This window comes from Abrus precatorius, unplaced genomic scaffold (genome assembly GCF_003935025.1).
Source record: "Abrus precatorius isolate BTA unplaced genomic scaffold, Abrus_2018 Scaffold4, whole genome shotgun sequence".
Lineage (NCBI taxonomy): Eukaryota > Viridiplantae > Streptophyta > Magnoliopsida > Fabales > Fabaceae > Abrus > Abrus precatorius.
This window is the reverse complement of record NW_020874384.1, coordinates 7854978-7913822: the sequence shown is the minus strand read 5'-3', so window position 1 is coordinate 7913822 and position 58845 is coordinate 7854978. Positions and strand designations below refer to the sequence as shown.

Genomic DNA, 58845 nt, shown 5'->3' with positions numbered 1-58845 from the left:
ATAACAGTTAGCACATAACATTACACTGCTTTAATAAAACAATGCAGCATATCCAGCCCATTCTCGGTCCATTTAATGCAAATGCAGCGATTCATTTTTCATCTAGTTTCACAGCCTAAGTAATCCAGCGGAACTCTTCTGGTCTAGGAGCGACTCATCCCCGTATCTGGATCCAAACATAGCACAACTCAATGTCCTAGGCAACTCTAGGATAATAATGATAAATGTGATGTAGTACAGCTAAATTAGCATATTACAGCATAACAAATCTTTCATTTTAAGCTTCAGCAGTACAACAAAATCAGCAATTTCATCCAGCTTTAACAACTTAGCCATATATATTTTTTCACAGTAAAACTCAGCATTTCAATATACAGCACACAATAAAAACTAAGCAGCTCAAAATATTAATTAAATATTCTAACATATATTAACATTCTCAGCTCATTCATCACAACATTTCAGCACATAATCTTTTACTACAACATTCTAAACATTTATCATACAACAAGAAATATAATCATCCTATAATAACGAAATTTGCTTGACTATATAGGTTCTAGGTTCTAGCTCATTATTTAACCTATGCAGCTCACTATTCTTATTTAAAATGGAATCATTTATATAAACATCTCAGCGTCAACTAAACGAACTAGATCACCCGAAATAAGTTTCAATATCGTACTCCTAATGAGTCCCGCAGAGATAGATCAACCTTTTGAATTTGAAATACAACTTGAACGACTCAGATCTACTAAAAAAACCCAATTTAAGTCCCCTGAAAAAGAGAGAGAAGAAACAAGGTAAAAACTGAAAACTTAGCTTTGAGAACTCACCTAGATCTCAATGAGATAGAAAGTCTCGCTTTGTTCGGGAAGGAATTTGACTTCGAGAAAGTTTTCTCTCAGAGTAATAGGAGAAGAATATAGAGAAAGTGAGAAAGAGAAGCTATCTGGTGAGAAAATGAAATTTCTGGGCACTGAAGTCCCCTTAAATACCCCTCCAGAGCTAATTCTCGCTTGAGCGAGAAAACCAGACACTGGAACCTCTCAATTTTTTTATATTCTCGCTTGAGCGAGAAACACGTCACTTGAGCAAGATACATCTTGCCTGGGCGAGCAGCAATCTTGCTTGGGCGAGATTAGGTCCAGAAAGCTAACAAATTTTCCTGTGATTCCTCACTTGAGCGAGAACCTCTCACTTGAGTGAGGTCACCTCTCGCTTGAGCGAGATTTCTTCTCATCTAGGCAAGGTTACATCTGAGACAATCATATTTGCCCTCCCTTGAGCAAGACTAATCTCTCTTGAGCAAGATACCTTGCACCCAGACTCCAAAATTTCTCTCCCGAGTGGAATACTACCGATTCTTAACCATACTTTCTAAATTATCCAAACACTCAACATATTTAACAATCATTCTTCCATTCACACGGCACTTCACATATATTAACATCATCATACGACACAACAACTACTCTACTCCTTATCCAGTAATCACACAACCTTTATATTTCATATTCCAACATATAAACAATTCATATAGTTCAAGTCTACACGACTCTAATCAATAGGCATAATAATAATTACATATAATTATATCAATTTGACATTCTTGGTAAGACTTGGAGCTTCGAGTGATCGTACTTGAAGATCGGAAACTCATCTCACACTATAGTTTCCTATTTCTTTTTATTATGGCTTTGTTTATGTTTGTTTTAGTTCTTTCCTTTAACATAAGTAACTAAGTTCATAGCTAGGGCTATGAGAACTATTGTTCATAAATTTATGTGCTTTTGATGTTTGAATATAAATTTGATTCCATTTCGTAATTATATTTTATCTTATTGCGCTTCCTTCTTAATCCTAATTAACTATATTGTCAGGCGATTGTATCTTAGTTAGTTAATGGATCTATAGGATAAAACAAGACAAAGGATTAGGTATATCAAACCAATCTTTTTCTTCTAATTGTTATTAAATTAACTAATTCATAGGTGTTTTATGCTTTCTTAAATTGATGTTTTGCATGACCATTGGAGATGTTGATTTAGAGAAAAAAATATTAATATTGCATGAATATTGGGTATTAATAATATTTGTATGAATGATTGGTAATCACAAGAAAATTAAATTTAGAATTAAATAGAAAAATAACATAAAAGATTAAATGAGAAAACACATACACCTTAGGTTTCTCTCTTATAAGTTCAACTAAGACGTGTGTTGTGTTATTTACTTCTATTCAAAATTAATTTTATAATTAAATTCTGATTTTTACTTAATTTCATATCTTCTAGGCTCAAATAATTGAATTAAGAAATTCTTAGTGATTGGAAATCAATCCTTGTAAGACGATATTTTGAGAACTTATTTTAGAACCCTTTATTACTTCTCGATAGGTACACTTACCCTCCGAACAGAGAGCTATTTAAGGAGACACACACTTGTAGAGGAGACAAACTGTGAGTTCTTAAGCCACATATGTAAGTCATTCTTATTGACATTATATGTTATTAATAATTTATTAAATAGTTCTCTATACTAATATATAATTATCTAAATTTAACTGTAGAATGACTATGTTCAAAGGCTTGAGAAAACATCTTCTCAAGATCCAGAATTAGTTGATGAGGATGCTATATAGTCACAGACAATGAGTGACCTTTATAAAGGTCCTATTTATGGCATAGGGGTCGCTTTGTAGACTCTATGTCCCCTGCATTTGTCACTGGAGATACTCCTTATCTTGCACCGAGGAAGTTAGCACTCAGGTTCATGTCCTCAATGAAGAACTCTAGAAGCAGAATAAAGAGATGTAGAAGAAATTGACGAAGAAAATGAAGAAGGAGGTGACATCGAGGATGCAAAGGGAGATGTAGCAACAGATGCAGCAACAGTATATGTAGATGCAGCAGATACATGCGTACTTTGAGCTCATGAGAATAAGCAGCTCTACAACTCTTCCAACAACTCCATCACCACTAATTTTCAGCTACATGCATCATTCCTCTTTCGACTCCTCGTCTACTGATGGCGATGCTCCTTTGGATGATAATCATACCGATTATTTGTGATAAACATTTGTATTTTATTTTTAACATTATTTATTTATATGTTTATATCTTTGTTTGTAATGATATTTTAATTTTATAATTTTTAAATAATCTCTGAATTTCTAGATATAATTTTGTAGTTTTCATTATATTTATAAATTATGATAATTAGGAACAACGAGAAATATTTACTTATATAAACAAAAAGTAACAAAAACTATAAAATATATCCTAGATGGATTACATATAGATTTTTCTGTTTGTATGTTAGAGACGAATATTTTCGTTTGTAAGCTACAAATGGTCTGTAACTTATAGACAGATTCATCTATAATTATTTATCAATGAGGATATTACAAACAATTTGTTTCTGTCTGTAAATTCATCTATAATTCTAAAATTCATCTGTAATAATGTAAAAATATGTTTATAAATTCGTTCATATATACATGTTTTGTAACAAATATAGTCATACAAGTGTCTAATTATAATAAATATACAATTTTAATAAACAACACTAGATTCATATTTACAAAAATTTTATGTAACTAACTAATTCTATAATACAAAATATTATTACAATTAAAAATTTATACCAAATTGTACTTTAATTTCAACATTTCACAATATTTAAGTTACCAAGCATTATAAAACTTGTTTTTACAAATAATTATTATTACATGACAAGGTTAGTCTTTGTAAATTCTAAATATAATAATTAAATTTTATTATCTTTGTATATTAATTTAATATGAAACTTTTATAAAAATTCCTTATTATAAAAAAATATGATTATATAGTTTCTTAAGCTACTAATAATATAACTTTTCTATTAAAATAAAATGAACTTAAAATTATTATATATTTAATTCTATATTTGATACTCATTATATAAATTATACTTATTATAACAATTTTGTTTACTAAAAAACAATATAAGTGTTTATTTATCATTATTACCTAAACTAAGATTAAAAAACTTATTTTTTACAAAACAATTTTGTTACAGGTCAATTTAAATTCCTTTTATATAACTATATTAATTTTATATCAAACTTTGATAAACAATATTTTTTTAGCAACTAGTAATACTAAAATTATCATCTAAATTTTAATGATATTACTATTAAATTTAAAGTTCAAAATTTTATTGATTCAATTATTTTTAATTTTAATTATATCAACAATTAACTCAATTCATTGTTTGTAATTTTATTTAATTTTTATAAAATCTTAATTATAATAAAAAAATTTAAAATATAGTATTATTTCTAATCATATCAACTATCTTTAAATTTTATTTATGAATTTTCAAGATCTACTTATAAAATTTTGAAGTTATATCTAACAAAATGGGACAATATTATATTAAAATAATAATAAAGAATATACCATTATTTATACAAAGGCAATATTAGCGTTGATGTAACACTTTAAATTTAATTTTAAATAAATAATATTTTCGTAATTTCAGAATAATAAAGGTTTTATTAAACATTTTGAAATGGAGAAAGGATTACAAGTTTATATCAAATAACTGCTATAGGACTATTTTAAATACAATAATTTCAAATTAGCATTCTAAGCCCTATAATAGTTCCGTGCAACCCTTCACTGAGTTCGATGCTAATCGTCTTGATTACCTGAAAAATAAATGTAAGGGTGAGTATTCTACACTACCAAATATACAAACAAGCATAGAGTCTCACTTGTACTTAATTTACATTATTTCTAATACACTTCACACAATATAATCACAGACAGCATTACCACTCAATTCATTTCTAATTCAACTCTAATGCACTCACGGCACCAAACAATTTACACACACGTAAGTATCAAACAATAATCTCATGCATTCATTGCACGCTAGCCACGCTCACTGTGGCACTGTGATCACAAATTTTTACTATGGATGGTCGCCGGTTACTCCCGCCTCACGGATACCACAAGGACAGTCACGGGTCGCTCAGTAAAGATAGTGGTCAGAGGTCTAGTTAGGAAGAGAATGTGTGACTCGTGGTGCACCTGCTTTCACAGTCGGTATAACCATCACTCCCTCTTCCCCAAGATATTTTTACCGTTTTCATCTTTCACACTCCTAGTGTATCACTGAACCATTCACAGCATGTTATACAGGCGTTAATCACACCTCATTCACACACATTGCAATATTCATTCTCAGTATACGGCATAAAGCCCACAATCATGCATAATACACGGCACTCATTCGTTCTATAGTACACGGCACAAAGTCTATATTCATTCATATTACACGACCCTTGGCCCACACTTGTTCACAATTATTCATTCAAATATACGACACAAGTGCTCATACCCATTCACACTACTCGGTATATACATGCCCTCATTTTATTACACGACACTTAGTATATAATCCACATTATTCAATCATCAATCAATGATACAATCACATACATTTCAATCAAGGGTATATTAACCCAGTCACAACCAACTCACATTACATTCAAACACACAATAATTTCTATCAACACGCTCATTCTTGCTCTCAATCTCAATCACATTACAAAAGCATAGCAATTAAACCAAATTTCACACAAATGAGATAGGGTAGAGTCCCCCCTTACCTTGGATTGAAGACCCACACTCCATGAGAATCTAAGGAAACTGAGAAACAGAGAAAAGGGATGAAAAAAAAAACCTTAACCATTAAAACTTACCTCCAAGCATTCCTAACACGAATCCAACCTTCAATCAAGCTCCCAAACGGCTTTGGAGGTAATTTAATCGGTGGGATAGGGTTTTGGGTCGAGAGAATCGAAGAAATTTCGAAAGGAATGTGAGAAATAACCTTTCTCGAACCCTTACCCCCTCTAAACCCTCTCTGGTCGTGATATTCTCACTACAGTAAGGTCCTCCCTTGCTACAGCGAAAAACTCAAACAAAACTGCATTCTGATTTCTCCAGAATCTCGCTATAGTTAGACTCTCTCGCTACAGCAAGATTGCACCTAGAAATGCAACCCAAACTGTGGCTTTGTCGCTACAGAGAGAGACCTCTCGCTACAGCGACAAGATGACAGTTTCACACTTTCCTCTCAGGGCCCTCTCGCTACAGCAGGAGCACCCTGCACCAGGCACTCAGCCTATTTTCCAAATCCAGCCACATACACACGTACACATATATCTATATCTATATCTATATTCATACATATCATCGTTCAATCAGTCACCACGCATTCAAGTGCAAATTTCAATATTCATTCACATTTACACACACATATATATAATCAATATTACAAAATTCAGAGCGTTACACATGATATTTAAAAAAAATCAAAAATTAATTTTTAATTTAACCTATTTTAAGAAATAATTTTAAAAATATTATTTAAATAATAAAAGTTACTAAAAAGGCTATTATCTTCTTTTTTTCGAAAAAGTGGCCCAAGTTTATACATGGCATGCGGAAAGGGTGACCACGAGGGCTATTAACGAATTTTGCTTGGGTCCCAAGTCAGGAACGCACCTTCGAGAATCTTTCAAAGCGAACATAGGCTCTGGAACCTTCTGGACCTTTTTCTAGCACCTTCTAGCTCCTCCCAACCATTGCCCTCAAATAACGCCCTCTGTCTCCTTCTCTTCCCCAACAAGTCCACGTCGAAGCTACCTTCAATTTGCGTCTATCTCTTCGCTCCAATTCCAATGGCGTCCTCTCTCACTGTGAAGCGTTTCCTTTCCTCTTCCCTCCTCTCTAGATCTCTCCTTCGCTCCACTGCTTCTGCATCCCGCTCCTTCAACACCAACGCCATGCGCCAGTACAATGAACATGCCGATGACCGCAGCGTCGACGTTGACCGTCGCTCTGATAACTCTTTCCCTCGCACTGCACGCCGTGAGGATATCATCTCAGGTAGTTGTTATCGCTCTCTGTCACCTCGTGACAATCCAATCTCTTCATTTTTCTATTGATTAGCTAAACCTTGTTACTAAATTTCTGTTTTGTTCAAATTCGCTGTAGATGTGTTCGATCCGTTCTTTCCAACTCGGAGTCTGAGTCAGGTTCTGAACGTGATGGATCAGTTAATGGATAATCCGTTCCTCTCTGCATCGCGCGGGATCGGAGCTGGAGTTGGAGCTCGTCGTGGATGGGATGCGAGAGAGACAGAAGATGGTCTGCTTCTACGCGTGGACATGCCTGGGCTCGGCAAGGAAGATGTGAAGATATCTGTGGAGCAGAACACACTCACCATCAAAGGTGAAGGTACCAAAGAAGGTGATGAAGAGGAAGGCGCTCGTCGCTACTCTAGCAGAATTGACTTGCCGGAGAAGCTTTACAAGATTGACCAAATCAAAGCTGAGATGAAGAACGGTGTGCTCAAAGTCGTTGTGCCGAAAATGAAGGAGGAGGAGAGAAACGATGTGATCAGTATCAAGGTTGATTAGAATGTGGCTCTTTGGTTAATCTGCATAAAACTCTTTGTACTGTTTCTTTTTCTGAGGTAATGGATCAAGGTACTGGATAAGAGAGCTTAAGGTTTAGTGTTGAAACTTCAGGTTTTCTATGTTTAGTTTTGAAACCTCTACGTTTCTTTGTAATAAATCAATGTAGAGTTATGAATTAACTTGTTGCTTGGAATTCTGCAATCGGAGTCTGAATTTTCCTGTTCATTTAGAATGCTTGAGTACCTAATCGAATATCCAACTAGTCGTTAGTTTTGGGGGAGAATTTTCCTTGTTATTTTAGAAAATTTACACAACTGATTATTTTCTTTATGAAGCATTCAGAGGACAGAATGGTTTTGGACTTTTGGATCCCCTCTGAAGTTCAATAAATGTGCTAGGATAATACAAACAGCTGCTCAATTTGACACTTAACAAGCCACCGATAAGGTGCGAAAGATATATTTGGTTCTATTACCTCGTGGGGAAAAACTAGTGAGGAGGAAAAGAGAGACGGTTTATGCTAATTTAACTTGACCGTTTCCTATTAATCGCTTACTTGACTATTTTAAAAATGGATGGACTCTGCTACGTGCACGTCTGAGGGTCTTTTTTTCTTTGGGGTCGGGTGCATGTCTAACATTATACTAGTCCCCGTGTCATATAATGAGCTTCGACGAAGAGGAACTGTTTGGAGCTGTGAAGGGTGGAAAAACTGATAAAATGGTTAAAAGTGTCTACCAGTTACTATTAGTAGTTTAAATCTATTATTTTAATAAATTTATGATTTGCGTATAAATTTTTGCTGCCTTACTTTCATTTTTCGAAAAATCTTTAGTGGGTTAGCTACCGACACTCGAGTGAATAGAGCCGCACAAAGCCCCTTTTTTATGGCCCAGGCCTGTCTATGCTACTTGTGCCACCCATATATATTGTCCATACCAATCTATCTATACATTACAAAATATTGACCCAATAAAAAAAATTACATTACAAAATAATTATTTATCATAATATTTTTTTTTCTTATTGAGTGTTTAAATTTGTTTACTAACACATTTAGCAGCTTCAAAGTATTATTGAAGAACAAGTTAATTAATTCTTCCATCGTGAATAGATGGCGATTATATTAACATATTTTATAGTTATTATTTTAAATTATTTATTATGTTATTAGTTTTAAACAAATTTATTCAGGAGACTTAAGTTTTAAATTTATGTTTGATCGTATGAATATTTATTATGACATAAATTTTATTTAATAACATGAGTTGATGTGTAAAATGAGTAATTAATTTGGTTTAGTTTCATGACATTTAGTCATTCATGAAACGTATGTGTTAAAGCTTTTGATATTAAATATTCATTTGTATTTGAGAATAATGTTGAGTGAAAATCTTATTTTGAGAGGTGAATTTTGTAGTTGCTAGTGAAAGTACCAATCTTAGGTGAATCTATAATTAGATTCCAAAAAGTAAACTTAGTTAGAAAGTTATCAATAATATACGTGATCCCTATAAAATATTATAAAATTGTCATTTATAATATTTTAATAAAGTGTCATTTCAGTTTTATTTATGTATTTTTGTAAATGCTAAATTATGGATTTAAGAAATAATTACTTTGTTGCTAAGTTTCTTAACTTTTAAATTATTGAAAATTGTATTAGGTATTATGTTGGAACATGGTCCTGTACCGTGATTACAATTTATTTGTATCTAAATTGTTTTTCATTTTTTATTTATTATAGTTATTATGTCAGTTATTGAGTTCATGTGACTTTTTTTTTAATTTATTATTTTTATATCATCTTATAATAGAGTAGTAAGTTATTGATGACTTCAGCTCATCTCAATAAAGTTTCAATTTGTAAGTTTTTGTTATTATGATCATTTTTTTGTTAATTTTTAATTTTTTTTTGCAATTGTTAGAGAATTATTATTTTTGTTATATAATAGATGTTTTAGTATTTTTATATAACGAGAGTTGAATCTTATTAGTCGTTGAATTATATATTAATTTTGATAAATTGTTATACTTTTGAAAGGTTGAAGTTATAAACAAAACGTAGTTAAAATTTTTGTAAAATTGTCACTGTTTATTTGAAAAAAATATTATTTTAATGTTGTTTTTAAATAAGCTTGCTAGATTAGGTGATATTTTTTTGTAACTTAGGTTGTATATGGATAATAAATTAAACTTTGGGTCATAACAGAACATTGAAAGAAAAACACTAAATAAAATCTTATTATCAAGTTATTTACTTGACATTGTATAAAATTGTATTTATACTTTTTATTTATTCAGAATGATCAAATTGTATATTGTTTAATTTGTACTTTTCTAGTCATTTTAGATTTTATCTTATTTAAATTGCTTATTTTCATCATTTATTTTGATTTATCATTCATGTGATTGAAAAGGTGATCTATTAATCTAATTTTAAAGATGTTTTATTTTCTTATATCTATGCCTTTATTGCAAAGTTCGTATAAAGGACTTAAAAATGCTTAGTCTTTGGGCTTTTAAGAAAGTAATTTTGTAGCTAGATTTACTTATAGTGATTAAGAATTTGACAAATTATTATTATAGAGGCAACCTTTTAATTAAGAGCATTAAAGGCCTTTTCGAGCGAAATTAGAAAGTAGATATGTATATATAAAATAAAAAAAAATGGGTAGATTGTTTAGCCCAATTTAATTTGAAGCTATCTTCTAAATTATTAAAATATAAAATTTCCCCTAGATGTGTATGTGAGGCTATAATTAGTTATGTTAAAGAGGTCCTACTCCCAAGTTATAGTTTTGTAATTCCGTTTCTTGGACTTGGGCTTAGGCCAGAGATGAACAATAGAAGCTAATAACTTTGAGAATGTGTTTGCATAAAATATTTCAAAATTTCCATCATTTATTTATTTAGATAGTAAAAAAAGTAGTTTTAAAATGCTATAGAATTTGAAGTAAAATTTGTTATGTTAAATAGAAAAATTTTAAATGAAAAATTCAAAATAAAAATTTAAAATCTCTTTATTATATTTAATCTTTTATATTTATCATTCATAACTTCTCTCGTACTATCACTGTAAACATTTCTTATTTTTATTTTCATATTTTTAAAAAAATTTCATTCAAATATAATATAAAAAATATATTTTAAATAACTAACTAATACTAATTTACAAATAAATAATGCGATAGAGACTTGTTTTTTTTATATATTTTTATTTTGTCTCGTATGTTTAACCAAAAACGTCATTCAAGATCACCAATTAATAAATTATTAATAATACGTGTGATCCAGGAAGGTGCCATTTGTACGAAGTGTCCAAGGATGTTTTGTTTTTTCTTATTTTATTTTTCCCCGATATTCACAATTTACACGAAAACACCATTAAAACAAATTACTTAGCTACATAATTGGCGGAAACAAAACGAAGCTAAAAACAAAGAGCGTGACACGTGGATCCAATGCAGTGTCCACCCTCCACTAATTTTGCCACGTCATATGGAAGGCTCCACGCAGGACATGTGGGACCCCATTTTTCATGAGGCGGATATCCGCTTCACGTTAGGAATAATGCCAATCGGATATTCGAATATGCTCTTTTTTTCTCTTTCATTATTTGAAGTTGAATTGGGCGGCTACGTGATGACGATTTTGCCCCTGATATTTAGGTACATTTACATTGCAATGTCCTGTTGAATTTTTATCGCTTTGACAAATATGTCCTTCGCGCATTGGACCCATGGTGGGTGGGAAACTTTACCTCTTTTTATTTTTAATTTTTTTTCGTCCTTTTCTATGAATCAGGCAACTTGCAAGTCAAAATGGGTTTCTCCTCTTTTTCTTTAATTTCTTTTTTTTTTCAATTAAATTTTCGTACCCTCTAGTACCGTGTTGACAATTTATTGATTTTTTATTTATCAAATTCACTTTTTTCTTGTATATTTAAAAATATTAATTTGAGCTCTATAATTTGCTGTCATTCTTATTTCTTATATAAATGCATAGTACATAGATGGTTATAGGAAAATTTCATATAATAAAATATTATTCTTAATATACTAAGAAAAATCTAGTAGCAGCGTTTTAAAAAAACTTTTATTGTATTTTTGAATATAAGAAATGTTATGTGTTATTACTCGTTGACGATTGTTATGACCAATTGACATAGTGTTCATTAATGTTAATGTATCAAACAATCTAACAAATCATTAAAGGAAATTTCAAGTTTTGTTTGTTTGTTTGGTTTTTAAGAGGGGATTTGAAAACTCAAGTACAATAAAAAATGATTTTTAATAATATTATAGAAAAGGCTTTTGATAAAATTATTTGGTTTTTAACAAATTAAAATCTATTGAGTTTGAGTCATTGTTAAGTTAACTGCAGTCGTTATTAACTAATTATTGAGTATTTATTCAACAAATACTGAAGCTAAACACACGAGTCAGAATCATTATTAACTAATTCTTGAATGAGATGAATTGCTTAGATAAGGCTTTGAAGACTGAAGTTGTATATTTTTTAAAAATTGATAAAAAAATTATTGAAATAAAATAATTTAATCAAGACATTTGATTATCATTAATATAATATAAAGTTTAAATCGAAACAATATTGAAAGATATTTTCATAACTATTCACTACTATTAAAAAATTTATTAATTTTAAAAATAATTAAAATGCAACTTATATCTATCTGAGGAGGGAAGTCTATTTAAAATAAAAGAAAATAAGGGTAAATGAAGCATCTTTTAAGAAAAAGAAAAGTGCACAGTCATGCATAATAAATTATTAAAAATAAAATATTAAATTTTGAAATATCTTATTATAAGCAATTCAAAACGGATAATTTTATTTATAAAAAAAATCCATTAATATCTTGTGACATGATTTGTATTTCAATTATTAATTCATCACCATTCAGATCTTGGTATTTTTATTATTTTCGTTACATTCTATATTATTTTCTATCACAGCGTGATAGGAAAGAGGACATTTTGGTCAATTTTGGGGAACCGATGGCATTGTGGTAATTAAAGGAAGCGTGTAATTTGGGGGCAAACCGTGTCAATTAAGGAGCAAAAGGGACATTTCACGCGTAATAAAAAACGCATTAACGTCAAGCATAAGTAATCACACGTTCCCCCTCTGCGTCTGAAAAGCGCTTCCTTCGTTAAGCAACTGTCACCTTGCGGAAGCACAGATACGCAAGCTCTTTCTTCAACGCTGCTCAACCACTTCAGACACGAGTTTGCAACAAAACAAGCTCAGCATAAGGTATGATTTCCCCTTTCTTTTCTTCTTCTTTTATTTGTGAAGCCGAATTTGCTTCATTGGACTTTCAAGTTTATGTTGTCTGTATGTTGGATCCTTAATTTTTCCGAACAACGTTTGATTTTGTTTTTCGTGTGTTTTGGTGTTGGGAAATTCGTTGCTTCTGCCTGGGACTAACCGTTGAGGGGGTAATTGGGTCAATGGGCGTGTTGCTTGTGAACTTTTTGTTTCGTTTGCTAGCTTAATTTTTTATGAAGGAAATCTATGGTGCTGATTCGCTTTTGATTTTGTAGGTTGTTTCATACAGCACCGCCACTGTTCTAAATTGATGTCCTTTTTTAGTGGGATTTTTCTAAATAAATAATTCTCGAGTCAAATGGAACTCTAATTTTCTGACCTTACGTCTTGCTTTTGGTTTATTTAATAAACACGCTGGATTTGACGATTATGCTTTGTGTTTAGAAATTGTTTTTGAGATCCTGGGTGATTGAACACTTTCTATTCTGCATATATTAGAAAGGGATTTTTGTATGAATTATAGTATGTTGTTTAGTTAAAGATGAATTTAATGCTTGATATCAACATCTAGGACCTGGAATGACTATTAATTACTATTTCATGGTGCAATTGGATTGTGATGAATCAACTGAATCTAATGTTTCTTGCATATTTATTCATCTTTTCATTTTTTGCAGTTGTGTTCATACATGGGTTCACCAGAATTGTTGGCAGAGAAAAGTTCCAGCAAGCTTATTGGGATTCGGATCCTACAGTATTTAGAAGGAAGCCCCGTCTCCTTCAAAACCCACCAAGCCATCGTTTTGATTGTGACATTTTTTGCTTATGCTAGTTATCATGCCACACGAAAAACCACAAGTATTGTGAAGAGTGTGCTTGATCCACAATCACCAGACATAGGCCTGAGCTTTCCATTGAGGCTAACCAATTTCAATGAGTCAACTGGATCAAAGAGACCTTCTTCAAAACTTGGAGATGGTTGGGCTCCATTTAATGGATCAGATGGGACATCCCTTCTTGGTGAATTAGACGTTGCTTTTCTTTCAGTCTATGCTTTTGGTATGTACTTTTCTGGACATTTTGGTGATCGGTGCAATTTGAGGATTTTTCTGACAGTGGGGATGCTAGGAACTGGATTGTTCACTTCACTCTTTGGTGTAGGGTACTGGGGAAACATCCACAACTTCTACTATTATTTAGTAGTTCAAATGATTGCTGGATTGTTTCAATCCACTGGATGGCCATCTGTAGTTGCTGTTGTGGGGAACTGGTTTGGGAAGAGCAAGAGAGGGTTGATCATGGGAATTTGGAATGCTCACACTTCTATTGGGAACATAGCAGGTTCTCTGATTGCTTCTGCTATGTTGGGCTATGGATGGGGTTGGTCGTTTGTGGTGCCAGGTCTAATGATTGCTTTCGTTGGTTTGGTGGTTTTCCTTATATTGCCGGTCTCCCCTGAGTCTGTTGGAGCTGATAGAGAGGAGGATGAATACAGTTGTCCAAAGAAAGGTGGAGAAGTTTCAGAGCCACTGTTAAGGCAAGAATCTCCAATTGAGGAGAAAGCAGTTGGGTTCATAGAGGCATGGAAAATTCCTGGGGTTGCTCCTTTTGCTCTTTGTCTGTTTTTCGCCAAATTGGTTGCATATACGTTTCTCTATTGGCTCCCTTTCTATGTTAGCCACACAGGTTCGTATACTTTTCTATCTACTTATGTTAAATGTATCTGTATTTTTAATCTGCGTGACCTTTACCTTTTACAATTGAAGCAAACAATCATACTCTTTTTATAAACTGACTCCATATTTCAAATATGTAGTGCGTTTTACCTTGTTAAAATATCTAATTTCTCATCGATGTTCATTTAATGCAGCAATTGATGGGAAATATATATCTAGTGAGACAGCAGGATCTCTATCCACTTTATTTGATTTTGGAGGGGTGCTGGGTGGAATTCTTGCTGGCCACATTTCTGATCACTTAAATGCTAGAGCCATAACAGCAGCAAGTTTCATGTACTGTGCGATCCCTGCTCTCTTCTTTTATCGAAGTTACGGGCACATTTCCTTGATTTTAAATGGGGCATTGATGTTCATCACTGGCATGTTCGTGAACGGTCCTTATGCTCTCATAACCACTGCAGTTTCGGCTGACCTGGGAACACATAAGTCATTGAAGGGTAATTCACGAGCCCTGGCAACCGTCACGGCAATCATTGATGGAACCGGTTCTATAGGGGCTGCAGTTGGGCCTTTATTGACAGGTTACATATCTGCGAAGAGCTGGAGTGCTGTTTTCACAATGTTGATGGCAGCAGCTTTAGTCGCAGGGTTGCTTTTGACCAGGCTTGTAGTGTCAGAGGTGGCCGCAAAGATTGAGGAGTCGAGGTCTAATAGAGCACAAGAATGTCAACTCGAAGTATAAGAATAGTTTAGGGGTCACAGCAGTATTGTGTTGCTGTATGTGTAGTCTAGGAGAGCCTGTGAAGTCTCTCATTCACGGCTTCAGGTCATGAAAAAAAGAGGAACATGCCCAACAGTGTTTAATTGTAGAGGACATCTTTAACCTCTTAACCTTCATCACAATATTGAAGGGCAGGTTCAGATGTTCTCTATTTGTACATTGTGTGATATACCCAATTACCCATTCTAGTATAGATTATCATCCTTAAACACCAGCTATTCAAGAACTGATTGTAGCTTTTGAATTTTGGAAATCAACCAGTTTGGAGGTCAAGCATGAAAGTTGTCTAGTGAGTTACAAATTGATTTTTGTCGCATTTTTCTTACTGGCTTAATGGGTTCACCACACTGCAAATACAAAACCCTCTCTTGTACTCCTATCTTTGAGTTTGAGGAGAGAATTACATGACATTTGTTTCTATATCAGAAACTGACCAATACTGTTAACCCATTAAGTACTTAGATATACATGTTTTTCCTATTGCCGAAATTTTGGCTTGGGATCTTATGTTGTTCAGTCATAAGTTGCAGTTGTATCGGGGCAATTAAGCAATGAACACAACCCAGAAATTTTCAGTGACGTGGCTTCAAAAGTTTGCATTACAATTCTATTATTTATTGAAGATTTCTTTCTCTCGGAGCTTGTTGCATGGAAATAATGGTTCAGGCACAAGGGTTGGAGAAGCAAAATTATCTTTTTCAGCATCTGTCTAGAAGCATTGTTTCTTAAACAGCTTGTAGTTTTCCCTTCTATCTACCCCTCAAGTAGCTAGTTGCATCCAAATAGTCTGGTGTGAAACAACTGTGCACTTGACTTTTGACCAAGTACGACATTTTTGTAGAAAGCTTTACTAAAAGCACAAATCTTGTAATAGCAAAGGGTACAATTGGTATGTCAAGTTGATAGGATTGTACTTGAGATTGTTTTGAAAATTTCCATGCTATAAATTCATAAATAAATTTTATGGTGAAAAAAAAAGGTGGTGTCATTTTATTTAAGCACTATTCATGTCTGCAATGTATCGTTGTTTTTAAGATGTGGGGACAAAGGAAAAATTGGTCCACAATTCAGTACACTTGGAAAACAAGCGTGAAAAAGGACAGGAACCTTGCTTTGCCCCCAAATTAGTGATGTCCTAAAGGGGTACACCAAGAGGGGTTTATCAAATGTTTGATGAATCATTTTTTCATCGCTGCAACTTTCTTTTGTTTGCTATATACAACTTTAATAAGGTATAGCATACGATGAGAATGTAATTTGTCTTCATCTATCTCGGGACAGAAGATTCTACCTCACCACTTGCTATTCAGATGGTCCCACACTCAAATCTAATCACCATTTTCCTTGATAATTCATTGCTGTGTTTGTTTGCTTGTTCTTTTCAATATTCCTTATTTACCTAACAGCTCAATCTAGGATCAAGTTAGAGTCTCTTGAAAATCATGACCCTTTAAATTGTTAAATCAAGTTTTTGACGTACTCTTTTTATGTTAGTTGTTATAAAGTAGTTTCATCATACTTCTGTCACACCACTAATATACTCTAAGAATAAAATGTACTTGATTATATTCAGATAGTGTTCTGTTGTGGACTAAAAAGTTTAGTAAACATGGTTAAACTGCGATATACTATAACTAAATTAAACATTATTCCTTACATTGCACGTTATAAAAACTTAATTAATAGTAAATTTTCGTTAAAATTTATAATTTTAAATAAAAACTAAATATGTTTAATTTTTTACCATGTGTAATGTTGTACAAATTCTAAAAAAATAAACCAGTATTTATTGTTGGGAGCTTAGTATGTAATTAACTTTTACTATGTCTTTCATTTTAGTGCAAAAAACAGAAAAATTCTGAAAAAAATTCAATGCATTAGTGACACCCCAAAAATTAATTTTATTTATACTTGTTGTGAAAATTATTGAAGAAAGGATGAAGAAGAATAGCAAATGAGGATGAGGGTGAGAGAGACAGTTGTGGATGATGTTATCCATGGAAAAGTTGCTTTTGAACTTGGAAGGCATAAATAATCCGAACGAAAGTGGTGTGTCTTCCACATTGATTGAAAAACTCATGGCTACCAATAATGCAAGGAAGGAATTGATGGTAGTGACAACAATGTTTCGTGACTCCGATATCAAACATTTAATAGACGAAGTGATCATTCTTATTCACAGTCATAGGGAAATCTTCATTATTGTATTGTCATTTGAGTATTTTATCAATTAGTAGTTTCAATTACTTATTTTACAGCTGAATAGTGGGGTGACTCAGAGTCACTAAATTGATGTCTGTGACTCAAAATAACATTTATTAATTTGTCCCAACAATTTCAACCGTGAATTAGATACGTATCAATTTGTTATTCGTTGAATGAGTCAAATATAATAACCTGATAAAATTATTAGCCACTAAGTTTAAAGTTTGGGTTTACCAATAAGAGAGTTCAGCGTGATTTGCAACGTGACTCACGACTTGTTTATTTATCTTGCTAACCACTAAAGTAAAGCTAAATGATATGATTAGTTAATATTTTAATCAAATGATGCCATTAGTTTATTTTAAACGAGGGCACTAGTAGTTTATTTAAACGTTGGATTGTACACAGTTTCATTTTCAAACCTGCACAGAACTCTTGAGAAGCAAACGATCCCACAGAATTACATGACATGTATATCCTTGTTTCGATATTAAATTACTTTGATGAAACATATGTTGCCAAATTTTGAAAAACAGATATATTATTATTTGATAAGAAAAATTAATGTTAAGGATAAGGAATATAATCTATGTTTTGTCTTATTTTCCAATAGTAAGTTTTGCAATACATGAGTATGATTATTTTGTATTCGATGTCAATGTAAAATAAACAACTGAAAATGAACGAAGTATTTAAACTAAAATTTGAAAAACACTTTTATCTAAAGGTGTTTAAGTATCATTTTTTATAATAAATAAATGGGACAAGTTGCCAGCAGTTCCTTAAGAGAATCATATAACATTTATAAAAATAAATAAAATATTCAGACATTAAATTTATACTAGTTTATCATTTTATCTTTAAAGTTATTAAAATTTTAAATATTTATTAAAAATTAGAAAATTATCCTTTTAAAAAAAAAAAAACTCTAACTCCCAAAAACAGTATATTTGAGAAGCCCACTGATTTGTATGACTCCTAGACTGGTCACATTCAAAATTTGAAGAAGATGAACCTGTTTTTGGTCTACAAGAAGATGAACAAAAAAGTCCATCCCATTGCATCCTAAGAAAGAGGCCCAGTCAAATGGAAATAATCGCCCATATGTAATCATAGGTTTAAAGGACCAAAAAATAGAAGACTAAATCTTCGGGCCCTATCTTTGTTTTACAATCGGGCCTTTGTTTTTTGCCTTCAATACCATGCATCTTTCAACCGAAAAAAAAAAACAACGATGGAGAAGAAATATTTCTTACATATTATTAAATTATTAATGAATTTTATCTCTATATATAGCACAAGGTTAGTAAAATAAATATTAATTGTTAAATCGTATCTTTATGATTATGATTAAATAAATCTTACACTGAAGACGTATTTACATTGTACATAAACAAAATTTTCTTTTGCCAAAGGTATCCACTCTCGACGTTGCACATAGGATATGTGATTAGTTTCAGTAATAGAAAAAATCTATAAGCAGGCACATAGAACTATTAAAGAAACAAATAAGTTATGGATAAAAATATAAAAAGAATGCTAAATCCAAAGCGAACGTGGAATCAAGAGAACAGAGAACATAATGCATCTTACACCACACAAGCTTGGTCCCCATATCTGTTCCAGCCAATAACGTTTCTTCTTTCCATATCTTTATCTAATCATTTTTCTCATATTTATTTATTTTCTATTTTCTATTTTCTATTACCATTCTTTCTCCCAGCCAAATTAACTTCCTCTCCATCTGAATAATAAAAATATCGTAATAAATAAAAGGAAGGAAAAAGAAAGAAAAATCTAATAGTAGTAGTGAAGTTATTTCTTTCCACATCAACAGTTTTGCAAGTGAAGTCTCTCCAGTGTGCAGCTGCAGCTGATTCAGTGATTCTAAATTGCTAAGCTACACGTTTTGGAGCAATCATCATTGTTCAAATTGCAATTTATTCCGGTAATCCATTCACAGATGTACCATGGGCTATTTTCTATGTTTGCAACTTTTGTATGTCCACTAAATTTTGGAACTCAGGCTAAAACCCATTATGTGTCTGCGTTGGTTTTCATTTGGGTACTTCCAGTTCTATGTGCAGGCTTGTATTGTTTTCATGAAGCATGTTATTATTATTATTATTATTATTTGGGGGCGGGGGTTTAAATAAATTATTAATTCTCCTTATAAATAACTTGAATAATTCATTTTTTTTATTTTAACAATAATAACTATTATTATTTTTGGTTATTCTTTGGTTTATCAGAAGGTTAGCAACAACTTGGGAAGTTTCTGAAACCAAAACGAGTTAAGGATCATTGGTATAATAGGACAACTTGATGGTAATCATACAGAGTGGCTAGGAAAGCATATAATGGCTACTGCTGCTGTTATTGGACTCAGTGGAGGAAAGAGGCTCTTGAGTTCATCTTACCATTACTCTGATATAATAGAAAAGCCTTCTTATGGCAGTGACTTTGGATTCACACACTATCATCTTGCTCCTACAAAATATGTAATAGTTGCCAAGAAGTCATCCAACTATCCTCCAACTTTTCCAACGTCCAACCGGCAGAATCAGTCCATCAAGGCTCTTAAGGAACATGTTAATGGTGTTCCTGCTATTGCGGATGCATGGTTTCAGAGTTACAATTCTAATGAGTTAGAGGTGGAAAGCTCTGAACTGGATTATTCAGTGGAGGCTCTTCTTTTGCTGCAGAAGTCAATGCTGGAAAAGCAATGGAATCTTTCCTTTGAAAGGGAAGTGTTAACTGAGCATTCACGAAAAGAAAAAAGCCGTAGGAAAGTGGCTGTAACTTGTTCTGGGGTGTCTGCAAGGCAAAGAAGAATGAATTCTAAGAGGAAGACTGTGGTTAAGACTGGCTCTACAATGATGCAACCTTGTGGTGCTATTCAGCTGAGGTCCATAATCAGTCCAGAGCTGCTTCAAAACCGTTTGAAGGGCTATGTGAAAGGTGTAGTGAGTGAAGAATTACTTTCTCATGCAGAAGTTGTAAACCTATCAGAGAAAATTAAAGTTGGGCTTTCCTTAGAGGAGCATAAATCCAGGTAATTGCATATATGGATGATACTATGATTCATTGAAATTATGAACAATCTGTTCTTTTATAGTTTTCCTGCTAGCTTCCATTATTGTGTAATTTTAAAAGTTACTCATTTCATACTTCAAGCAATGTGGCAAGTTAAAGAATCTCTGCATCAGTTATGTTACTGAAGTTTGAACCTTAATCATCAATCTTATATTTTAACCCTACAAGCTGAATGGGGAATGAGAGTAATCTATAATGACATATGTAACGATGGATTGTATCCTTCCTGGCAAGAAGATCTGCTTTTGTTCATCGCAACTTGTTCTGTAATGCTATCATTCTAACAATTTCAAACTTTTATTACAACTTTACTGTTTAAAACTTCTATGACGATGTCAGAGCCTTAGTTTTATTGATTAGTTTGTATATAGTATAGTGCATATGACATTTTTACCGGAGGAAAGCAGTCAAATAATTCAAATTTCTTTCACCATATTCATCTAATGAAATTCAAAATATTTTCTTTCACCATATGTTATTATGGGGAGGGAGTGTTAGGCACGAGGGAGAAGGAGAGCTAGTTGGGAAAGAATATGCAAAATTTGCTTAAGCACTCTAGAATTCACAAACGAATCCATTTTTGCTTTAAGCAAAAATGGGATTGAACAGTCCACAGGATTTATAAATTTGTTGATATAAAATTTTGTTTTATTGATCCGTATCCATTTGTTATCTATCAACAACGTATTTTGGGTGGCATAGGCAGAAGCATTGATGTTATTCGTTAAAGATAATATAAGAGAATTGCATTAAGGTGGAAAAAAGGTTATATAAATCATTAAGCATATATTCACTTCTTATAAAGTCATAACAGAATAGTTATCTTTTATAATGAAAACATCACATTCTTCTTGAAACTTTAATTTTTAATTTCATATCATTTGAGGAAATTCTACCAAATAATTTTTGTACTACTTGACTTCCTTTGGTTATGGTTTTACCTTAAAGAGAGTGATAATTGTCATACACTTTATGTAAACCTTTTATGTGATTTTCAGAATGAAGGAAAAACTAGGATGTGAACCCTCTGATGATCAAATTGCTACTTCATTGAAGATTTCTCGTGCTGAACTACGAGCAAAAATGATAGAGAGTTCTCTGGCCAGAGAAAAGTTAGCTATGAGCAATGTTCGCTTAGTTATGTCTATTGCTCAAAGATATGACAACCTAGGTGCAGAAATGGCTGACCTTGTTCAGGTGATTATATATATATATATATATATATATATGTATGTATGTATCTTTGTTTTAACTTTATATCCAGTTGGCTCTGTTTGATTCCTCAGTTGCAAAATACTCATCTTATTTTCTCTGTAGGGTGGCTTGATTGGACTACTTCGCGGTATTGAAAAGTTTGATTCTTCAAAAGGGTTTAGGATTTCAACTTATGTTTATTGGTGGATACGTCAGGTGAGGTTTTGCATGTTTATGACATTTTCTATACTTGCTTTTAGAATGATTGATTATCTATCCTTACCATTATTGTTCTTTAAACAGAAAAGGCCATAAGATTCAACCAATTTTTTCTTTCAAAATCAATGACAAAAAGGACAGGCAGCATAAGGGAAAACATTTATATGAAATCTCTTAAAACAACTTCGGTTAAATGCTTACGTTTTTCTCATAATTTCTGTGAACCTGGGCATCATGTAACCTGCATTACATTTTGGGCAGTTCTTCTTGCACTCTCAATTTCTGCATTTGGGTGTGATTAATCAGTAGCTTCCTTTCACTTCATAACTTCTGCCATTAAAGTAACAATTTTAGGTGTAGGAAATACATCTTCTGCATCATCTTGCTTCCTTTCCAATTTCATTGGTTTTTGAATCCTATATAATTGTGCTATTTTCATCTCAAATTTGTCCAACCACCATGAATACTGTTTTTGGGCTGACAGGGTGTTTCAAGAGCTTTGGTTGAGAATTCAAGAACATTAAGATTGCCTGCTCATTTACATGAGAGATTATCTTTAATCCGCAATGCAAAGTTTAGACTAGAAGAGAGAGGCATTACTCCAACTATTGATGTAAGTCTGCAACAAGTATAAAAAGAAAACAACTGCAGTCTGCATAAAATATTTTTAAAATTCTAAATATCAATAGACCTGACTGAACTGTCCCCTTGTTTTGCAGAGGATTGCGAACCACCTTAACATTTCTCAAAAGAAAGTCAGAAATGCTACTGAGGTAACAAAATCACTAAAATTTACATGATCCTCATATTTGTTAAGTCTCTATTATGCATTTTTTCACCATGTATGTACTTAATGCAGGCAGTCAGCAAAGTTTTCTCGCTCGATAGGGAAGCATTCCCCTCTCTGAATGGTCTCCAAGGAGAAACTCATCATAGTGTAAGTGTTAATGCATTCTACAAGTTCACCGAGGAAGATCATGATAACTGCTTTCTTCTTCTTTGCCTTTTGTTTTCTATTTTCTCAAAAATATCAATTGTCTCATTTGTGTTTTTTGCTTTCCAAACCCAGTATATTGCAGATAATCGCCTTGAGAACATCCCATGGAATGGAGTAGATGAGTGGGCATTAAAGGTAATTAGCAAAATATGAACCTGATTTAATTGCAAAGCATAGTCATTTCATTGTTGACATGCAGAGGATTGTTTCAATGCCTGTTATCCTTTAATGCTCTATATGTTGATTCTTTTTTAAGTATATATATAATGATTTAAAGTCATTAGACAATTACATATCTTGTTAATTTTCACAGTTGACAACATTAGGATGATATTTATGTATTAGAAATATGTTATTCTAGAGACTAAAAGTTGTATTAACCAAACTGAAATCAACCATTTTTTGGGCAGATATGCCTGTATAATAATAGCTCTGGTGTTTTTCATGTTGTTTCATAAAAATTATATTGCAGTATTCATGTCAAAACTAGCATAACGATTAATACCACTTGTAAATATTCACAGGATGAAGTGAACAAACTCATTAATGTGACCCTTGCGGAACGAGAGAGAGAAATTATTCGTCTTTATTATGGGCTGGATAAAGAATGTCTTACGTGGGAAGACATTAGTAAACGGTGAGTGAAACCATGATTTCCTTTTGGTACTTATTTTCTTAAATGCCCTTGTGAACTAGAAAAAGCTTGCAATTATACATCATCTTTTTGTAACCCCCTTGTGCTCAAAATTCAAATTCTTGTTGTGTTCTTTGTTCAGGATAGGTTTGTCAAGAGAGAGAGTGAGGCAAGTTGGACTTGTTGCGTTGGAGAAACTAAAACATGCTGCCAGGAAGAGAGAAATGGAGGCCATGCTATTGAAACATTAAATATGGACTCATCGTACAGAAGAGACATGTTATAATGTATATATACAGAAAGGAAGTGTGTACCTAGAAATTTGACTTCCTTATTCAAAAAGAGGACAAACATTGAAACATTTGTAAACCCCATAAAATATTGTACGTTGGAATAATCCTATTTTATCAATATGTTGAAAGATTTTGTTCAGCTTTTAAAAAAAAGTGAATGTTAGGATATATAAAAAGGTAATTCTTTTATAGATTTTATAAAATTTAAAAGCTTCTATTTGTATGGTTACAATTATATATTTTTTTTATTTTATTTTAGTCGATAGCTATAATTTTAGTTTTTTTTAGAAGCTATTCAAAATAGCTTTTTTCATATAAAAAGCTAAAATAAGAATTTTTAATTTCTGATTTTTAATAAAATCAACCAAATAATCTAAAAATTTAAAAAGTAATTATTATTTTTTTGAAAAAAAATCTTAAACAAATCTATTCTAATTCTAAATCTATTGATATTTTTGTGTTTTAACGTTTTTACTTTTGTTTATCTTTGTAAACACGCCTTTATTCATTATTGAGAGCACACGAATCAACTTGAATGAGTTATATTTCAATTTAGCTTGTGATCTTGAGTTTGAAATTCAATAAATATAATTATATTAAATATTTAGATGATAAGTTTTACCGTAATTCTAATTTTATTTAAACAAGATTATTTCTAAGAAAAATTACTTGTTATCTGAAAAAATATTCTCTCATCACCGTGACATGTTCAAAATAGAGCCTCCGTTATAGGGAGCCTTCTTCCCCTATTAACGTTAACACATTTGAAATTACTTAATTCTCAATGCAATGTTCCCTAGTTTGATAGGGATTAATATAATAAATAAATAAATAAATAATATTAAACAAAGGTTAGTATTTGAAATAGTTAACTTTTAGGGAAGAAAATATACCAAATTAATTAACATTAACAAAATTGAACAGTTTTCACATTAACTTAAAATTCAAAGAACGAAATGTAAAATAAAAACTCCGTGCATGTTACTGCACGCACTGTTGCGGATCTAAGAGTGAATCCACGTGTAGTGTTGGAGATACGCATATCTGCCACCGTCCAATCCCTACGCACACTCTTCTTCCCCCTTTCATATAATTCATTTCATGAGAAAACTGTGAGAAAGAAGAACATTTGTTGAAATGCAATCCTCTTCTTATTGCCTGAATCCACTCAAATTCAAGCTCATGGCTATGTCTTTCACTCCTCATCCAATTCCACAACACCACAATCTCGATTTTCTACAATTCAAATATCCCACTCTCTCTTCTTCCCATTCGAATCTCATTTCTCTCTTCAGTGCCTCTTCTCATTGCCACCTCTTGGCGTTCCCTCGTCGACCTAGTTTCCGTGTTAAAGCTCTTGATTCCGACGCCCCTAACCAGGTACCTCTTCCACTGTTTCCTCAATTCAGTGCCTCGCTATTAGTATTTGGGATTAATTTTTGGCATTGTTAGAAGGATTCAGTTAAAGTTGTGAAAAATGAAAGCTACCAGCAATGGGATTCGGTTACGGCAAAATTATCCGCAGCAGCTAATATTCCATTCCTGTTACTGCAAATGCCGCAAATTATTCTTAATGCAAGAAATCTTATGTCTGGAAACAAAATGGCTCTCTCTGCTGTTCCCTGGCTGGTAATTTATTGCTGAAAGTTCAATACTGCAATTTCAGTTATTACTTTTTTATTTTGTTTATGCCAATTTTCTTTACAATTGAATGTAATTCATTGTTTCAAAAGCGGAAATGTAACTGAATAAGGTGTTTATGAGGTGGATGTGAAATTGTCAATGCAGGGAATGCTAACTAGTTTGCTTGGAAATCTTTCTCTGCTTTCGTACTTTGCCAAAAAGAAGGAAAAGGAAGCAATGGTGGTGCAGACGTTGGGTGCAGTGACCACCTATGTGGTCCTTGTTCAGCAGGCATTGGCAGAAACCATGCCTTTGCCTTACTTTTTGGCTACTTCCATTGTTGTGGTGTCTGGCCTCCTTCTTAATTTCTTGAATTACTTTGGTTTACTAAATGTTGCAGTCTGGCGCATTTGGGAAGATTTCATTACAATTGGGGGTTTATCAGTGCTTCCCCAAGTAAGAGTCTTTTCCTTCTCTCACAGTAGGATCAATAGAATTAACATTTTATTAGTTTATATTCATATTGTGATGTTGCTTGTCAAGCATGCCAATTCACTAAAACTTGCTCAAGTTTGTAAGTTTCACGGACATGTTCACACACAGATTAATACACTTTTTCGTTTTTTTGAAAGTTCTACCACTTATCTCACATTGGCTAATTTACAATCTGCATACAGATAATGTGGTCTACATTTGTACCGTATGTACCTAACAGCATCTTACCTGGGGCTTCTGCCTTTGTGATAGCTGTCTCGGCTGTTTCCATGGTAATCTTCTTATTTCCTTTGGGTTATATTTGATTGTGTGTTGAAACAAAATTCTGGTTGCATGGTTATGCCTAAAATGGTCATGTACACTTACCCAGTACATATGGGTACTGTAAGCCACTGGGACTTGTAAATAATATTGCTGTTTGTCATTAGCCATATCATACCAATGCAGCGATGCTGGTACTCATATCATTTTATCAGTGCAACATAGAACCCCATATGTTTCTTGAATTTTGATATAAGCATTTATTTCACAAATAGTGGAAAAGAGTGCAATGACAAAATGAGATTGTCCTGCATTTAAATGTATGATATTTATTAACTGAAACCAATAAATTTGAAATTGAGGTCTTGTTTCTAGATTGAGACTGATAGAATTGTAAATAGGCTTTAAGCTTCATGGTCATAATGTCATCTTAAACACTTTGGTCTAAGATTTGCAGGCAAGAACTGGAAAACTTTCCGAGAAAGGTATCAAATTTGTTGGAGGAATATCTGGATGGACAGCTACATTACTCTTCATGTGGATGCCAGTTTCTCAAATGGTAAACTCTGCACATGAGAATCTTAATTTCTTTAATAGCAGTGTAATTCAACTTTTATATCCTATGCATTTTTATTAACCGATTTAGTCTTTTCTAGTGGACAAATTTTCTCAATCCTGAAAACATGAAAGGCTTGTCAGCTTTTTCCATGTTGCTTGCCATGCTTGGAAATGGATTTATGCTTCCACGTGCTCTCTTGATTCGCGATTTCATGTGGTAATTTTCTTTCTCCTATTGACTTGTATGCTCTATTAATCACAGGAGCAATGCCTAATTTTCTTCAAGACATGGTATTTGAAGGCATGGTTACAATCTAGTCTCTCACTCTAGCAAACCCATCACATTATTTATACTGGTTGTTGCCATTTTTGTTACTTGAATGACATGAAGTTGTGTTGTTTGTTCACCTCCCATTACATCTTGAATTGCTATAAATATTGTTAAACTATTGTTAACTATTCTGCAAAATAGTTGACAATAATTTTAATGATATAAGATATTTTCCAGACCCTGTAACAGTACTAACGAGCAAAAACTGCAACTAGTTATATGATAATTCTTGTAGAATCATTCATAACAGCTGTAACCATAGTTGATAACATGTCACGTAGACAGTGAGTGATGATGAAACTATTTTAAAAAATTTATAATTTCTGAAGCCTGAAAATAACAAAAAAATATTGGAGGACTAAAATCAAATTTATTCATATTTATAAGAAGTAAAAGTATATTATACTCTTATTTTTATATGCTTTGCCTCTAGTTATAATCACTTTAGTGAAAAATTATTGATTGCAAGTCTCTCGAACGCCCAACTTTACCATTTCTTATACTTTTCCATTCATGTTGTAATCTACTGAAGTAGCTTCTGCATGTGTTAATTCTATCCATTCAATTAACTCTTGATTGTAGGTTCATTGGTTCAGCATGGGCTACCCTTTTTTATGGATATGGGAATATTGCATGCCTATACTTGTAAGTTTTAAGTCCAGTTTTCATATATGCTTTTCATTCTGGTGCTCTGTTGAGCAAAATGTAGAATCAGCTGTTGACTAATATTGCGCTTTTTCCAGTTTGAACATTATCAGCAAGGAATTCTTCTTGGCAGCAACTGTTGGTTTGGTTTTGTGGATAGGTTTCTTTCTTGACCCTAGTGATAACTAACATAAACAGAGTGACATATATATTTGCTGTCGTACCCATGTTTCGTTGTGTCATTTGCGACTCGTGTCCTCACAGATTGATATACAGTATCTTGTTTTCTGCAATTTTTACGTGATGACGCGTTACTCATTTTTGTGCCATGTTTTGTGTGCAACATGATGTCATATATATTTATCCTCAAAATCAACAATAACGGCGCATAACTAAATTAAGTAACAATAGCTTATGTGATACTTCATAAAAAATTGCAGAACCTTCTTTTGCCCCAATGCAACGAACATATGATTTTATTATTCTCCTTGTGACAGGAATGGCTTTCTGGAGAGACAGTGCAGTACATGGTTACAGCTCACCTTTGGCTTCTATGCGTGACTTGGTTTTTGGATCGTCAAGTTAAAGTCTGTGATGCTACATTGGTACTCGGTTACCCGGTCCATTCTGCCAGAACTGGTTACGCTAGATTGTCACTGTAAAGTAACTACCACCATAGAAGCTACTGAGTTTTAGTCGTCTATATAGTACGGTGGAATCAGAAATTCATAGTTAATACCACTCTTACACATGATGGGAATGAAAATGAGTTATGTTGTAACTAATACGCTTTTTAAGGGATCTCTCATACAAGCTGTGCTATAGCACCACATTGGACTTCGAGGATATAATTGAAATGTTAAAGTTGAAACTTATCCCTCTTATTTGTTCACCTACCTTTTTTCTTTCCTTTCCAGATATTTTTAGATGCCATTACGGATGAAAATACGTTGGGTTTGGCTAAATTTTATAAGCCTTGATTATTAAGCAACTAAAAAGGATTACAAGATAATAGTGTCATAATTATGATATAATTGTACGGGATTTGATAACTGTATAAATATTAAAATTACTTTAATGTTTTAATTATCTTAATTTTTGGTATATAACGTAAAGTGAAATGTAATTGCTTGACGTATAAGTATATGGATAAAAAAAGGATGTTTATCTTATTGCTTTAATTACTTTAATTTGATACATAAAGTAATAATGTGTTTTTATAATAGATGAAAGTTTAAAAACATGCATTTAATTTTCATATGTAGAAAGATTTTTATTTTGTTAATTGATTAAAAATTATTTTAGATATAACTTCTTTTTTTCTATTAATTGAGGTTAAAAGTTTAACAACAATTAGAACCTTAAACGTTCAATTTAGGAGACCAAATCTCCAAAGCATCCAGTTTCAAAAAAAGATTATAAAGAAGAATGGAACCTATCATCAAAATAAGTAAAAGATAAATAATTATTTAATTCAATTTTAGTTAACCTATCAGCACTTTAATTGACTTCCTAAAAAATATGGCTAATTCTAACGAACTTAATACACTTAAGTAAATTCTTAATATCACTTGTCAAAGAAAATAAAAGATGATTACAATTCTAAATAGTAAATAATAAAGAAATAATTTTTTTAGAGTCGCTCTTAATCCAAATTAGCTCAATGACTTTTTGGATAACAAACTTACTCCTCTCCCTGATTACAATCCTAAATAGTAAATAACAAAGAAACAACTTCCTTAGAGTTGCTCTTAATTCAAATTAATGGCTTTTTGGATAACAAGCTTACCCTTCTCCCTCCCTCCCCCCCCCTTCTCCCTAATATATGCTCTAGAGTTCAATTGTTAAGGGAGAATAAGGGTCCAATCTACCGGGAATCCAACGATGAAGTTGTCTTGATAATCTCAAATTAGACTTTCACAACTAGCAACAACTCTAAGATTACGAGAAGCTGAACCATCCATATTCAACTTTAGTTGCCTAGCAAGAGGAGGATGCCATTTGATTGACTTTAGTCATTCACAAGGTTAGACACAACCTTGGATTTTCCCTTCAAAGTACTCAAAATCATAAAGAATTTTATGTATTAAAGTACTAGGTTGGACTAAGGAATCTGAAAAATCTCAAAATTCCTATCTTTCCATAAGTGTTAAATAACAACCCCAAAAAATCTATTCCAACAAGAGAAATTATTAAAGCCATGATTATATAAATTATGAAACATCCAACTAGCCCATTAAAATATAATGAAAATAAAAGAAATAACAATAACTAGAATTTATTAGGCTAAATTCGTATGCCCATATGGCAGCCCACTTAAACTTATGACAAACTTTATTTAGTAGCATACAATGCTTTTAAAACAATAAAAATAAAATAAAAAATACTAGCAGCCTTTCTTGCATCAAGGGTCTTCAATTGGAACAATGCAATGAACCAATTTAGGCTCTAAGTCCTCCAATTTAGGGGCAACTTTAAGAATTGTTGCTACCACTTGGTTTAGAGTCTCCTTAGCCTTCTTAGTTCTTGCTCTAGTCATAGGTCTCCCAAGTCCTTCAAGTGCGTTGTTCCTCTTATCCTTAACCATGTCCTCATCAATTATTAAAGCCATGATTATATAAATTATGAAACATCCAACTAGTATGCACTATACTGAAAAAAGATGCCCAATCATTACGAAGAATAAACAGCTTTCAAACTTGCCTAGCATACCAACAATCACGAAGAACAACAATGAATGTTTCAGGTGCATCCCCACACCTAGAACAAGTAAGAGAACTAGTTATACCTCTCTCCTACATCTCTCATCATTGGTTAATAAGCTATCACGAGTCACTTTCCAAAACAACAGTAATTTTAGGGGACCTCCCTATTTCTAAACTAATTTAAAAACATCATTACAAGCAACAATATTATGATTAGATGCAGAAATTAATTTATGGGCATATTTATTAGAAAATACCTCGTTATTAGAGTAATTTTAAAAAAATAAACCATCACCTCTTGAAGAAACAAGAGGTCTAATGTGAGCAATAAAATCATAAATAGGGGCAAGAAGCAGAGATTTGATTCGAGACCAATCCTAATTATCCTCGAAATAGAATAAGGCCACAAGATTATTGAAATCATCCTTAGGAACAAGTTTCAAAGCAAAACTAAATAAATTATGAAGATGAGAAATCCAATTATCACCCCAAAATTTAATGAACAAACCATCTCCTATGATCTAACCTAACCCTTTAGAGAAGAAATTCTAAACAAAAATCATACGATTCCAAATATAAGAAGTTTTCTAAATATTACCTAAATTAGGGTTCTTTCCAAAGATGAACTTATATTTTTTACTAATAACTTAGACCTACAAGTCATTACAAAGAACAAAAGCTTCCAAAATAATTTCATTAAATAGGCATGGTTAAGTAAGTGGATGTCTCTAAAACTAAGGCCACCCCCACTCTTAGGTTTACAATTTTTCTCCTAACCAATTAGATAACATTTTCTACTGCCTAACGATCTCTATATAAACCTCTTACAAATATTATTAATTTCTTTACACACATTAGGGACAATCATAAATTTTATAATATAAGATGTTGATACTCATAAGAGAGGACTAGCCTAATGTGACCCTACCAGCTAAAGATAAAGTGTTCATTTTTCAAAGAGAGCTTTTTCTAATCTAATCAATTATGAAAACAAAGTATTGCCTAGAAGATATATGATGGCTAGGGGGGCATCAATGTGTTTTTCAAACTAAGTAGTGTGCTTAAGGCCCAAACTACTACTAATATCTTGAACTAATACAGAATATGTATTTTTTGAGAAAAATAAGAAATATTTTTTAGTATTAATTTTAAGATCAAAGGCAAAACAAACTTAGTTAAAATAGAAGCAATAACATAAGCATTATGCAAATTAGCCTTTGCTACTAAAATAATATTATCAGTTATAAAAAATTGAGAAATCTTGAGTCCTAATTTATTGAAAGAAAATGTGAGTCATTCCTCAATTGTAATTTTATCCTAAACTAAGTGAGCTTGTCTTTCTATGCATAAAATAAAAATATAGGAAGAAATGAGGTCACACTACCTAATACTCCTAGAAAGGTTAAAATTACTAGTCTTAACATTATTCCAATTAATATACATGGAAGATGAGAAAATATATTGATACATGAGATTAGCAAGCTTATATTTTAAACCTATTTTCAAAACAATATCACTAATAAAATTCCATCTCACTCTGTCATAAGCTTTTTTTAAATCAAATTTGATAATCATAAATTCACTCCTACCTTTTAATTTATCAAAAGAATGCAAAAGTTCTTTGAGGATAAGAGAATTATCTAAACAAAACTTATAAAAAAAATTGCTCAAATCAATTGAATATAAGATTTTTTTAATATTATAAAAATATTTCCCAACAACGGCGTCAAAAACTTGTTTCTGAGAAATTGTACCCGTTAAAAAGTAATTAAGCGTTTGAAAATAAGTTTATGAGATATCATCCCACAAAGATTGTTTCTAATTACCAAGAATTTCTTAATTCAATTGCTTGAACTTAAAATATGTGAAATTAAATAAAAATAAGAATTCACTTATAAAAGCAATTAAATAGAATTAAAATAGCGCAACCTCAACCTCTAATAATAAATTAATCGAGAAGAACCTGTGACGTATGACTTTATCTTTACACTTTTCCATGTTTACTTTTAGATTATTCAAATTCCACTTTCTTTATGATTTTCAACCATTTATACTAAATTTATTAACATCCAATGATCATGCAATATTAATATTATTTTTCCTAAACTATCACCCTCAATGGTCATGTAAGGCAAAAGAAATAGAAAACCTAAAGACCTATGAAATAATTTAATAACGATTGAAAGAAAAGAACTAAGTTTGATCTACCTAATTATTTGTCTTGTTTTAAGTTATAAATCCATTAACTATATATAGTACAATGACCTATATTATAACTAATTATATTATTTTAAGAGTTGTCAATTCTAAACAATTAAATATAGTGTAATATGGTAAACATCAATCAAAAAAGGAAACATGAAATTATCATTAATCACAAAGATCTCATAAAGTCATGTAAAGAATTTACCCTAACCCTGATTATGGATTTAGTTAGACATAGTATAAAAGAAAACCAAAACAATAATTAATTAATCCATAATTTTGAAAAGTAAATGCAAACTAGAGGAATTCTTAATAAAGAAAAGATGAAAAGAGCTATTGATCCCAAGGTGCGTTTCTAAAACTCCAATAATTAACAAACATTCCCTAAGTTTATAAATAAGGAAGCACTTGAAGTAATTTATATAGTTTACATACAATCAATTTCTTACTCCTCTTTCCTCACAATCATTTGTAACTCTATTTTTTTCTATTTTTACTCCTTTTTTTTTTATTTGCACATATGAGAAGAAGTAGAAGAGAATTTTTACAATACACATCTTGCTACTTCTTAAGTAATTCAACCTAATTGCTTAATTCATAAACTCAAGGTTTATCGAAATATGTTATATAATATAATTCAAGGAACCAAGAGAAAATTAATTATATAATCAAACTCAAGGAGGCAACTAGGTGTTTCTCAAACATCCTGAAGGCTAAGATTAAAAATTCTATTATGTCTCAATCATAGTACAACATGTAATCAAATAGAGTAGTCTCAAGTTAGTTACAAGTCAAATTTTAAAGCACAAATCTTAAGAGGATAATCACACAAAATAATGAGAAAAAAAATATCATAAATCAATTTAGGATTAAAATATCTATAAAGTCTCAAAACTCACATTTGTAGGTTAAATTTTAATATAGAATAAAAAAGTAAGAAACTTAGCTAATTATCAGGATCGTAATAAACATTTTTAAAATAATTAAGAGTAATGACCTTACGCTTTAAAAGGTCATATTCTCAATTATCCATATCATCTTTTAAAGCCTCAATTAAGGTTCTTTGTCTACAAACAATAACAACTTTATCTATGATGATGAAACTAGAAAATATATTCTTGATCTAATATGGTTCAGATTAATATGCAAATTGTTTAATATGGTTCAGATTAGTAAGCTTACCCCCTAACTTTTCTGTCTCATAAAGAACATAATTGCAGTCATCAGCTAAACACCAAGGAACATTGATAGATGAGCTAAATTTTGTCAAATGCTTCTAACATTTAGCTCTCAACCTTTCCTAAAGACTAGTATAGATAGATGAAAAAACTGAATCCCTTTGCCCATTACTAACTTTAAGATAAATGGTGAATCTAGTTTTAGCTAACATAGTTACTTTGACCTTGTCAGTATTCCAACATCACCAAATCCTCCTTGAATAGCAAATGACATCTATCTTTCCAAATCCATCTAAATTAATCTTTTTTATAACCCTATCAACTTTTATCAAACTAAACCTAAGTTCAAATAGAGCTATAACATCCAATTTGTAAATGACTATCAAATTATTTATTAACTTAGAGAAAGTCTTTCCCTTTACATTTTTATAATTCTTCTAAAATAAGCAAATTATAATATTAGATTTTAGCTACATCTTTTAGATGTTAAAACCTATTTATCTTGCAATCCAAAAGTTGGGTTTCCTCTTAAGTTTTTGAAACTTTCTTCCTTAATTAGAATATCTAATTCCATTGAAAGAGAAGTGTTAGGTTGCCTATCTATGATGTCTTGAACTTTCCATAAGTATTCAAGACTGATTCCTATAAGATCTTAAACAAAACTTCTTACCTTAATGTAATTTTGCGGTTGTTTTTGAAATATGGACATTAAGACTAGGATGTCTTTACTATCTTGGGAATCTTTCTTTTAGTTATTTTGTTTATTGCAGGAATCATTCAAACACTCAAACTAACCACTAACTTTTTTCTCCTTACATAATTTCCCAAGTTTAGTAACATGTTTAACTTTAATAGTTTTTTTAAGATAATTACTTGATCTAAGCATACTAGAATTTTTATTAGGATGCCTAATAGGCATAAATTCATCATGGATTAATCCATTATTATTATGGGCAGCTAATACTTTACTAATGGAAAAACTTATATCTTGACTCATTTCTTGGGTTAAATTACCTAGAATGTTAAACATAGAACTAGATAGAAGCCCTATCCTTTTGCCAATATTATTAGGATTACTACTTGGCTGAGAATGACCTAACTTTTTTCTAAAAGTTTTTTTTTTGCTAACATTTAAAGGCTAAATTGTTTTTTCTCCTGCATTATACCCCACCTCTTAAATGTCTTGAATCTTCACTTCAGAAGTCTTATTGTCATTGACAACCTCACCCTCTTTTCTAACTGAATTAGTATTTGGATTATTCTCGTGCTCTATGTTTTCTCGATTTCACCTAATTGCTTTAGCACAAGACCCCTGCCTATGCCTATACTTTCCATACTTAAAACAAATAAGCTACAATCTTTCATATTCTACTTTCAATTCTTAGCCTAAGACTTTAAAAGATGGCACCAATTTCTTTCTTAAATCTATTTCAATACAAATGTTAGCGAACTTACCTCTAGAAAGTAAAGAATTATGGAGGTTAACTTTTAGCATTAATCCCAAGTAGACTCTAACTTGTCATAAGAATCTTTTACTATAAAGCTATTAGGAGAGGTCATGTATATGAGTTGAAGAAGTTATTTTCCTACAATTATAGTCTTTAGGCTTAAATAGGGGCCTTTAACTTTGTACAAGGAGATAACAATCTAAGATTAGCCAAAAGCCTTCAAGTAAGACATGCTTATAGTCTTCTATTGTCTCAAATTTTACTAAAAAAATTGTTATTATGGTTAAGGATTTTAAAGAAACTATTTTTTTCTCAAATATTACTTAGGTTATGGTTTAAATAATTAAAACTAATCGATTTACCCCAAAAGTTTGACTATTAGGATAAACTTTCAAAGAAAACACCACATCTCATTATCCTTTAGGGGAATCTTTAATTCAAGGTAAAAGTTATGAATTATGTTAGATATTTCTTCATTATCCTCCATCTCAAAGACAATATTAAAGTTTTATAACACAAACTGAACTAGAATCAAATCTAATTCTTTAGACTCAAGGATGAGTTCAACTCCTCCATTGAAGACTTTGAACTTATCTTGACCTTTTTTGTACTTTATTTCATCAAATTCAACTCTTTCATAAAGTGTTTCTTTGCTTCAAGATGCTATATCCCTCCAATATCCACTAGAGCGATGGACATAATAAAGGTTAGAAACCTCTCTGGTGTAACGCCTCAAATTTTGTAATATTAATTATTGTTATTTATATAAATCTAAATGTATGTATATATATGTGTGTATGTGTGTGTGAGTGTAAATGGATGTTGAAATTTTACATTGGATGCGTAATGATAGTGTTTTGTGTGTAATGAGTATGAATATATGTACATATACGTATGTGGTGGATAGGTGTATATATATGTGTGTATGTATGACTGGATAGGGTTGAAATGAGCTAAGTGCCTAAGTGCAGGGTGTAATACTGGGCTGTTCTCACTGCAGCGAGAGGATTCTATCTGTAGTGAGAGGGCCTTGAGAGGAAGGACCAAAACTATCACCTTCTCGCTGTAGCGAGAGACGTCTCGCTGTAACGACAAAGCGACAGTTTGGAGTACATTTCTGGGTGCAGTCTCGCTGTAGCGAGATTCTGCAGAAACCATGGTGTAGTTTCGTCTGATATTTTTGCTGCAGCGTGAGGGCGTATCATTGTAGTAAGAGTGTCGCGATTAGAAAGGGATTTAAAGGGGATTAGGGTTCGGGGAGAGTTATTTCTCCCTCTCCCTTCGAAATCCCTTGGATCCTCTCATACCCAAAGCCCTATTCTACCGATTAATTGCCTCCAAAGCCGTTCGGGAGCTTGATTGAAGGTTGAATCCGTGTGAAGAACGCTTGGAGGTGAGTTTTAATGGTTAGGGTTCCGTTTCTCAAACCCTTTTCTCTGTTTCTGGGTTTCTTTGGGTTCTCATGGAGTTCTTCCATATGTTTTAGGCCGAAATCTGTGTAGGAAATACGTCTGTGGTCGAATCCGAGTGTGGGTCTTCAATCCAAGGTAAGGGGAACTCTATCCTACTCTATTATATGTGATTTGCGGTTAATTGTTAAATATTGTGATGTAACTGAGTTAGAGGGTAGAAAATTGTTGAGAAATGTGGTGAGGACCGTGTGCCGTGAGATGTGAATATTGTGTGCGTATAACCGAAATGGATGAATGTGAATTGTATGTTAGATGTTGCATGATAGAATGAATATTGTGAACAAATGTGGGCCTGAAGGTCGTGTAATATAGATAAATATTGGCTATGTGACGTGTAATGTGAAATGAATGTGGGCTTAGTGCTGTGTATTTGAATGCAATGTGGGCTGTGTGCGTGTATAAGCATGATTATTGCATGCGTGAATGAAATATATGTGTGAATGGGCGTGTTAGCGCCGTTGTAATGTGCTGTGAATGGTTCAGCGATATACTGAGGGTGTGGAAGATAAGGACGGTAAAAATACCTTGGGAAAGAGGGAGTGGTGGTGACACCAACTGTGGAACAGGTGCACCACGGGTCACACACTCTTTTCTTGACTAGACCTCTGACCACTACTTTTATTGAGCGACCTGTGACTGCCCACGTGGTATCTGTGAGGCGAGGGTAACCGGCGACCATTCATGGTGTAAATTTATGATCACAGTGCCACAGTGAGTGTGACTGGCGTGCATATGCATGGGTTTATGTATTGTACTTATGGATGTGAAATGGTGCCGATGCCGTGAGTGCATCGGTTTAAATTGACATGAGCTGTGTGATAATGCTGCTTGTGATTGTGTTTGTTTAATGTATTGGAAATGTTCTAGAGGTGAGACTCTATGTTGATTGTGTGTTTTTGGGTAGTGTAGAGTACTCACCCTTATATTCATTTTTCAGGTAATCAAGACGATCAGCACCGGACTCAGTGAAGGGATGGATGGACTACTATAGGACTTAGCTTTTATTTTGAAATTATTATAACTGAACTAGTCTTATAGCAGTCATTTGATATTAATTTGTAACCCTTCCTTTATTTCAAAGTATTTTATGAAAATTGGTTATTCTAAATTGTGAAATTATTATTAAATTAAAATTAAATTCAAGGTGTTACAATGAATATGCTATGAATGGTTTAGCAATATACTGAAGGTGTGGAAGATGGGGACGGTAGAAATACCTTGGGGAAGAGAGAGTGGTGGTGACACTGACAGTGAACGTGGATGCACCACAGGCCACACACTTTCTTCTTGACTAGACATCTGATCAACACCTTTGCCGAGTGACTCGTGACTGCACACGTGGTATCCGTGATGCAGGGGTAACTGACGACCATCCATGGTGTGAAACTGTGGTCACAATGCTCAGTGAGCGTGGCTACGTGCAGTGCGCACGTGTGTGTATAATGTTTTGGTGCCGTGAGTGCATCGGTTGTGAATTGAAATGAAATGCTTGAAGGTGTTGCGTGTGATTGACTATAATTAAATAGAATATGTGAGAATATATGTGGAATGTGTAAGGTGAGTCTCTATGTTATGTGTATGTGTTGGATAGTGTAGAGTATTCTCTCTTATATTTATTTTTCAGGTAACCAAGACGATCAGCACCGAGTTCAGTGAAGAAGTGGATGAAACTGATATAAGACTTCGGAATTTATTTTGAAAATTGATATATTAATTGAGCTATAACAATTATTGATTCAAATTGTAATTCATTCTTATTTTGAAATACTTTGTTGAACTATGCTTTGGAAATCATTTGAATGAAAATTTTATTATTCCTATTTTTATGAAATCATTTATTTTAGAAATTAAATTTAAGGTGTTTCATGTGGCATGAAGATTTGTAACATAAATTTAATTATGAATCTTATTAAAATGAGTTTAAAAAGTGTATGTTTGCTAAGTTATATAAAAAATATTAAAATAAAATAAAAAATTTACAAAAGTCATAAGTGATTTTTATAGTTTTTTTCAAATATGGTTAGATAATTATGCATGACAGCCTAAATATAAGAATAACATATCTTAATTTAATTTTTTTAATTTTTTAAAAAAGTTAAGAGTTTCACATCTTTAATTTAATACTAATTAATAGCCGCATAATGCATAGATATTTTACTTTAAATTTTTTTATTTAGTCATAAATAATTATAAAACATTTTTAATAAAAATTACATATAAATACTTAAGATGAATTTTATTCTTATTAAAATTTTCATGAACTTGTAATCAATAAATTATCTATAATATACACATACTTTATAGTACTTAATTTCTTGTGTAATGTACAAATATTATTAAATTAAAATTAAAATTAAATAAAAAACTAAATACTAAAGTTAAAAGAGATTATGTGTTGTAATAAAGAAGACAATAATATTTAATTAAAAATGCTTTCACTTAATATAACTTTATGCATAAATTGTGAGTATAAATTTATAAACAAAAAATATTATATTACATCAAATAAAGAGATAAAATTTAAATTTATAAAAATTATGAAAAACTTAAGGTTTAATTTAGTATTAAATTAAAAGTAAATATTGAATATAAAAATGACTTAAAATGATGAAAATCATAATTAATTCTTAAAAAATATTTTAAAATTACAACTTATAAATTATATACATAAAGGTGGACAGAGGTTGATTATATTAAGAAGAAAAAATGTTAAAATGAAAAGCAGAAAGATGTGGGTTTACCGGTTTGGTTTGGGCTTCGAATGTGTAGAAAAAAGAAAGAGTAGAAATTGGGCCTGAAGAGAGGGCCCATTGAAGATAACAGACACGGTAAAGAAAAGAGAGGAAGAGTGAAAAGGAGGGATGGAGGAAAAACGTTAGCTGAGAAAGAGTAACCGGACACACCCATGTCCCTAACCTTACACCTGTTTTTATAATCCCATTCCATTCCCTTACATCCCAAATTGGCCGAGTCGAGTTATGAACTCACCCTAACTCGTTCTTCCCTCTTTCCTTCTTTCTCTTGTGGTTGTATCTGTGAGCTACCTTCGCACTCCTTTTCCTCCATCCCTATCCAACTCCTTACCCCTTTCTCTATATATCATATCCTATTCACTCACTCGCCTTCAGCTCCTTCACCCACCGCCATTCACATCCTTTTCGGTATTTTTTTTTCTTTTTCTCTATTCACTTCTCAGCTTCTATTCTCCCTCTTCCTCTTATTTCGCTACCAATTCTTATCGATCTTTATTTTCCCAGCATTTTCCCTTTCCCCTCTTTTACCTTTTGCATGCTCTTTTTATTTTTTAACCTTTTCTCCTCGCTTAACGATTGCACCATAAGGTTAACCACTCTGGATTTTTTTCAGAGTCTATCAGTTTATGCTTGTCGATACTTTGGATTTTAGATTGAGATGTTTTACGTGTGCCTGTTAGAGTGAATTGCTGGTCAATAGTGTTTTTTTGAAAAAAAATAATTTCGTAGAGAATAATAGGTTTTTCTTTTATATTATACATGTTAATTGCCTGGGAAAGTATCATGTTAGTTCCCAATTCATTCAATCCTTTTATTGTTGAAATGCAAGCTTGAGCAGTCCGTTTGGTTTGGTTTATGCATATGGCGATGTGATGTTTTTATTTTCCCTTACGGGTTAGTGTGTGAGAGTACGGATGAGTAATTGGGCATTCTTCGTGGTTCAGTGGGGCATTGTTATCGTTATTTTAATTCAATTATTGTCAACAATCGGAAAGTGCTTTGATGGGTTTTCATAGTTTAAGCTGATTGAATGATTTAAATTATATTGTAAGTGTATGGGGTTGTTTTGTTTTCCCTTTTATTACAATTGAAACCTTCTGTCTTACAGGGTTTTGCGAATGATATTTTCTTGGTGTTGTCACTTCAAGTTTGCTTCGAAAATTTAAAATTTGATCTTTGATGATTGATTGGAACTTCATTTTTTTCCATAGTTGAATAATGGCTGTTGAGGCTTCTGATAAACCAAATTTACCGCATGATTTTGATGATGATGATGATGGGCCAATAATTCTGAAAAGGTACTCATCAACTAAGAAAAATCAATTGCATTCGGAAGTCAGGAAGTCAAGTTCTCACAGTCATGATGGACAGTCATATAGACAAAATTTGGATGCGCCTTCTTCAAATGGCCAAACTTCTAGCATACAAAAAGTTAGTAATGTCTCATCTGCCAAGACATCGTCCGGGAAGAATTCAGTAGGTAGTTCAAAAGCATCAAATTCGCTTGTCAATGCCTCCTCTATGAAGTTGCCTGTAGCAAATTTGAAATCATCTTCATCAGGAGATAAATCAAAGGCTCTTCTGGAACAGAAAATGTCCATTAAGGTTAAGGAGGAAACAAAATCTATTGAACATTGTGCTAAAACTTACTCTGAAGATTCAGATGATGAGGATAATAAACCGTTGAGTGTTAGGTTGAAAAACTCTAACCATGATAACAAAGTGACCCCTGTTGTTGTCAAGAAATCTTCTGAAGACTCTGACGATGATGATGATATTCCTTTGTCAGCAAAGTTATTCCAGAATTCCAAAGTGGGAACATCTAGCAGTAACCATCGTGAATCTGATCAGAAGAAGCCTATTCCAAAAGTTCAGAAAGGGAAGCTAAATGGTTCCAGCACAAGTAATAAACAGGAAAGGGGATCTACATTGCCAGTTAAGAGACCACTAGATAATAGTAATTCCTCACAAACTTCTGTTAAGAAATCAAAGGTCTCAGATCCAGCTGCATCTATCAAAACTAAGGCAGTCTCTGTGAAACGAGAGATGAAGGTAGAGGAGGATGATGATGATGATATTCCTATTTCCCAGCGAATAAAGAAGTCAGCCACATCAGGTGATAAATCATCCTCGACCAAGAAGGTGTTGGCAAAGGTTACTAAAGTTAACAAGTCTAGTTCAACACCTTTTAAGAAACAGGCCAAAAAGAAGTTAAAAAAATCAGGCAGTGGTTCAGAATATTCCAAATCTACAAAACTTCTCCCTAGCTCTGGTGATGGGCAGAAAAAATGGACTAATTTGGTTCACAATGGTGTCATTTTCCCTCCTGCTTACCAGCCGCATGGGATAAAGATGCTCTATAAGGGAAAACCAGTTGATTTGACTCCTGAGCAAGAGGAGGTGGGATTTTGTCGCTGAAGGCTATGCTCTTAACATTTTGGGAACTGTTTGCTCTTGTTCCTTTTTTTAATGAATTGGGATCATTTAAGTACTTTTACGTAAAAGCCTCTTTCTCAACTCTTTCTTTTGAGTTTCTAAATTATGAACTTCAAAAATATTTTGTAGGTTGCTACAATGTATGCTGTCATGCGAGATACGGATTACATGCATAAAGACAAGTTCAAGGAAAATTTCTGGAATGACTGGCGAAAGTTGCTTGGAAGAAATCATGTAATTCAGAACTTGAAAGATTGCGACTTTACTCCAATCTATGACTGGTACCAAAGTGAAAAGGAAAAGAAGAAGCAAATGACTACAGAAGTAAGTTGGTAACTCAGTATACATAATTTCAGTTAGTGTTGTGTGCTTTAAAGTGGATTTAGGTTTGCTTCTAATATATACATTTTATTGATATGAGATATAATTTTTACCAAAGTGGGTATAGTTTTGCAGTATTGTTTACACAGTACTGCATTTTGTTGATTATACTGCAGTTTTCATTCATCTTATGACACACATTCACACACATTATATATGTGTCCGACTCCCAATGAAGGTGTACCCAAGAATGGGAAATTAAAATCACAGAGGCACTGCTGACACAGGGCAGTAGAGAGGACCAGAGAATAACAGAATTCATACATGGCATAATGAGGGCAAAAAGGGGTTCTGTTAGAATGAAATGATTGAAAGCAGTAAATGAGAGAGCTTCTAAAAAAATAAAGAAATATAAGTTGATTTTAACTTATAAGAAGTTTGATTCATTTTACTAAATTTTTTACTCTTATGAGTACTTATTGAAAAGTTTATCCAAACTGACCTTTGTATTACATAGTTGTTTTCAGTAGGTTCTTCTCCCGGGATTCAAAAGGTTCTCATTCTCAGTCAAGGGTTAAAATGCAGAAATGTTATATAACTTCTTTGTTTTTCATATCTATATGAATATGTTATGTGAATTGTGCAAAGTTTATGCTGTGTGAGCCTAAAAGGTTAATTCACCTCTTTTATTATTGTTGTATTGACCCCTTTTCATCTCCTCTTAATGTAGGAGAAGAAGGCATTGAAGGAAGAGAAAGTGAAACAAGAGGAGAAATACATGTGGGCTATGGTCGATGGTGTTAAAGAGAAGGTTTAAACTTCCCTCTCTCTCTCATCTTCTCTCAAATTTGTGTGGATTTCTTTCTTATAAATTTTCTAGAGGCTTTATAAACAGTAAGCAGGCCAGTATATTTTGCGTGAGGGGAGCAGTATCATGTTACCTTCTCTTGACTTAGTCTTTCTCTTGAAGTTATGTGTTATAGTTAATTGGAAATAGTAATACACTTACCCTTTATCTAACCTCGTTTAATGGTAGATTGCTATGTGAAATTATTAATGCAGACCAGACAAGCTCCAATCACCATCCTGTCATCAATTTAACATAGACTAGTTTCTATTATTAATTGAATTGAGTGAATTGCACCTTACGCACCTCAACTTTGGCCATGTGCATGATAGACCTTAGAGTTCAAATTTTGTGCCCTGACTTACTTTACATTAAAATATGTTTTAACCTAATATTGCCATTATTCATTACATAATCCTGATTTAGATGAAAAATTTTCATAATCTGGTTTTCTTGAGTAATTCTTGTATTATTGGAGTAAAAACATAATTCAATGATGGTGTTATGAGCAAGTCACATGATATTTTATGTAGTATATTTATTATGGTTTGCTTGACAAAAGGCATCTTGTGTGCAAAATTTGAATTTCACGGGGTCAATTGCACGTTGTTAAAACCCTAAAGGTGTAATCTGTGCATGACCTAATGTTAAAGAGCTTAATTTGCAATTTACACTTAAATTATTCTTGTAAATTAATTATCACTTCTTCCACAGTAGTACACTTTAGTTTGCTGAATTGCTGGCAGAAATATATTATATCATTATATCCATAAAATAGTTTTTCTGTATTCCTTACAATGCTTGTTTTAATGGAGCTGTTATGTGATGATGAAATTGCGCTTCTCTATGTAACTGTGTGACTGAAACTGTTCTATGTACAAACTTTAGATATATACACGCTGTTAATTTCAAATATATTAATTAGGAAACATTTTAACATGTGACTAATTTTTATTAAATCTTCATTTTAGGTTGGAAATTTTAGAGTTGAACCACCAGGATTGTTCCGAGGCCGAGGAGAGCATCCCAAGGTTGTTATGATAGTTGTTACTGGAACTAGATACATGTGGATTTTCCGATATAGTGGTTTCATATTTATTGGCTTTGTCTTCAGATTATTTACTGTCTTCTACAATTTATAACTTATACTTATTGACTGCAATTTTTATGTTACTAGATGGGAAAATTGAAAAAGCGCATTCGTCCAAGTGATATCACAATTAATATAGGAAAGGATGCCCCAATTCCAGAATGTCCTATTCCTGGTGAAAAGTATTACTCTTCCAAATCTTGTCAAACAAATTTATAAAGCAAAAGATATTGTATATTTTACCAAGTTGAAAACCATTTTTTTCTATCTTGGCAGGTGGAAGGAGATAAGACATGATAATACAGTCACTTGGTTAGCCTTTTGGAGTGATCCTATCAATCCAAAGTTATTCAAATATGTGTTTCTGGCTGCTAGTAGTTCCTTGAAGGGGCAAAGCGACAAGGAAAAGTATGAGAAAGCTAGGATGTTAAAGGTGCTTTCATGTTTTGTTTGTCAGCTTTTATGAGTTCCATGTTTTTCACATGATATTTTTGGGTGAATTAAAAGGCCCTGTCTAATTGTTGTATTTCTTGATGTCTGAGTGCAGGGTTACATAGCAAATATTAGGGCTGCATACACAAAAGATTTTACGAGTAAAGATATTACAAAGCAGCAAATTGCTGTTGCAACTTATCTTATTGATAAATTAGCTCTAAGGGCTGGCAATGAGAAGGTATTATGTCGGTATATGCACTTGCACACTCTCAATTGTGGTAACTGCGAGTTTTCCCCTTCACCAAAACAGATACATAAATGCAACATGTCAAGACACACGTACAAATGCTTATTTTGTTAGGAACATGCATTAAATTTTAGTCAGTTTTACTGCTAAATATTTGCTTGTTTCATTTAAATTGCTCATCATTCTAAAGAGAAAACTAATTATTTACTACTTCCTCATTTATATTTTGTTTTTACAATTGTGTTTTATATAGAATGTGACAAGGCAAAGGAAAGCAGCCTTGGCAAAGTTGTCACTATAAACTCTTGTTAGATGGCATCATCTTGGTTAATGAATAAAATTTCCTGAGGAAACTATTTGCATGAATGGACTCTTTTTAGTTGATGCCAAGGAGATATTCCTAGGTTCAGCTACTACTCTGTGAAAAATCTGCTTTGTACTATATTAATATAGAATATTTTTTCTGGTGTAATCCCATCATCAGTCAATAGAAGTATATCATTCTTTCAATTTATTGAAGAACTTAGTCCTGACCTGCAGCTTTCCTAGGGTGTTTGATTAGCTTCATTGCAGATGATTACTTTGATTTTTACCTGTTAAATTTGGTCATTTCTGAATTGTATTTGTTCAGGACGATGATGAAGCTGATACTGTTGGTTGCTGCACATTAAAAGTAGAGAATGTGACAAGAGAAGCCCCCAACAAATTGAAGGTAATGGAGTTTCTAATTGTTCTCTCTGTATTTTGCTTGGGGTTGATGAAATTTTAAGACCTGGGTTTTTTCCAAGTTTAGTAATCCCACTGTTAAATTTTTTTTATGGTAGCCTCCCATACTAATTATACTTGTTTCCTTTCTGTTTTAATGCAGTTTAACTTCCTTGGTAAAGATTCTATCAAGTATGAAAATACGGTTGAGGTTGAGCTTTCTGTTTATAATGCAATTTTGAAGTTTCAAAAAGGTGGGAAACTGGCTCTAATATTTTTGTTTCAAGCATGAAACTGAAGCACTTATGAGTTTATTCACCCCTTAATTTTCAGATAAACGCCCAGGTGATGATCTTTTCGACAAGCTGGATACAAATAAATTAAATGCTCATCTGAAGGAACTCATGCCTGGTTTAACGGCAAAAGTCTTCCGTACATTCAATGCATCTATCACATTGGATGATATGGTATAAACTGATTTGACATGAAATTCACATTCCTTGAGGATTAAAAAAAGAAAAAGGAAAAGATTAATCCCTTGTTCAGTTATCCTTTGTTTTATATACCTTCTACATATGCTGTTAATGATTGTATGTTTGGGAATCCTCCAAACACACAAGAAATCCATGTCAGAGTGCAATATAATGGGTCTGTACAAATACAAAAACCACACTCCATTGTAACATTGTCGCATATCTTGAAATTATTATGACTCCTGCATTGCTTTAATAAATATATTGTGCTATATAAAGATACCCTAAGCCAAGCGATCACTTATTGGGTCATGTATAGACGATGATTTCTTTTATCGGGTTGTATATTGTAGACTTGTGTTCTTAATTTTTTCGGAATTATGTGTTGACAGTTGAATAAGGAAACTAAAGATGGAGATGTTGGGGAAAAGATTGTTGTTTATCAACATGCAAATAAACAGGTGAATTGGTTAAAAAATGTTGCTTTATTATATCTATGATATTGCATTCTAGTATTTTAATTGGTGACATTTAAGTTGTGATGACTTTTGTTATCTATAACAGGTTGCAATCATTTGTAATCATCAACGTAGTGTTTCAAAATCTCATGGTGCACAAATGTCAAGGTTAACTGAAAAAATTGATGAACTTCAGGTAATGAGAATGTCTGAAAATTGAAAACCTGGGACTGCATAATTTTTCTTGAATTAGAGTAAACTGATTTTGTGGCCCATGAAAATATAATTGGAGGTGGCTTATCTTTACTCGTAGGCTGTTCTGAAGGAGCTGAAAACGGATTTGGACAGGGCAAGGAAGGGAAAGCCTCCTTCAAAGAGTTCAGATGGGAAGAGAAAAAAGAACTTAAGTCCTGAAGCGTAATATAGCTTTTCTCAACATCTTTAACCATTGCATCTTTACATATGATGTATGATTGTGGTTTATGTAATCTACAGGCTAGAGAAAAAGATATCCCAAACCAATGCAAAAATTGAGAAAATGCAACGTGATATGAAGACAAAAGAAGATCTGAAAACGGTGGCATTAGGCACATCCAAGATAAACTACCTTGACCCCAGGATTACAGTTGCCTGGTGCAAGCGGCATGAGGTTCCTATCGAAAAGGTCCTGACTTCTTCATGCGTTCAGAATAAGTTATTAATATTGTGTTGTGTTATCAATTTTAAGAAATGGCTATTTTGCTCTCTAAAATAAAGCATTGGAGGCAGGAGGTCTGAGAGACCCTTTTTTGTGCCTTCCTGATTGATGGCTGGAGGCATGTTGCTTCTTACCAGAATCAGACTAGTACATGTATTTTTGCCCCAATGATGAGCAATTGCTCCATGGGGTGGATACTACATATTCATTCATACTTGCGTGGTCAAACTAACGTAGCTCTGAGCTGATGCTTGATTAGCTGTGTGTCTTCCTTACTCACATTTTGTTACTTATATGTGCCACTTGTCTGATATGTTCAGATTTTCAACAAATCTCTGCTGGCGAAGTTCTGTTGGGCAATGGATGTGGATCCTGACTTCAGATTCTGAGATCTATAGAATGGAGCCATGTTTGTGATGGTTGGGGAAAACATTTCATTTTTACTCATTTCTTTCCTATAAAAATTATTTTTTTTTCCTGTTTTGACAAGTTTAGCGGAAATTGATGTTGTAAAAGTTCATCTAATCTAATTATGGGGTGAGTTGCCCCTTCTTCATTGACCAGTTTTCTATTTAAACTGTTAACCATTCATAGTCATGATTTTAATGTGATACCCATTGCCAAATGTGGAAAATGAGGTAAAGTTTTGTAGTTTCATTCTTTATATTTTTTATTATTCTGTGATTGGTAATCGTACTCGTTCATCTCGGAGCTGATTTCCCTTTTAGAGACAGACACAACAGCACAAGCCCGGTACAGGAACTTCTGGTCTTTTCTTTCTAATCGTGGGTATTGTGTTTATTTCTTCTAAATGACAGGGTAATGTTGGGAGTGAAAATGACTGGATCTTAGGGGGTTTATTTGCTTTGATTTTGCAAGCCTCTAGGGAACTTGAATTGTTTCGTTGTTAGTGTTTCAGATAAACAATGGATCATTCTTTGATTATAAGTTTTGATTGACCATGCAAAAATTACAGGTGCATGTTCTTTCTGTAAGAATGAAGTCTTTAGTTTGTGTGAATTTGATTCCTTACTTTCGTTAAAGGAAAAAGATAGTTGAACTGTTGAAGCATCCATCTGCTCGCAGCCTAAAGACTGCGTGATTGACTATTTAATGTAAGCATTACTAACGGATGTATTAGTAAAATAAATGAAATCTGGTGTCGAGGGTTTTGCCAAGCAACTTATCAATAGTTTTAACTTCTTTTTTCAACAAATTTACATTCATAAAATTAGCTAGGGCAACCTTTTTCAACAAGTTTTAGTTTATTTTGTTTTTTGTATAGGGGCTGAAAAGTCGGCAAAACTAACCAGTTAATTGAGCATATGAACACTGAAAATTATGAAATGTAATTCTAACCAAGTTCGTTGGATACGTTGGAGACTATATTTTTACGGGAAACCAAGATACGTTGATCATTTTATTAAATCAGTTCACGTGTTTTATAGTGCTTCCGTATACAGAATCTTAGGCAAGTTGTTTTTAAATGTTTCTTAAAAATAAACTAAAAGTATATTCCCCATAAGTTAATTTAAAGTATAAGGCTTACATTAATTTGATTTTAATAGATAGCTGCATAACCCAAATAGCTCCCTGGACCTAACTAATAAAAGTGTAGTTGTGGGAGCCACATCAGTGCACTTGCTAAGTCACTAAGATTCAACTAATGGTGAGGAGGTTTCGTAGCTTGCATGAGGGCATAGATGCAAACATCATTACCATCACCATTGTGCCAGAAAAAAAAGGTGCAGGCACTTGGTAAGATTTAATCATTCCAATGTATTTATTTTAATTTATTTTAAATCTTATGATAATAATAATTTCACATTTTTACTAACATGTTAATCTCATTTAAAATGTAAAAGAATCTTATATTTTAAAGTTGTAATTTTATTTTTATTTTTATTTTTTTTTGTTTGTTTCTTTGTTTAAAAAAAAAAAAAAACAACCCTCACGATATAAATGGATCCACTCAATTGTTTTCGAAAACATATTATGTTACATATAGCATGTTCACGGAGCTTAACTTTTCGTTAAAGATTTGTTGTCGAAGAAATTTAGAACCATGTAATTTTCTGTAATCTTGGGAACGATCTAGAATTTGCTACAACTCCTAAACCTTGATGGTTTAGAATTCAGAGGAACCTAATCATTAGTCACCAGAGCCTCCGTAATTCCTTTGCTAGATTTGGTGGTGATGCAAATATCTAGATATTGTAGAGATATGAAGGTGAAAGGTTATAGAGCTTCATCTCCATCCCATAATTATTACATCTTCACTATTGAGGAGATGGATCAATTAACCGTAGAGAAGTTTCGGAAGCACCTCTTACATCTGTCACAATTTTATAAGAGCGAAAATGGCACCCACTGATCCAAAATTCGGACACTAATTCATCAAATCGATGCATCAGCCCAACAACTAATTCTTAACTAAAACTTCTACCACCATTTAATTTTACGTTTAAATTAACTCGTTCATTACAACGACGCTAAGATTGCATGCAATTAAAATTACATTTGAGTTGTATTTTCCTTTTTTTTTTTACTAAGTTATAGTTATTCGTTTTACTCATAACATGACATGTGTAACAATTTTATGTAAAATACACACATCGTGTTATAAGCGCTGAGACCACATGATCTAGGTTATCCAAAAATTTGTGTGTTCTATATATATAAAAAATAATCCTTTTGGTTGGAATATCACTACCATTTTCCTCCAAGGTTAAATTGAATCCAACCCTTTTTAACAGAAAAGAGACACATATGTGGTTGTAATTTGACTTTGATTTGGTTAAAACATGTTTGATGGTTAATCCTGAATTAATTAATGTGGACACAAATCACCTTATTGAATATTTTAGAAACGTACAAAAGTATCATATACATTGTTACCCGCTAAAACATTTTAATTTTAGTGCAATTAAGCATGGTGAGTGAAGTTTTCAATTAAAATTAAATTACCCATCGCAACAGATCTTTCCGAATTTATGAGAATTCAATTCTGTGTTAAAACTAACGCAAAAGTCATCAGTTTACATCTACTAGATTATAAGCACACATGAAAGTAACTCTTGAGTACTTTCACTAACTCAAACTTCCAAGTTTCCCTTAACCACAAGCAAAGAATCCACTCTCATTCTCATTCATGGAAACCTGGCTCATTATCACTATTCTATTCCTTTGTCTTTCAATAATTCTCAAAACCATTCGTAACATTTTCTTCCCCCGTTGTCCCCTCCCTCCGGGGCCTCCAAAAGTGCACATCACAAGCAACTTTAAATTGCTAAGACAATACACCGCAGATACCAAAACCCTTCTTCAAAATCTACATGCCAAATATGGTCCAATATTCACTCTTCACATTGGTTCTCACACAGACATTTTCATTGCCAATAGGTTCCTTGCTCATAAAGCCTTGATCCAACATGGCACCATCTTCGCTGATCGACCCAAGGGCCTTCCCACACAAAAGATCATTAGTAGTAACCAACACGACATTCTTTTCAACTTCTATGGTCCCAAATGGCGCATCCTTAGGCGTAACCTCACTTCAAGAATCCTTCACCCCTCACAGGTTAAGTCCTATGCACATGCACGCACGTGGGTGTTAAACATTCTTCTACAATGCCTTAAATCTGATTCAGATGCAAGCAACCCCACAAGGGTCATCGACCATTTTCGATATGGCATGTTCTACATGCTGGTTCTCATGTGCTTAGGTGACAAACTCGATGAGAAGCAAATAAGGGAAATTGAGGAGAGTCAACGTGGCATGCTTTTGAGCTTTTCCAGATACAGTGTCTTGAACTTTTGGCCACCAATCACTAAGATTTTGTTCTGGAAGAGGTGGAAGGAGTTCTTGAAGCTAAGAAGAGAACTAGAAGCTGTGTTGATTCCTTATATAAACGCTAGAAGGAAGATTAAGGAAGAGAGACCAAGCAATGGTTCAGATTATGAGTTTGTTGTGTCGTATGTGGATACTTTGTTGGATTTGCAAATGTTGGAGGAAGATGAGGGGAGCAAGCTTGATGATGGTAAAATTTGCACCTTATGTTCGGAGTTTCTGAATGCTGGATCAGATACAACTTCAACAGCATTGGAATGGATCATGGCAAATTTGGTGAAGTACCCTTATATTCAAGAAAGGGTTGTGGAGGAGATAAGAGGGGTCATGATTGGTAGAGAGGATAAGGAAATCAAGGTGGAGGATTTACATAAATTGGGTTATCTAAAAGCTGTGATTTTAGAGGGGTTGAGGCGTCACCCACCACTACACTATGTGGCTCCTCATAGAGTGACAAAGGATGTGATTTTGAATGGTTATTTGGTGCCTACTTATGCCACTGTAAATTTCTTGGTGGCAGAGATTGGGAGGGACCCAACAGCATGGGATGACCCTATGGCCTTTAAGCCAGAGAGGTTCATGAACAATGGAAGCACAACGTTTGATATAATGGGGAGTAAAGAGATAAAGATGATGCCATTTGGAGCAGGAAGGAGAATGTGTCCTGGCTATAGCTTGGCAATGCTGCATTTGGAGTACTTTGTGGCCAATTTTGTTTGGAATTTTGAGTGGAAGGCCGTGGATGGAGATGAAGTTGATCTGACAGAGAAGCTGCAATTCACAATGGTGATGAAGAATCCTTTAAAGGTTAATATATTACCCAGGAAATAGTTACTATCAATTATTGGTGTTTTTCTCAAGACAGAAATATTAGAGCACAACGGTGGTCATTGGAAATAGTTCTTAAACTCAAAATTAGTTCCACAATAATTACTAGAAATTATCTACAAGAGTGCTCTACGCTAGAGGGACAGTATTTGACTAGGAATCAAGAACAACAACACTATTTTCCAAAAAAATATTTTTTTTAAGTATTCTTTCTCAACTGAAAATAATATAATAATTTTAATGAGACTCACAAAAAATAATTTAAAAATTCAAGTTTTAGTTCTACTACTAAAATTAAAAAATAAAAAAAATTTCAAATACATATAACACATCACTATAAAACTCACATGAAATAAATTTAAGAACTTATTTGTATTCCACCACACAAAGATGCTCTTACCCATCTTTGACTTGACTTATCGTGTTTTTATATTTTTCAATATAATGCTGACTGAGTTTTTTTAAAAGTAACGATGAGTGCTGCATGAATCTTACAAACGACTTATAATAATAACAAATGATTCTCCTTGGGAAATGTTAGTTGTACAGACTGTATAACATTTTACACAAGAGAAAAAATAATAAAATTAGAATTACGTGATAAAATGAATAATGTAGTTGAAACTTGAAAGAGAAGTGAAAATAATACTTTAACAAAATTATTATATGAATAATATATCTCTTACACGTTTTTCTTGTTAAATGACCGTTTGATGTTTTTTGCCTTTATATTATCATCGTCCTTAAAATATCTCCTTTCTTTCTTGTTATACTAAATAAACTGAAGTAACCGTTTGCTAAGTGATGCCGTAAAATGATATTACTATTTCCAGTTTCAGATTGTAGGATGACTGAAAACCGATTTACTATAAAAGAAAATGGAAAAAAAGAAAGAAAGAAAGAAAGTGTTTTAGAAGCGTGGAAAATAAAGTTAAATTCAATAACAATAAATGAATGCTAAGACAATTACAGTACTTATCCAATTTTACAGTAATTATTTCTACTTACTCTCTAAAAAGGAATAAATTGATTGGTATGTAAATCATAAAATTGAACAAGAGCGTATGGTTCCTTCCACACAAGACAGCATTCCCGAGAACTAAGAATGGGCTAAAGAAGATTCCATGATGTATCCTTTATTGGTGAGACTGGAGGATGTGTTTGATTTGATGTATGAAGAGTGACAAAATGAAATATTTACCAGAGTGCCACAATACACTACACTACACTTGGAGCAGGGCATCTTTATGTCCAGGATTTTTACAAGCTTGGGGGTCTTTAACTGCATCATTCTCTAGATATTGAATAAAATCCATTACCAATGGATCAGTCCAAGGGGCCCCAAATGGAGCATTATCCCCTGCAACCCACCCCAGATGGCCACCTTTGGATGTCACTATTAACAAGCAGTTTGGATTTTCCTGGCATGATAAACAGTATTAATAAGGAGTCAAAATAAAACGAATGAACATGCAAATAAAGACTGACCCTACTTAAATAATAGATACACAGAAACATGATGAAATAGAATCAGAGGGGGAAATTTTTGGTACAAGAGAAAACAGAGAATTTATAATAACTATCTTCAAAACAGATAATTTAATATGCAAATAAATTTTTTAACTGTGATGCTCTTCCTAGTATGTAAGCACAATGCCCAACAATGTGATGGTTAAATAAGTATCATAACATACTAGAAAATATAATAGAGGATTTAGTTTAAAAATAGTGAAAGGGAATGCCATGAGAAGTGTTATTAGCATTTGCATTCCATATTTTGAATTTTTGTTATATTCCAATTCCATAGACGGATAAATATGGTACACAAATACATAAAACTGTTTTTTTAAGTCATGCCATTCATCATCTTCTCTTATATCTACCATGTATTAATAAATGAAATAGAAAATTCAAAATATTTCTATCTTTATCCGTTCTCCCCTTCCTATTTTCCATCTTCCTTAAACCATTATCAAACACATTTCGGTCCAGAATGGAACAGTTAGAATAAATGTCATTATCCCAAGTCAAAATTCCATACCTTGATATCTTCACGAGGAATTCCCCTATAAGGAGCAATCGGATCATTGGCTGCCTGAAAAAAGCAAGAGATTCTTTCTAGTTAAATAATTTAGTTATTCTTTCACAAGAGATGCAAGACCCTAAGCAATCCCAGTTTAGAGATTAAGGCCAGTGCCAGTTGGGTTACAAGCTCAATGGCTTGATTTACAATATACTTTCTTCTTCCTTTAGCCCGTTTAGATTCTGTGCTTTTGCAATATAGTAAAGCAATTTTTCTATAAAGAAGAAAAAAAAACCTTTATTACATAAAAACCACAAACTATTTAATGCCTTTTTATCAAGTAATTGAAAGCATGTGTGATAGTGTATTTAATGTCCCTTAACCTATGCACCTAGCACATAGGTGGCATTTCCTTACTATCGCTTTTGTTCTCAGAAAAAAAAAAGGAAAAAGAAAAATATTTGGAATATTCGTGGTACACTGCGTCATATTAACTTAAGAGAAAAACTATAACAAGATCAATAAAGGGAGTTGACATAAATATTAATCATGATAACAATGCAGAAAGTAGTATTTTCATTTCAATTTTATGCAACCACATATCAAAAGAAACATAGATAAAATTATTTTTTGATTAAAAATTTTTTACCTGGATGCAAAGCAATGGGGTTTTAACATGTTTTATGGAATCTGAACTGCTTGAATTAGAGTAATATTCATCCACCGACTTGAATCCGAAAGAAACTGTAAAGCTTCATAGATGAGTATCTGAACAGATATAATTCACAATTGTGATCTATCTATCAAGCTTCCACTAACAAGGGCCACGTACCGCGGGTCAATCCATCATCAAACTCCCTAACAGACTTGGCATTGGCTGCCAGTGGAATGTTATATTCACCACCAATATCTTCAAAAAGTAAAGCATGCCTGTACTAAAAAATAAAAGTAGAAGCCGTTTGTGATACATGTCCAGCAAATTGAACCACATTAATAAGTAGCTAGAATAATGGCAACAGGAAAAAAATAGTATCACTTCTTGAAAATCTTGCAAAGAGCCTTTGAAAGAGCCTTGTCATAGACAATGTTAAAGCCCTTTCGAAAGTCCTCATCTGCCACAACCAAATTGAAAGGATTACACAATGATACAGCACCAGAAAGAGGACAATTGTGTGATTCCTGAAAGAAACAAACGGAAGTAATAAATACATGGCAAAAGCTGTATTCAATGGACAAAGACAAAAATGTTCCACCTAAAACTAGCTCATTGCACCTCTTAGTAGTTTAAAACAACCAAAGGAATATAGTGAAACCACTGATTAGTAGCCAAAGTAGAACAGGTAAATTTTAATACAAGATTTTTTAGCCCATTTAGGCTATGCTTGTTTGAGCAGCTGTAAAATGGGAGTGAAAACTAAGATGGATAGAACATTGAAGTGTTTTTCACTGAACGTAGATTGAAGGGGAGGAAAATCACTTCTACCTGCCAAAGTTTTGTGGAAGTGAAGTGGAATTTCAATGTCCATCCTTTTACTATCTTCATTTCAAACCGTTGATCCCTAGTTCTATTTATTAATCTCATCCTAAGACTAAAACTGAGTTAAACATCTAAAACTAACAAGTTTTTATTGAGAACGAGCCATTCATTGCATTAAAGTTACATAAGTACAATAAATATCTTTTTAATAAAATCTTACAATTATTAGTTACTTAAACTCAGCCCTTAACTTTTCTTTTAATTATTTACCTTGAAGTTGGTAAACACATTAATGGAGGAATGATGTTACCTGACCCAAGTAACGAACAAGAATGTTTGCTCCAAGTGACCAACCAACTGCATATACATTAGCACTGGGGTATCTAGTGGTGACATGGGAAACAACCTCGTGCATATCTCCCAAAAACGAAGCAGAATAGAACTGAACATCAACACTGTCAGTGTCACAAATACATCTACTTATCATCATATCATATTCAAATGTCAAATCAAACAACTATTCAAATAATCACAGCAATATTCACCTGAGGAGTAGTAACAGGGCTATCTCCACAACCGCGACTATTGAACACCACAACACGCCATCCATTACTTCGAGCTCTAACTAACATATGTCTCACGTAAGCATCCTCACTGCCTCCGGTTAAGCCTGGCTGCACAATTCAGATACCCCATTTCAAATTTCACTTTTTAAGATACCCATTTCCTTCAAATTAACAAATTTAAAAAATAAAATTTAACGGACCAGCAAGATGAGGAGTGGAGAATCGGGTGGCAAACGGCGGTCGTCGCCGGAGACCCAGTCGAGAGCGACGGCTCCGCCGTCTTGGGTTCTGAGGCAGTGGCGGCGGAGTCTAACGTCGGGAACGGAGCGCAAGAATGCGGCGAAGATGGTTTCGATGTGGCGGTTGGAAGCGAGGAGAGGAAAGGGGCGATAGGGACGAGTCAAGTGGGTGAGCACTGGGAGGAAACGGTCACGTGCTCCTCCAAGGATTTCGAAGGAGGGGTGAGGGTGGGGGAGGGTGGCCATTGCTGTTGGTTACGGCGGAGGAGCTGACGTGGATGGCGGAGAAGGAAAGTGGTGTGAAATGATTAGTGTATTGTATTGTTTGGGCGAGAAGAGAAGGGTGGGGTGTGGACACCCACCAATGAGTCAATGACAATTTGCTCTCTGTGCTGTTCCTAAACCTTAACCTCATTGGACTTTTTATTTTCTATTTTTTTAAATCAATTTTTGGGGGCTTCTAGGCTTGTCTGTGTTCATACATGTAGCTGCTTGGGATTAATTTTTTATAAATAATTTTTATAAATTATAAATATAAGAATATAGTATTTATTTTTAAAAAAAATTATGAAAATATGAAATCTAAAAATTACTAATAACGATTTTTAGTGTAAATACAAAAATTAAGAAATAAAAAATGATAAAGTATAAAAATTATTAATAAGAATTTTTTTAAAAATATTTAAAAATTTAAAATAATAATTAAATATTTAAAAATATCACAAAAGTAATTAAAAAGCATTTTTTTTGTCAAATTTCATCAAATGGCAATTATTGAAAAAAAATATTTTTGTAATTTTGTTAAAAATCTTTATTTTTAAAATTTTAGAAGAAAAAAATAATACATAAAAAAAACTTAACTGAGATCTCTTCAGTTATGATAGAAATTAAATATTCAATTTTATTTTTATTTAAAAAAATTGACAAAACTACAATATTTTTTTATACAAAAGTAGTTTAAACAATTTTTTTTTATTTAGACGAATTTTACATGTTCTTTTCCAATCTTTGCCTCTCCTTCTCTCTCTCCCTACTACCTAACACTCTCTCAACCTTCATATTTAATTATTTTTCTCTTGTTTTATCTCCACTTCATACACAACTTTACTCTTCCTTTCACTTCATATCTAACTTTTTTTTTTTCTTTTCTCACCTTCACCTCGCCTCAACCCCATGCTCACTTCTATGCCTAATCCCTTCACTCTCCTCTCCTTTTGTCACCACCCCTATATCACCCTTCTCCCTATCTCCACCTATCTTCAATCCTCTCTTCCCTCACACACAATCCTCCTTTTCTTAAGTTCCCAAAAATTTGCCTAAACAAATATACAAAATAAGCTTAAGATAAAAAAAATTTGTTTAAGCTAATTTACATTAAAGAAAATTATCATTTTCTTCATTTTAACTTAAATAAGTTTATTTTTGCTTAAATAAAAATAGAATTATACATTTAAGTTTCTGCCACAACAGCATAGGATCCAAATCTTAGCTGAAATGATGGCAAAGCTCAAATCTTAATTCCAAAAAGTTTAGAACACTGGAGTAGTAGTCCACTCATAAAATTTCCCAGGAAGCTTTAGTTACAATTTTAATTAATCCATTTAATTAAAAATCATCTTTTACTTTAATATTTTAAATTGAGTTTACATATTTTAAAATATAAAAAATTTATTAAAATATTTTCATTATTAAAGTTATAAAAGGATAATAAATATATTTTAAATAAATTTTGATTATTATTAATTATTTAAATTTGACTCTAAAAATTAAGATTAATATTTTTTAATAATTTAAAGTATTAAAATAAAAAAAAATTCATCAATTTAGTTAAATAAGAAAATTCAAAAACTAACCAATGTTGTTTCAATTTAAAGTAAACTAAAATATTTAACCAGTTGAATTGATTTACTTGAAATTAAAGGTGCAAATGAGCGGAAGTATTCATGAATTATTTAAACTTAACTCATTAAATATTTAACTAAAATTATTTATTTAATTAAAAAAAGTATTAATTACACATTCTTAATTATTAACTAAATTTTATTAAAAATTGTAAAAATTATATGAGTCTAGTATTTTTCTTTAATTAAATAATAAAATTACACTGAATTATTTAAATGAATCAAGTTGCAAGCTTAACATTATTAGCTACACATACCTTTGTGGATCAAATTGTACTAGTATAAATTTTATTCACTCGTATACTATTTAATAAGTTAATATAAAAAATAATTTTCACTAATTCAATCGTTGAATTAAAGTATATATTACCTAAATTATTTATTTCAAATTTTGTTAAAATTAAAAATTGTATATCATAAATTTCAAAAGCATATATTACATTAGTTTTAATATATCCACTATATAAATAAGATATTAAATAGTTTTGAACCAATATCAAATTTACTCACTCGTACACTATTTAACAACTTAATATAAAAAATAGTTTTTTACTTATTTAATTGTTAAATTAAATTATATATTACTTAAATTATTTATGTTAATTTTTTTTTTCAAAATTAAACATTTTATAAAATCATTATCAAAAAGACTTTATTTTCATAAATTTGAAAAACATATAGTCTATTAATTTTAATGTATATGAATAA

At 32.4% G+C, this 58845-nt stretch overlaps 7 protein-coding genes across 13 annotated transcripts; 6 read left to right on the top strand and 1 right to left on the bottom strand.

Annotated features, from left to right (window-relative positions):
- The first annotated feature begins 6573 nt into the window (after positions 1–6573).
- LOC113865432 (heat shock 22 kDa protein, mitochondrial-like) lies at positions 6574–7706 on the top strand. Of its 2 annotated transcripts, none has more exons than XM_027499962.1 (2): positions 6574–6950; positions 7056–7677. In XM_027499962.1, the coding sequence occupies exons 1-2, from the start codon at positions 6740–6742 to the stop codon at positions 7478–7480; spliced, it is 636 nt and encodes a 211-aa protein (XP_027355763.1). In that variant the 5' UTR covers positions 6574–6739; the 3' UTR covers positions 7481–7677. The 2 variants fall into 2 exon arrangements, with proteins under 2 accessions (XP_027355763.1, XP_027355764.1); XM_027499963.1 differs by having other exon boundaries at positions 6578–6947; positions 7056–7706.
- A 4902-nt stretch (positions 7707–12608) lies between these two features.
- On the top strand, positions 12609–16195 carry LOC113865313 (putative glycerol-3-phosphate transporter 1). Its single transcript, XM_027499776.1, has 3 exons — positions 12609–12757; positions 13450–14458; positions 14643–16195. Exons 2-3 carry the CDS (start codon positions 13462–13464, stop codon positions 15191–15193), a joined length of 1548 nt encoding a protein of 515 aa, XP_027355577.1. The 5' UTR covers positions 12609–12757; positions 13450–13461; the 3' UTR covers positions 15194–16195.
- Positions 16196–18973: 2778 nt separating this feature from the next.
- On the top strand, positions 18974–24097 carry LOC113864896 (RNA polymerase sigma factor sigA). 3 transcript variants are annotated; one of them, XM_027499117.1, is made up of 11 exons: positions 19160–19385; positions 19690–20295; positions 20341–20492; positions 21532–21730; positions 21851–21943; positions 22431–22559; positions 22666–22719; positions 22806–22883; positions 23016–23078; positions 23468–23580; positions 23720–24096. In XM_027499117.1, the coding sequence occupies exons 2-11, from the start codon at positions 19798–19800 to the stop codon at positions 23826–23828; spliced, it is 1488 nt and encodes a 495-aa protein (XP_027354918.1). In that variant the 5' UTR covers positions 19160–19385; positions 19690–19797; the 3' UTR covers positions 23829–24096. The 3 variants fall into 3 exon arrangements, with proteins under 3 accessions (XP_027354916.1, XP_027354918.1, XP_027354917.1); XM_027499115.1 differs by having other exon boundaries at positions 18974–19385; positions 19690–20492; positions 23720–24097; XM_027499116.1 differs by lacking the exon at positions 19160–19385 and having other exon boundaries at positions 19408–20492.
- A 728-nt stretch (positions 24098–24825) lies between these two features.
- On the top strand, positions 24826–28661 carry LOC113864948 (maltose excess protein 1, chloroplastic-like). 3 transcript variants are annotated; one of them, XM_027499213.1, is made up of 9 exons: positions 24826–25250; positions 25326–25499; positions 25659–25949; positions 26171–26260; positions 26707–26808; positions 26906–27024; positions 27721–27783; positions 27882–27943; positions 28281–28655. In XM_027499213.1, the coding sequence occupies exons 1-9, from the start codon at positions 25008–25010 to the stop codon at positions 28367–28369; spliced, it is 1233 nt and encodes a 410-aa protein (XP_027355014.1). In that variant the 5' UTR covers positions 24826–25007; the 3' UTR covers positions 28370–28655. The 3 variants fall into 3 exon arrangements, with proteins under 3 accessions (XP_027355014.1, XP_027355015.1, XP_027355013.1); XM_027499214.1 differs by having other exon boundaries at positions 25333–25499; positions 28281–28645; XM_027499212.1 differs by having other exon boundaries at positions 24831–25250; positions 25323–25499; positions 28281–28661.
- Positions 28662–39649: 10988 nt separating this feature from the next.
- LOC113864303 (DNA topoisomerase 1 alpha-like) lies at positions 39650–48317 on the top strand. 2 transcript variants are annotated; one of them, XM_027497875.1, is made up of 16 exons: positions 39650–39952; positions 40756–41944; positions 42110–42304; positions 43032–43112; positions 44120–44179; positions 44326–44420; positions 44515–44671; positions 44786–44911; positions 45552–45632; positions 45789–45879; positions 45959–46092; positions 46491–46559; positions 46663–46752; positions 46870–46973; positions 47052–47220; positions 47574–48317. In XM_027497875.1, the coding sequence occupies exons 2-16, from the start codon at positions 40763–40765 to the stop codon at positions 47640–47642; spliced, it is 2703 nt and encodes a 900-aa protein (XP_027353676.1). In that variant the 5' UTR covers positions 39650–39952; positions 40756–40762; the 3' UTR covers positions 47643–48317. The 2 variants fall into 2 exon arrangements, with proteins under 2 accessions (XP_027353676.1, XP_027353677.1); XM_027497876.1 differs by having other exon boundaries at positions 39669–39952; positions 40653–41944; positions 47574–48177.
- A 2087-nt stretch (positions 48318–50404) lies between these two features.
- Positions 50405–51934, top strand: LOC113865955 (cytochrome P450 89A2-like). Its single transcript, XM_027500788.1, has one exon. It carries the CDS (start codon positions 50405–50407, stop codon positions 51932–51934), a length of 1530 nt encoding a protein of 509 aa, XP_027356589.1.
- Positions 51935–52855: 921 nt separating this feature from the next.
- LOC113865269 (embryogenesis-associated protein EMB8) lies at positions 52856–56651 on the bottom strand. The gene is made up of 8 exons (XM_027499706.1): positions 56198–56651; positions 55977–56105; positions 55742–55873; positions 54991–55133; positions 54787–54884; positions 54604–54698; positions 53973–54026; positions 52856–53352 (listed from the first exon to the last, which is right to left on the bottom strand). Exons 1-8 carry the CDS (start codon positions 56480–56482, stop codon positions 53155–53157), a joined length of 1134 nt encoding a protein of 377 aa, XP_027355507.1. The 5' UTR covers positions 56483–56651; the 3' UTR covers positions 52856–53154.
- Positions 56652–58845: the final 2194 nt, after the last annotated feature.

Excerpts from the sequence above, each read along its gene's own strand:
- LOC113865432 (XM_027499962.1), top strand. The coding sequence starts at position 6,740 with ATGGCGTCCTCTCTCACTGTGAAGCGTTTCCTTTCCTCTTCCCTCCTC. Across the intron at positions 6,951-7,055 it reads TGAGGATATCATCTCAGGTA|ATGTGTTCGATCCGTTCTTT; the intron begins GTTGTTATCGCT and ends AATTCGCTGTAG.
- LOC113865313 (XM_027499776.1), top strand. The coding sequence starts at position 13,462 with ATGGGTTCACCAGAATTGTTGGCAGAGAAAAGTTCCAGCAAGCTTATT. Across the intron at positions 14,459-14,642 it reads TTTCTATGTTAGCCACACAG|CAATTGATGGGAAATATATA; the intron begins GTTCGTATACTT and ends CATTTAATGCAG.
- LOC113864896 (XM_027499115.1), top strand. The coding sequence starts at position 19,798 with ATGGCTACTGCTGCTGTTATTGGACTCAGTGGAGGAAAGAGGCTCTTG. Across the intron at positions 20,493-21,531 it reads TTAGAGGAGCATAAATCCAG|AATGAAGGAAAAACTAGGAT; the intron begins GTAATTGCATAT and ends TGTGATTTTCAG. Across the intron at positions 22,720-22,805 it reads AAGTCAGAAATGCTACTGAG|GCAGTCAGCAAAGTTTTCTC; the intron begins GTAACAAAATCA and ends TACTTAATGCAG.
- LOC113864948 (XM_027499212.1), top strand. The coding sequence starts at position 25,008 with ATGCAATCCTCTTCTTATTGCCTGAATCCACTCAAATTCAAGCTCATG. Across the intron at positions 25,500-25,658 it reads TCTCTGCTGTTCCCTGGCTG|GGAATGCTAACTAGTTTGCT; the intron begins GTAATTTATTGC and ends TTGTCAATGCAG. Across the intron at positions 26,809-26,905 it reads GGATGCCAGTTTCTCAAATG|TGGACAAATTTTCTCAATCC; the intron begins GTAAACTCTGCA and ends AGTCTTTTCTAG.
- LOC113864303 (XM_027497875.1), top strand. The coding sequence starts at position 40,763 with ATGGCTGTTGAGGCTTCTGATAAACCAAATTTACCGCATGATTTTGAT. Across the intron at positions 43,113-44,119 it reads TCGATGGTGTTAAAGAGAAG|GTTGGAAATTTTAGAGTTGA; the intron begins GTTTAAACTTCC and ends TCTTCATTTTAG. Across the intron at positions 46,093-46,490 it reads CTATCACATTGGATGATATG|TTGAATAAGGAAACTAAAGA; the intron begins GTATAAACTGAT and ends ATGTGTTGACAG.
- LOC113865955 (XM_027500788.1), top strand. The coding sequence starts at position 50,405 with ATGGAAACCTGGCTCATTATCACTATTCTATTCCTTTGTCTTTCAATA.
- LOC113865269 (XM_027499706.1), bottom strand. The coding sequence starts at position 56,482 with ATGGCCACCCTCCCCCACCCTCACCCCTCCTTCGAAATCCTTGGAGGA. Across the intron at positions 54,699-54,786 it reads TGATGATGGATTGACCCGCG|TTTCTTTCGGATTCAAGTCG; the intron begins GTACGTGGCCCT and ends GAAGCTTTACAG. Across the intron at positions 54,027-54,603 it reads CCCCATTGCTTTGCATCCAG|GCAGCCAATGATCCGATTGC; the intron begins GTAAAAAATTTT and ends TGCTTTTTTCAG.